This window comes from Thamnophis elegans, chromosome 2, assembly GCF_009769535.1.
Source record: "Thamnophis elegans isolate rThaEle1 chromosome 2, rThaEle1.pri, whole genome shotgun sequence".
Lineage (NCBI taxonomy): Eukaryota > Metazoa > Chordata > Lepidosauria > Squamata > Colubridae > Thamnophis > Thamnophis elegans.
In genome coordinates this window covers 143,568,515-143,629,462 of record NC_045542.1, presented here as the reverse complement: position 1 = coordinate 143,629,462, position 60,948 = coordinate 143,568,515, and the positions used below count along the sequence as shown (strand labels likewise).

Sequence of the window (60,948 nt, the reverse complement as noted above, 5' to 3'; positions counted from 1 at the left end):
TTAACTTAGTTTTAGGTCACAAACCATTCAGTTGCTGTGTTCACACAGAGGCTAGGTCAAAATAGAACAACCCAAATTACAATTTAGCCTGCTGCATGAGAGAGGTCTCAAAGCAGCAGCTGAGAGCAAAGATTGTGATTTGGAGAACAAAGATGAACTCACAAATAGTGCACAGAAAAGTTTTTTTCTGTCTCAAATGTGCTTTCTTCCATAAAGTAACTTTTTTTATTGCTGTTAAGCAATCCACAGTTAGGAACCGTTGCAAATTCCCCAGAAAACAGCTATTAGTAGCTTCATTTCTATTTCCTGCCTTTTGTCAACCAGGATGACGTTTAAAATTTCTCAGCAGATGCAAACTTAAAAACAACATTTAGGAAGGGCATCTATTGAAATCACTCTAATTAAGGAGGGCAGGCTATCTCTGGAAACTACTGGGAGGTGATTTAATCAGTTATCTCACTGAGAAACTATTTCTTTTCTTTCCTTTTCTCTTTCTCTGTTGTTGTTTTTTTGTTCTGAGTAGCTTCTTGGAAATAAAGAATTCCCCGCCTGTAGCATTCAATGCCTTCTTATTTTGTTCCTATATTTAGTGTGCAAAGGCCTGCGTCTACCAAGCCCGCATCCACCTGTTTAGCTTCATCCTAAAGCATCTCCATGGTACCCAGTAGCAAAGTGGACTCCATTTCCCAGAATGCAGCAGGCACACTTGCTGCAAGAAGCAGTGGCCAATAAGATGCCAGCTGGGAGGGGAATAGAAGCAGATGCAATTGCCTTTCACTCTCCATTCTCTTCAGAGCAGCAGAACTCAGAATCAGTGCTGAGGGATGGAGCACATGCTCTGCCTGGTCTGTGCTGCCTGCTTCTGAGCTCAAGGCCCTGCCCAGACTCTCACCCACTGCCCGTTTCCCTGGTGTAAATCCCCATCAATGAGGTTCTTTCGCCTCACCTTCAAGTGCTTTGTGGATTGCTTCTGAGATTACATCCTGATTCCCACCCAGACCCAGAGCCAGCTTCCCGACCCAGCACCCATCTCAGTCTTCCATCGCAGAGCCCTGCCACCAGCCTCGTGTCATGGCTCCAGTGTCTGCCGAAACATCTTCAGGTAAGGGCCCTTGCGTGGACGAGGGAAGAAGTAAAGTGCTGCGCTGAACTTGCTGAGGAGGCAGAGGGGGAATTCTGTCCTGCTCACCTGTTCACCCTGGGGAGGCTTTGGGGAGGCCACCATGCTTGCCTATTGTGTGAGAAGAAAGATTTTGCTGCCAGGGTCTCCTGGAATGCAGGCAGAGAGCCTGAAGAGCTTCTGTGGGGATCTGCCCAAGTGAATTCAGGTAAGGAATGCAATGCTTATACTTTAATTTTGCCGGGTGGGGGGGGAGGAGTGTGAGGGGGGTGGGAGAGAGTTAGGACAATAGTACAATAGCCATCACCCCTTCCAAAAGCTGCTACTCTGTGGTCTCCTCTTCAGGTTCTTTGTATTCATTGTTAGGCAGCTCAGCTATCCCCTGCTGAGCTATCTAGTGTAATGAAAAGAAGGACTAGGGGCCATACGATAGTAGTGTTCCAATATTTGAGGGGCTGCCACAAAGAAGAGGGGGGTCAACCTGTTTTCCAAAGCACCAGAAGGCAAGGCAAGAAACAACGAATGGAAACTAATCAAGGAGAAGAAGCAACCTGGAATTAAGGAGGAATTTCCTGACAGTAAAAACAATTAGGCTGGGCCAGTGGAAAAACTTGCCTTTAGAAGTTGTGGGTGCTCCATCATTGGAGGCTTTTAAGAAGAGACTGGACATCCACTTCTATGGAATGGTATACCGTCGTCTGCTTGAGTGGCGGGTTAGACTAGAAGACCTCCAAGGTCCCTCGCAACTCTGTTATACCGTTCTGTTCTACTTTCTTTCCCTCCCCCCCTCTGTCAGAAGTGCACATCTTGCTGATATTCTTTGTTCCACACTGTCAGCCCATCCTTCCTTGATATTTTTACATTCTGCTCCCTTGTTTGCTGGGGCAGGGAGAGTTATGGATCTGAGCATTTCTATGGTAATACCCTCAAATGTATTCACACTACAGTGTTTCTGTGATCTTCCTAAGCTGGGAAGAGGGATACTTTACAGAAGGATGATTGGCTTTGGAATGGAGGATGATGGCAATTATTCCAGGCTCCTTCATCTAGAGCCAGCGGGGTGGAACTCCGTCTATGTGGCGTACATAGTACGGTTGAGCTTTGATACCTCAGGGGCATAGAGTGCTCCAATGCCAGGGGCACAGCTGGTCCTTCCAAGTTGTGTGAAGCTAAGGAAAGGCTTTGGAGGTTCTGGGCATTTAGCTCCATATAAGGCAACAACTCAGCAGGAGGAGAAGAGCAGGGGGGGGGGGGGAACTTGCTTGTACGAAACATGCTACACCATCACTCTCGTGGCTACCTTCTGCTGCTTCCTCCATCTCTTCCGCAATTCTTTCCTGAAGAAAGCACATGCTTTTTATATAGCCCTAGCCCAAGAGAAGGGCCCTCTGCAGAGCCAGCCAAAGAGCATCCAGACGATTCAGCCCCAGAAAATGGGGATTAGCCCAGTCACATGCTGGGCCCAGGCAGCATGTGAGCTGTGGGGGGAAGGGAAGCCAGACAAGGGAAAAGGGGCTTTGTGTCTGGAGCGTAGTCTTGCTCTGCCCACAACTCTTGATGTCTTTGTTTTGCCCAAAGCGGATTCCTTTTCCTTGGTTTCAGAGATGCTCGTAGGCGCAAAGGGGATTCCTAGTCAGATTCTTGGGAGGGGAGGGAAGCAAGTAGAACCTGGAGGGAAATTGGCACCAGGAAGCAACTTGTTGTGATCAGGCTACTAACCTACAAGAAAGGGCACAGCGTTTTTTATTAGTAGCTTTGTGTCTGGCTGGCCCAGTGTTTCCTGGATGAGGAAGGGGAGGGGCGATTCAGTTTGTCTTTGTGCTATGAAACAAAAATCTTGAAAAACCACAGCAGCCACATCTCCAAAGCCTCCCTCCAGGTCCCAGGGGGAGAGTAGATAATCCCAGGGAATGGTGGTGAAACAGCCCAAAGCACAGTCTTGGGCATATGTATGTGTTTGTACGTGTAAGTACATTATGAGCATAGGAACTGCTGCGTGAATTCATGTGCTCTCTGTGTCTGTCTGTGTGTATGTGTGTGTGCATGTGTATTCAGCATCACTGCCTACTGGGTGACTCACCATCCTGCATTGTGACATCAAAATTGCAACTCTCGAAGCAGAAAGAATGAAATTTGGTGTCTGCATTCCAAACATTGCACATTACATAAAAGGGGCCTGCAAAATTATTACATTGCCAAACGATTTCGGCAAGGTACGGCCCTCAAAGGAACAAGGAAGCAGGGACGGGCCTTGGATGCTGTGATGCCAAGGAAATTCCTGAGAAGGAAATAAGTTATGTATTTTTATCTAGGTCTTAAAGGATGGACAAGGGGTGCTCATAATATTGATATGGGCAAAACATGTTTTCAAGCATGCATATCCCCCACCAAAGGTTTATGCAAGCCTTTTTACCTGTTAGGGCTTTCCCTAACACATAAGAGAAAAACATAAACAAATGGCAGTTTCATATGGCCTCGTAACAAAAATTAGGATTGCCAACACCTGTAACCGTACTGAAAGAAAAATTGGGTGATAGAATGGAATCTGGAGGCCCAACCCTTCAACGTTTGCCCTGCTGCCAATTTATGGTAGCTTTCACAGTCCTGCAAAATCTAGTTAAGAATAGGCTGTGTTCTGTTGATTTTTATCTAGACAGCAAAATTATACTGGAACACTCATTTAAAAAGAAACATACTTTATAGTTCGTTGTTGTCATCGGCACAATTCAGACAATCTGAAGAACCTTGGTTGAAGTGGGGGGGACTGATTTTGCCCATCCAGAATCCTTGGCAAGGTTATCATTAGAATAGTTTTTTTGCAGTTTATCTGTACATTCCCACAAAACAGCCCATATATGAAGCCGTGAGAGAAAAGTGGCCTTGAATCTTTGGCAACATTATTAAGAAGTGTTATACAACAGGTGCTCTTCCAAAGCCTAGACTTTGACTCCTGAGCCCTTCAAAAATTGTGATTAAATCATTACTTTTAATAGAACTGAAATATACAAAGAGTAATTCTGTTCACTTTATGTAATAAATTGGGTTAAATGAAATCAACTTCAGATTTTTGCCACGATCCAATCCCCTTTCTGGAACATAGCCCTGACATGCCTCAGTAGCCTCCGCCAATTATAGATGTTGTTAAGGACAAATCCCATTCTTGCATGACTTGGGGAAAAAAAGTTTTTAAATCAAAGGGTAAGCCACTTATTTGAAGCAGCAAAATGTCACAAGCCAGTTCTTTTGTCCATGTAAAAGAATAGTTTATTCATATTAAATGATGCAGCACATAACATTGGGAGGGGGCAAATTCTGTGCCTTTTCTGTAGCCACATCTGTCCTGTGGAATAATATTCTTCCCAAGACTGCAGCGGTGTTTAAGAAAACACTTAAAATGTGGCTCTTTCAACAGATTCTGAGCCAGCCCAATTTGATCTTGGGCTTTTATTCTTTGGTTCTTGGTGATTCTTTTCCTGGTAGAGCAATACTTGCTTATTTCATCTTTCCATATATTTATTGTTGTAGCTGCCCAGAATTCTCTTTAATGAGGGAGATGGACGATTCTTCAATGCAGCTATTCTCTACTAACAACCATTCATTTAATGATGGTTCAAAGTTACAGTGGAACTGAAAACAGGGACTGATGACCATTTTTCACACAACCGTTGCAGCATCCCCATGGCCACGTGATCAAAATTCAGATGCTTGGCAACTGACTCATTTATGACAGTTCCACGGTCCTGAGGTCACGTGGTCAACTTTTGCGAATTTCCAACCAGCAAAGTCAATGGGAAGGACAGATTCACTTAACAGTCACGTTACTAACAACTTCAGTGATCCACTTAACAACTGTGGCAAGAAAGGTCATAGAACGGGGCAAAATTCACTTAATTGCTTTGCTTAGCAACATAAATTTTGAGCTTAATTGTGGTCGTATATCGAGGACTACCTGTACGATTGATAAATGTGTTACATGGAGTTGCATGGACAGTAGAGGTGGCGTATAAATTGAATCCACCAACCTTGTGAAGTATTTCTTGCATAGCTGAAAGCTGTTGTACATTGGTGATTTTTTTTTTTTGAAAAAGGTAATTTGTGACCTGCATTGCTCCATGCTTCAGATTACTCTTCACCGTTATAGCAACGGCAATAGCACTGAGGCTTATATATTGCTTCACAGTGCTTTATAGCCCTCTCTAAGCGGTTTGCAAAGTCAGCCTATTGCCCCCAGCAATCTGGGTCCTCCTTTTACCACCTCGGAAGGATGGAAGGCCGAGGCACCATTGAGCCTGGCGAGATTCAAACTGCCAAATTGCAGGCAGCCGGCGGTCAGCAGAAATGGCCTGCAGTACTGCACTCTAACCACTGCACCACCGCAGCTCTTATTATAACTTTCTGTCATATTTTTAGCCCTGTTGACAGCAGACATAGACCTGGAAGTTAATGGAAGATCAAACTGTTGATCAGAGTGCCAAACACCTGCCCATGATCACCACCCCTTCAGCAGCTAGAAATGGTTGGTTCCGCAGCTCGCTGGACTTTCTCTCTGATTGATTTTTGGCTAGCAGCTTTCTCCTTTTCTCCACAGAGGGCAGTGAGTGCTCAGAGGTAGCCGAGCCAGAAAGTGCTGAGCCAATCAGTGGCCCAGGGGAGTCCACCCTCGACGAGAGTGCCATCACTGTCCCTCTGGTGGTACCCATCGGGCCGACAAAGCTGTCCTTTCCTGAGCGAGAGACCTGGACCCGCCAGATGGATTTCATCATGTCATGCGTTGGTTTTGCTGTAGGGTTGGGCAACGTCTGGCGCTTTCCATACCTCTGCTACAAAAATGGAGGAGGTAAGAGATGGGAACCATGGGAACTGGAATGTGTAGCAATGGGACAGGTGAGCTGCTGAAGGGACCGGGGGCTACCTCTGGGTGTTCAGGTAACCCCTGGACTAAAGGACATCTCTGTCTTTGGCCTCCAGATCCATTTTCTTATTCCCTCCCTGTTACATGGTAGGTGAATTCTGCTGCCTTTCCATCAGATTGGATCAATCAAACTCAGATACATTTTTTTTCCAAGGTGGCAAAATTTATCACAGTGAACTACTGTACATAAAAATGCAGGGCACTATTTCACTTTTTAAGTGAAAAAAAAAGGGTATTGCACACACTTAAGCGTGACCACAGTTTACGCAAAGGGCACTGTGGTACAATTGGCCTCTTACCCAGAAAAATGCTACAGGCTACCTGTATTCTGTCCATAGAGAAATTATAGCCTAATAATACACCATTTGGTTACTCAGAATCATCTCTCTGTCTCATTATATCACAAGGTTTGCCCTGCAGCTGAAAACTTTGTAACCATCCCTTTTGTTAGAATCTGTTGTTGTTTCAAAAAAAGGAGTAAAATGAAGATAGGCTATAGTTTTTAAGAGAGAAAGAATGTCCTCCTCTTAACTCTTATCAGAATAATTTGCAAAAGCTGAAATAAACAGCCCCAGGACAATGCTGATGACACAAATACTAAATTATCTGGACCGCTTTAACAAGAAGCATTGTCCACTTGTGACATCTCTAGGTTCTGGACAGTCTTGGACCTTATTCCAGGTAGATGGGGAACTGCTTGAGTTTACCCAATAGAAAATGAAAGGTGGTTTCTATATATTTAGTCCCAAAGGCAGTCACCATCCCTACCTTGATTACATTTATGCTTTTTATTGAGGCTCTTGAGCCTAGAGAAGGCAACCATGGAAAAGTACTTGTAAAGCCAGTCATGCATATTTGCTCACAGCCCCAAGAACCTCTTTATAGAATATGTCAGCAAATGTTTTTTAAAAAAATCTCATTTATGATGCCTTATTCTCTAAGGGAGTACAGATCTGGCTGTATATGGGAACCGGGCAAGGAAAGTATTTCTAATTGCTTGCAATGTGCCTCATGGAATTGGGACAGGCTGACAACCAAAGAACTGGAATAAAATAATAAAAAATAGCATATGAAAGATGCTTGGGTTGCATGCAGAGGCATCTTGAAAATACTTGCAAATTCAGCAAGTTCTGAACGGGGAACTCTGGAGCATTAAACTGATTCAGTGTCAGGATTACCTTTCTTTTCCACCACTGCGATAGAATATCAGTTTAGATTTGAGAGAGAGAGAGAGCAAGTGACAAAGAGAGCAATCTGAAAACATCCAGCTGGATGCTGATTTATGTAACACAGTGCTTCTCAACCTTGGCAACTTAAGGATGTGTGGACTTCAACTCCCAGAATTCCCCAACCAACTATAGAAAATGGAAAACTTGTTCTAGCAATTACACTTGGGGGGGGGGGGGGACGGGATGAGCAGCTTCTATTCAAATCTTATTTGAATTACAGCCTGAGTTTGCATATTAGGTGGATTTGGGAAACTCACTATCTTTCAACTTCCTACTGGAAAGCAGTTAACAATGTGGGACTCAAAGGTGTTATGATTTTATGAATGTAAATGCCCTTTAAACATTCCAAAACTGCCATCTTTGCATCCAAGGGTGGAGTTCATGAGTTTACAAGGCTTCTCTACTTTTCCTAATATGCTTCACATTCAGTAAGGAGAAATAAATCTATATCTTCCCCAATTCTCCGTCCTATGAAATGTACAAAAAATGCCCTGCAGCAGGAAAGGATTTAAAACTTTTTTCAGATTAGAAGATTATCAAGTGTCCTTGCTAATGAAAAAATATCTGCCTGGAGGTATAATTCCATAGCTCATCCAAATGGAGAAAACTACTAAAAGCCTAAAACAAGATAGCAACTGAGAGTGGAATTCGACATTTCATAATTTCAGCAGCACCACTAAAAAGACCCTGTAAACTTGCCCAGCTTTTTGGGGGGGGGGGGAAGGACAGAGCAATGACTCCCCTTTTTTGTGCAGGTGTCTTTCTGATTCCTTACCTGCTGATCGTTTTCGTTGGGGGGATCCCTGTCTTTTTCCTGGAGGTGGCCCTGGGACAGTTTATGAAGCAAGGTGGAATTTCAGCCTGGAACATTGCTCCCCTGTTTAAAGGTAATGGCTTTGGTGACACTTGCCTGTAACTTTCAGCCACCTATTAGATTCAGAAGTAGCAGGAGCTGTTGTGAAGCTGAGGATGTGTTGCAACAGAGTATTAAAGCACTGCAGAGTTTATTTGTCTTGTAGAATTTTCTCTAAAAAAAGGTTGGAAATATTCTAGGCTATATTGTTACATCATAAAAAGTGACGAAGCAGCTCTGTTCAATTTACAGAGGACCAAAGGGCACCTGTCTGTTTCTGATAACTATTGTGACTACTCCCTCATCTGTTATGATAAGGCAGAGGATAAAATTAAGGAAATCATTGGTGTAGAAGTTAGGAATTGACGAACCCAACCAAAGCAAGCACGCTCGAGACCTTCCAATCCTTGAATGCAAAACTTTATTGAGTACAACATTTCGGCACTGCTGAAGGCAAAACCAGCTCTATATCCAATTCCCACACAAACCCACATAATGATAATATAGATTTCTCCCTCCCTGCTACTAGTGCAGGTCACATTGTCCAATGGAGTGTCGTTGTATTGTTATGAGAAAAAGTCTCTGGTCTTGGCAAACACCTGCTGGAGTGTCCTTGGCTCTCAGGGCTCGTCTTCTTGAAGTCTGGAGCCTGCATTCCATCTTACCCTCCCCTCCCCTCTGGTTCTTTGCCAAGTTGAGAAGTGATAATGTTTGCAACAGCATAAGCGCGCTTCGAGCTTGACAGGCTATTCCTACTCTTCCCAAAAGGCCAGTCTTGCTCTGCATCTTAAGAATGTAGTGTGTCTCCCCCAATGGGAGCATCTGGTTCCCCACACCCAATGCCCCCATTTCATTCTCTGGCAGAAACACAAATCTGGACCACAAATATTAGAAAGACCACAAGATGGGGCCAAAGAGTTAGTGGTTTTGGTGCTATTTCTTGTTCCTCCCGCTGTTTGAAGCCCATTTAATGTGGAAACTGGTTTCTGAAGCATAGTTTTGAAACTTTGCCACAGATATCTTGTGGAAGTTTTGTTTCTATCCATTGTTAATTGGCCAGAGAGGAAGGAATTGTAGCTGGATGCTACCTGATGCTTCTTAACCAATAGCTTGTTCAAAACAGAGGACATAGGCATATGTAGATGGAGCTTTGCTTTGGTACCAATGTAAAACTCCATCACAATGATGGCAGGGCAGCCTTCTTGAGATAAGGTGGATGTTTGGAAGGCAGCCAGTACATCACACAAGTTAATTTGCACCCAGGCTCCAGAGGTGGACAAACCTATTTTTCTGCTGTTGATTTTTGCATGTTCCTACTTGGCAGCCATCTGTATTTTCCACAAAGCTGCAATATGTATGTATTTTGCCTTCCTGGAACTTAGCACCATCCTCTAATTATCAGAATGGCTCTGAGTCATCTACAAACACATTGAATATTATATTTGGTCCGGAATTGAATGATCCTTCAGTATCAGCTTCTAAAATTCATAATTATAGGGCTGTCCAATAGATGGAATATGGAAGTTTTTAATATTGTAGTTCTTCAGCGTTTCCCAGGCCTGGCGAAAACAAGATAAAAATGGGAAATAAACCATAACATGTATCTATGTATAATGACTGTGATGGCTTTTCCCGGGGCCAGAGTTTGGGGGGGGGGCTATTGACATTATGATATAAACACAATCTGTCTGCTATATAGATTTTGCTTGAAATTTGCATGACGAAAAAAAGGTTGGGGATAGATGCAGGACATGGTTTCTATATGCAGCACTTTAAAACTGCAGAAAACACATTAATAAAATCTAACTTGGGAGAAAAGCTAAAGATTTTGCTTAAAGAAAAGCTAAAGCTAACATGCTTATTGTGTCTCTTTCATTGAATGTAAGAGAGCATTCAAAATATTATTCTATCTATATCAAGGGTGTCAAACTCAAGGCACGGGGGCCAGACCCAGCTGGGGAGTGGGGGTAGGGTGTTTAGATCTGGCCCATGGGGCTGCCCTGGAAACACCAAAGAACCAGCCTGCGGTGCCTCTGCCAGCGAGTTTGGGAGCCCATTTTCTCTGGCAGAATGCTTGGGCCACCACAGGGTCCCCTGACAGAAGCTGAGCTGGCCACTCCCACCTTGCCCCCCCCCAAAATCAAATATAACTCTGATGCGGTCCTCTGTGTAATAGAGTTTGACACCCCTGATCTACATCTTCTCCACATCCATTTCATTAGATAGAATTAATTCTCCCATTTCAAGCTTCCCCACTTTGCTTTTCTTTCATTCCCCTGCTATTAGAGACAGGGCCTTATTTCGAGGGTGTGACATGCAACCCTTCCATCAACAAACAACAAACCCCACCCCACCCACCCCCATCCCCAAATGCCTCAGGCTCTAATCAGCTGTTTCTCTCTAGGTTTGGGCCTGGCCTCCATGGTCATTGTCTTCTTCTGTAACTCTTACTATATTATGATCCTCGTCTGGGGTGTCTTCTACTTGGCCCACTCACTGACAGAGACGCTGCCGTGGGCCACGTGTGGCCACTCGTGGAACACTCCCCAGTGCACGGAGCTTTTTGGTTTGAGCGACTGCGGCAACAACACCCACAACGGCAGCACCGCCAGAAACTGCAGCAGCCTGGCTGACCAGCGCTCTCCCGTCATTGAGTTCTGGGAGTGAGTGGGTGACAAAATACACCTGGTGTAAATCTCCTTGGAGAAAGGGAGGGAAGAACCTGTGGCCTTTTCCAGTGCTACCTAGATTTTTCTTCATTGGCCGGCCTGGCAGAGTTGCAGTTCAGCAGCTTCTGAAGGCCAGGGCTTTGTGGCTCCCTGCTCTAGAAGAATGAGTGGAGGAGGCCTTTTGGAAATCCAGCAGAGAGAAAGGTCTTGTGAGCAAGACAGAAGGGAAACTACAAAATGGAGGCTAGAGAGCTGAGATGGCGCAGTGGTTAGAGTGCAGTACTGCAGGCTGCTTCAGCTGACTGCTAGCTGCAGTTTGAGAGATCGAATCTCACCGGCTCAAGGTTGACTCAGCCTTCCATCCTTCCGAGGTGGGTAAAATGAGGACCCAGATTGTTGGGGGCAATAGGCTGACTCTGTAAAATGCTTAGAGAGGGCTGTAAAAGCACTATGAAGCGGTATATAAGTCTAAGTGCTGTTGCTAGTGCTATGGAGGGGAAAGTGGACATGGAATGATTTGGATAAGAGGAGCCCAAAGGATTTTGGCAGCTGAGGCAGAAAATCCATTGAGGAATCCCAAGATACTAAAACTTATCATACTCAATTAACTATGGACTACTTGCTTATTTTTAATGGTTTCACAAAATCTGTAAATCTGATCAGTCCCCTGAGCCAGACCCATACTTGAGGAAAAGCAAATAATTTCCCATAGAAGAGTTTTGTTCTTTCTTTCTCTTTTCCAGGCTGGGCCTTCTTCTAATCTCCTTCTTCATTTCCTCAGGAACAAAGTACTGCAGATTTCAGGAGATCTGGGTGATCCAGGAAAGATCAGCTGGCAGCTGATCCTATGCTTGCTTGTAACTTGGGTCATTGTTTATTTCTGCATCTGGAAGGGGGTCAAGTCAACTGGGAAGGTAACGTGTGTGTGTGTGTGTGTGTGTGTGTGTGTGTGTGTGTGTGTGTGTGTGTGTTGTTTCAGGAGAAAGCTTAGGTAAGTGGCCATAATGACATTTGAGTGCAGGATAAATTCTCTAATAAGGATCCCATTATTTCTGAATGTCAAAATGCCCTGCTTTTCATTCTAAAACTCTCTAGATTTCCTGGCTTTGGGATGGAATTTGATAACTTGTTGTTTCCTCTTCAGACCTCATGGACCTCATACTTAACTATTGTTTGTTTGTTTGTTTGTTTGTTTAGTCACTATTTCAAGGAACTATTTATTAAGAAAATAAACTTCTTCCTACCCTCCTCTGACCTGAGTTTAGCAACAGTCCTTATGTAAGAAACACAATGAAGGTAGGGGGAGGATTGCCCGAAACAATTCTTTCATCATGCAATACTTGCAAGCAAATGTAGCTTGTATTTTCCACTGGATTGTAAAGCTGTCTAGCTGTACAAGCGTCCATCATCCTCTGGAAATAACTACAGCTATTGAAAGAAAGGGGGTCCAAGGCAGAGGTGGCATTCAGCAGGTTCTGACCAGTTCTGGAGAACCAGTAGCAGAAACTTTGAGTAGTTTGGAGAACCAGCAGATACCACTTCTGGCTGGCCCCACCCGCATCTATTCTCTGCCTCCCGAGTCCCAGCTGATCAGGAAGGAATGGGGATTTTGCAATAACCTTCCCTTGCCACACTCACCAAATCACGCCCACCAAACCACAGCACGCCTACCAAGCCATGCCCACAGCACTGGTAGTAAAAGAAATTGAATCCCACCACTGATCCAAGGGTATGGTTACCTACAATCAATAACATATGTTGTGTTTGTGAATGGCAGAAAAGGAAATGAGCCTGACAAGGCTTCTAGCAGCCATAAGCTGTTTTTTTTAAAAATTCATTTGATATTTACATGCTTATGTTTTAACGCAATCCTCATACTCCATCTCAACCTCAGTTACTTTAAGATGTTTGGACTTCAACTCCCAGAATTCCTAATTCCACAGCCAGCCATGCTGGCTGGGGGAATTCTGGCTGGGGGAATTCTGGGAGTTGAAGTCCATAGGTCGTAAAGGGGCCATGATTGTCCAGCCCTGCTCCAAAGTGCTGCCCTGTATTACAACTATCATTGACTTGGCTTTGTTGTTGTTAAGAAGAGAATGGCTGGCTGTGGGATTGGGAATTCTGGGAGTTGAAGTCCACAAATCTTAAAGTTGCTGAGGTTGAAAAACGCTGCTCTATCCAATTATATGACTTGTGACCCATCATCTCAAATGTATTCTGGGGTCTAAGTAGGGTGGTCCTCCTACTATACAGTCTTGTAATTTCTAATCCTCTGATTGGCTGGCAGGTGGTCTATTTCACTGCACTGTTCCCTTATGTGGTGCTTATCCTTCTGCTCTTGCATGGAGTGACGTTGCCTGGCGCACTGGATGGGATCATTTACTACCTGAAACCTGACTGGTCCAAGCTTGCTGTGGCCCAGGTAAGAATTTTGGGTGACATTGACAGAGAGAGATGGGTGGAGAAGGTTGTCATTAAGGGAAGTAATTGGGAAACGATGAGGCTGTAGCCAATGTCTTTGCCAGGAACAAGGCTCTTGCATGCAACCACTGCTGCCCTCTAGTCACCTGGTTCAGGCCATGTAAAACAGAGTTCTTTCCCCCCCACCCCACCCCCCACTAGTAGGGTTTATACCACAGCTGTTCCCCTCATCCCAGGTATGGATTGATGCTGGTACCCAGATCTTCTTCTCATATGCTATTGGGCTGGGAGCCCTGACAGCACTTGGCAGCTACAATCGCTTCCACAACAACTGTTACAGGTGAGACACACACACACACACACCACATCACATGCAGATAATTCTGAGAACCAACCATGGTGGTGAAATATTTTGGGAGTATCTAAATCATGCTGTCCCTCAAAAAAGAACCTTTAAAACATGGCATTAAGACAACTTAATCCCATTTTCTCCCTCTCCATGTCCCTAAACCAGAATATCATCTATCAACACACTGATTTTTAGCTTTGTGTGCTTTCTGTTAATCTCCATAAATATATAATTTGACACAATGTGTACCCAATTGACATTTCTCCACTACTCTGGCATATTGTCTTTAGCCCTTCAAGTTACAAATACAAACTTGAAAATGTATAATTCAAATATTGGAAGCGAAAGGAAGCAATAAGAGTGTAAATGATATGCAACGATTAAGGATTAAGGTTTCAGCATCTATTCCAAGGTTAGCATAAGGTTAAACAAATTATGTAGAAGGCAAGAATGTGTGCAGTTATACCTGATTTGCATAATTTAAATCAGTGCTTTTTCAAATCGGGCCATTTAAAGATGTGTGGACTTCAGCATATGCTGGCTGGAGCATCAAGTCCACACATCTTAAAAGTTGCCAAGGTTGAAATACAACTAGTTCAGCTTTTCTTCCTGCAGATTATGAGTTCTATCAGGGCAGAACTGAGTTGGGATTTCTTTTTTTACCACATATAGCTGTCAGTGAGTCTCTTAGCTAACATTGTCTCGACTGTAACTTTATCTCACTTTCTGCACACAAACATCTAAATTCTGTAATCTTAATTTTTTAAAAAAGGAGCAAGTCCACGTTGTTTTCCATAATATGTGTTCAATTGTGACCATGCATTGTGGGCTTCCGTTTCCACACAACAATCACTGCCACAGGTATGATTAGTGGAAAGGGTTGCCAGGTCAAAAGAATAGTGCAATTTCCAGGCTAGTTGGAGCTTTGGATCATAAGGTGATGCAGAAGCACAGCAGTTCTTATGTTGCCTTCTGGATAAGCGAGGAGGCTTGAGGCTATTAAAGTATCCACTTCTGGTTGCATTGAATTTATCCCTTCCTCTCTACAGGGATGCATATCTCTTGGCCGTGATCAACAGTTCCACCAGCTTCTTCGCTGGCTTTGTAGTATTTTCAGTATTGGGCTTCATGGCATCAGAGCAAGGGGTAGACATCTCCCAGGTGGCAGAGTCAGGTAAGGAGCAGCAGTCGGAATTTCCTTCCTGCCAGTGCTTTTCCCTTTCTTTTCAGAGGCAGGTTCTTTCAAGGGTTTTGTGCGAGCGAAAGTACCTCGGTATTAGAATGCTTGTTTTGCACCTGGATTCAGTGGGATCTCCTTTTTTAAAAAAAAGGATTTTAAGCCGAAGGTTAGGAAAAAACATTTGCAGGACCAGAGGTGCACAGTCTCCTGCCTAGGATAGCTTTCAGTGCAGCCCCAGGATTCCTCTAAAATTTAAGCAGTGAATTGTAATTTTTGGTGTGGTTGAAGGTAACTGAGTTAAATATATTGCAGGACAATAGTCTTTATAATATAGAATAACAGAATTGGAAGGGACCTTGGAGGTCTTCTAGTCCAACCCCTGCTTAGGCAGGAAACCCTACACCACTTCAGACAAGTGGTTATCCAACATCTTCTTTAAAAAACTTCCAGTGTTGGAGCATTCACAACTTCTGGAGGCAAGTTGTTCCACTGATGAATTGTTCTGTCAGGAAATTTCTTCTTAGTTCAAAGTTGCTTCTCTCCTTGATTTAGAATTAAAATAACAGACTTGGAAGGGACCTTGAAGGTCTTCTAGTCTAACCACCTGCTTAGGCAGAAAACCCTACACCACTTCAAATAAATGGATATCCAATTTATGAACTATAGACTTATGAACTATAAGTCTTATGAACTATAAACTATTGGCGGTGGCACAGTGGTTAGAATCCAGTACTGCAGGCTATTTTGGCTGCCTGCCAGCTGCCTGCAATTTAGCAGTTCAGTTGTCACCGGCTCGAGATTGATTCAGCCTTCCATCCTTCCGAGGTGGGTAAAATGAGGACCCAGATTGTTGAGGGCAAATATGCTGACTCTGTAAACCACTTAAAGAGGTCTGTAAAATCACTATGAAGCGGTATATAAGCCTAAGTGCTGTTGTTAAGTGCTTGTGCTATATTTGATAATGTAGTTAAATTTTGATCAAATTAAAAATAAATGTCTTAAGGTCATCTACCACCTGAAAGTTGAGCATGGACCTCAGTTTCAGAAAAAAAATTGTGAATTCTTGGCTGCAACCTTGAAAGCCTCTTCCAAAGAAGAGGCCTTCTCTATGAAGTTAGTGTCTTATAACTTGTAAGGCTTTTTTTCAGACTCCATCCTTGAGCATTATTTTTGCCTTACAGGTCCTGGCTTGGCCTTCATTGCCTATCCCAAAGCTGTAACACTGATGCCGCTGTCTCCACTTTGGGCTACCCTGTTTTTCTTCATGCTTCTTGTCTTGGGTCTAGACAGCCAGGTAACTATTCATGGGGGTGGGGGTAGAAAAGGTGAAAAATAGAGATGTACAGTTGCCAATTTTTCAAATCATCCCCCCACCCAGCTTCCTTCTGTCCTTGTAGCACATGGATATCCAACATTTTGGCATGCCTGGGCCAAACTGAGTGAAGGGGAATTGCCTATAAGATATGTAATACAGTTAATGTATATAAATCATATAACAATGGTAAAAGTTTATGACCTTGTGAGGTCGCATTCTGTTCTGACCTAGGCTTCCCAAGAGCATGAAGCAAACTCCTTGTCCCGACAAAAAACCCTTTTATTAATTTACTGTGAATTCTGCTCATTCACATCCAGCAAAGTCTTTCAAAGGAGGATTTACAGTCACAGACTTTATCTGTCTTGGAGAGCTGCCAGGCCGATAACTTCAAAATGTGGCAAGGAGTCTCAGAGAGTCAGGAACCAATTAAGCGAACTAATTGTCTCCTGCAAACTCCACTCCCCTTGACCTAAGTGACCAGAAGTGAAGAAGAAAGTATTTAACAACTTTGAGGCTTTCTTTAAGATCTCCTTCAAGATAACTTCACGCCACAACATCCAATTTCCTCTTGAGGTCAAACTATCTCCCCTACCAGGCTTCTTCTGCATCTACATTGTTGTCATACATTTGGCTGGGCTAATTAGGCTCCTGTTGCCTAAGAACCAAAGTACATAGCATTAGATGTAAGTGAATTTAGATCTGCATTTTGTTTTTGTTTTAATCTTGCAGTTTAGGGAGACGTGGTGAGAATGTACAACAGTCAGGCATTTAACGTATCATCTAGTGTGGCTCCAAAATGAAGCTGTATTAGATTTGAAGTCCCATAATTGACCTCCATCATGGTTCAAAAGGATTCCAGCAAAGGAATTACGGGAGTCGTGTCTGACACAACTAGAGAGGGCAGGCTGGGTCAGATGTTATAAACACAGGGCAGTGGGAGGCTACCCAGAACAGGTCAGCACTCTTGGGACATTGCCAAGGAGATAGCAATCGCACTTAGACTTATATACCGCTTCATAGTGCTTTTACAGCCCTCTCTAAGCGGTTTACAGAGTCAGCCTGTTGCCCCCAACAATTTGGCTCCTCATTTTACCCAACTCGGAAGGATGGAAGGCTGTGTCAATCTGGAGCCTGGTGAGATTCGAACTGCCAAACTGCGGCTAGCAGTCAGCTGAAGTAGCCTGTAGTACTGCACTCTCACCACTGCGCTACCTCAGCTCTATAATCAGGGTGTCTGGGAGAAGGATCAAGGTAAACCTGATCAAAACTCCATTCTTTTTTTTAAGGTGCTATACATGGCGAATATATAAACAGATGTTGGGCTACAGTTGCATAGTTATGGTCCCCAACTAGACTATTTTTTAATCTTCCCGCTGGTAAATGTCTCTGCTGGGAGACCCCAGGCCCTGTGCCTATATGTTTTCAGCCCAGCACAGTGGTGGGTTCCCACCGGCTTGGACCGGTTCACATGAACCGGTAGTGGTTTGGCGGCCTGGGTTGCTGGAACCGGCAGCAACCCAGACCTGCTATGCCCCCGAACCAGTTCCCCAGTCTCTTCTGCCGTCGCTGGCATGTTTCTGCCCATGCGCAGAACAGTTTTCAGTAAACTGTGCATGCGCGCAAAATTTTTCCACACACGCAAAACACTCTGTCTCAGTAAACCGGTTAGGAACCCACCACTGGCCCAGCAGTCCTGGGTCTCCCACATCCTCTGAATTAAACAGTGTGCAGCATTAGTCACCCATTCTCCCTTCCCTTCTCTCCCTGCTTTCTTCCTTCTTGCCAGTTTGTGGGCGTAGAAGGCTTCATCACCGGTATCCTAGACCTGTTTCCACAGCCAGCAGCAGCCTCACCCCGCAGGGAGATCACAGCCGCCATCTGCTGCCTTGCCTGCTGTGTCATTGATCTCTCCATGGTGACTCAGGTGAGTTGAAGGCCGGAAGAAAGACGATCCTTTTTGTAAAATGGATTCCACCTAGGGGGAGCTTTTAACTGCAAGCTGCTTGAGTCTCTCTGATTTGGCAGCCTTATGCATCTATTATGGTCCTGACCATCTGGTTCCAATGCTAAACGCACTCCCGGATATAACTATTCTAGTCCCCCAGGCAAAAGCAGCCTTCTGCAAGGCCTGTTACATGTCTGGCAATCACTCCAGGTCACTTTTAAAGAGTGATTTAAAAAATTCCAAATAAATACCATGTTTCCTCACAAACAAGACCGGGTCTTCTTGTCTTTTGGGCCCCAAAATAAGCATCAAGTTTTGCCCGACTTCTGCGGCTGCTCGCCGTGTAGCTTATCATGCAGGTGCCGCCGCTTGCGGCAGGAGGCTGTGTGGTGTCTTGTGTGGCGGCACTGGTGTGATGTCCCACGTGGCGTCCGGCCGCAAGCAGCCACAGAAGAAGTCAGGCAGCAGCATGACAGGTGTCGGGCCATGAGAGGCCTAGCTGCGGCAATCCTAAGGTAAGCTGGGGCAGCTCCACCCCCTCATCTCCATCCTAGCTTGATTTTTACGCATGTGCCTCGCTCCACCTTGTACAACTGGACGGTGGGTAGGGTTTAACTAGGGCAGTGACGGCTAACCTTTTTGTCCTTGCATGCCCACACCCGTAATGCAATGTGTGTGTGACACCTCTCTCCCCCCCCCGCCCTGGTGTGGGCCTAGCAGGCCTCCCTGAAGTCTCCTGGGACCAAAAATGAACCATGGGGGGGGGAAATCACTGTGCCCCCAACGTGACCCCACGCCCCTCTGTGCATACGCGCCGTCACCTGCATGTGCGGCAGAGACCCAAAACTCAGCTGGCCAGCAGGAGACGCATGGGCAGTGGAGCTGAGCTGAGCTGGCCGACATCTTGCATGCCCGCAGAGAGGGCTCCGCATGCCACCTGTGGCATGTGTACCATAGGTTTGCCATCATGGAACTAGGGCTTATTTTTGGGGTAGGGCTTAAATTAGGAGCATGTGTGAAAATCGGGCTTGGCCTTCTTTCATGTACACAGTACATGAATGGTTAGTATTATCTTCTCTGTGAATCAATCAAAGTGTTCGGCTGGAAAAAAAACCCCAACTTTTCTTCTTTCTTTTGAGAGCGGGGCATTGGAATTTCATTTTAACGTGTGCCTTTGTATATATGGGGAAAATGACAATAAAGGTTATCTCAATCTTAAAAGAGCGAGGCAGAGAAGCTGGGTGGAGCCCTGTGGACCGGCTGTTCATAATAGGCTCCTACATTTTCTCATTTCCACCGCCAGGCTCCTACATTTTCTCATTTCCATCCTACACCAATAAACAATATTGCTCCGAATGACTTCCTTAATCGCCTTCTCTCCTGTGTTCTGTGCCTCTAGGGCGGGATGTACGTCTTTCAGCTGTTCGACAATTATTCTGCAAGTGGAATCACATTGCTCTGGCAAGCCTTTTGGGAGTGTGTGGTGGTTGCCTGGGTTTATGGTAAGTGGCAAGAGGGAGGGAGAGTGAAAGAAAAGTCAGCATTTACTTGCCATTCCCCACCTTCTTCTCAAGCCCTGTTTTGCCCACTGCTCCGTGCTATGAGAGATCTAGGGAGAGAACCCGGACCAGGTGGGAGGAAAATAGCTTGTCTTCCACTTCCATTCCTCTTCTTTGCAGGAGCCGACCGCTTCATGGATGACATCGCCCGGATGATTGGGTACCGGCCTCTGCCCTACATGAAGTGGTGCTGGTTATTCATTACTCCCATGGTGTGTGTGGTAAGTCTTGTGGGGGGAGGTAGGGAGCAGAGGTGGTATTCAGCAAGTTCTGACCAGTTCTGAAGAACCGGTAGAGGAAATTTTGGGTAGTTCGGAGAACTGGTAAATACCAACCCTGGCTGGCCCCGCCCCCACTCCCATCTATTCTCTGCCTCCCGAGTCCCAGCTGATCGGGAGCGAATGGGGATTTTGTGGTATCCATCCCCTACCATGCCCACCAACTAACGCCCACAGAACCGGTAGTAAAAATTTTTTGAATCCCACCACTGGTAGGGATGGGTGCAGAATCAGAAAAAGGTAAAAGGGGTAATAAAGGAGAATATTTGACTCAGCCTTCCATCCTTCCGATGTGGGTAAAATGAGGATCCAGATTGTTTTTTTGGGTGGGGAGGGGGCAAATATGCTGACTCTGTAAACTGCTTAGGAAGGACTGTAAAGCACTGTGAAGCAGTATATAAGTCTAAGTGCTATTGCTAGATCAGGATTGACGTGAGGGGCCCTTGGTACTCTCTGAGCTCGCTTTTTTTCTTGCAAACGTTTCATTACCCAAACTAGGTAACATCATCAGTGCTAGGCATATAGACAGATTTCAGCATAGTTTCCATTGCAAAAATGTGACCATCCTAGACCAAACCAAGTCCAAAACCACCAGGGAATTTCTAGACACTCTGACAATTCAGCCATCAATAGACACATAGACAACATCTAGAGACTATTCAAAAGAGACAATCACCCAGCCCCAAAAGGAACAAAAAGACTCAAGCACCTCTCCACCAGCAACCAGCAACCTGACCAGCATTGATTAACTTCAGGGTTAACATCAGACCAACAATCAAGTAAACAATACCCCGATCAAAAAACTGCCAAAGAATCCAACAGCAAACAGCCTATTGTGACCTGCCAGAGGCCAGCGGAGCTGGCAGCAGAGTCAGACAGTGAGGAGGTTGAGGAGGAACATGGGCCAGTCCTGGAGTCTGGGGAAAGGCTCTGATGAGGGCTCAGTGTCGGAGGCAGAGAGGGGGCCAGAGCCATATGCCAGTTCTCAGCTGCCTTCAGAGTCAGACATCAGTGAGGCAGACGAACAGCAGGAGCCTGTTCCCAGTGTGTGCATGTGCAGAGTTGCCAGACGAAGGGAACAGCTAAAGAACAGGGGGCGACTTGGGAGTAAGGCCACAGGTGGCTAGTGAATGGCCCCTCCCAGAGGAAATAAAAAAGGAGCAAATGGGGAATGGAGTTTGCAGACAATTAGTTTGCTTAATTGGTTCCTGACTCTCCGAGACTCCTTGCCAAGTTTTGCAGATATCGGCCTGTCAGCTCTCCAAGACAGATAAGGTCTGTGACTGTAAATCCTCCCTTCAAAGACTTTGCTGGATGTGAATGAGAGGAATTCACAGTCAATTAATAAAAGGGGTTTTTGTGGGGACAAGGAGTTTACTTCTTGCTCTTGGGAAGCCTTGGTCAGAACATAGCCAAACCAAAGAACTTCTAAGACACCCACCCACCCACCTAGACAGGCAAGATACCAGAATATAAACTGCCTACTTTGCCTACTGAGGCTCGACTTCCGGAGGCCAAACCCCCACTGTAGGGAGGAGGAACCGACCAGGTGGTTCCGCCCCAGGCGTCTTATGGAGCCAGTAAGGTTCCAGACAGAGCTTGGGGTTATTCCTGATACTTTCACCCACAGTCCGGCAGAGACTCTGGCTGCTGCGTGGCACTCGGCAGCGTCAGAGGCCCTCGACCGGATTGCGCCACTGCGGCCCCTCCGAGGCGGCGGATCCCGGAGACCACCTTGGTTCACCGAGGAGCTCCGGGAGATGAAGCGCCGGAGGAGATGCCTGGAGCACCGCTGGAGGTCCGATAAGTCCGCATCGAACCGAGCAATGGTAACCACCTGCACCAGGGAATATACTAGGGCACTTAGGGCAGCTAAAAGATCACATATAGCCTCCCTGGTTGCGTCCGCTGAGTCCCGCCCAGCTGCCCTGTTTAGGATAACCCGCTCCCTGCTGAACAAAAGGGAGGCGGGGGAACCCTTGCAGGGCAGAGCTGAAGAATATGCCCAATTCTTAGCGGACAAAATTGCTCGGTTTCGGACGGACTTGGACTCCACATCTGCAGTTCCAGCCGAGACTCAGGGGGACCAAGTACAACAGCTCTGGGTTGAGTTTCAGGAGGTTACCCCCGGGGATGTGGACAAGGCCATGAGAGCTGTGAGTTCCTCCACCTGTGCTTTGGATCCGTGTCCCTCATGGCTGGTTTCCAACTGTAGTGAGGTGACACGAGGCTGGATCCAGGCGGTTGTAACCGCCTCCCTTCGGGAGGGGAACTTCCCCGCCGCACTGAAGGCGGCGGTGGTGAGACCCCTCCTGAAGAAGCCATCTCTTGATCCAGCTGTCCTTAATAACTACCGCCCGGTCTCCAACCTCCCCTTCCTGGGGAAGGTTGTTGAGAAGGTGGTGGCCTTCCAGCTCCAACGGTCCTTGGAGGAAGCAGACTACCTAGACCCCTTCCAGTCAGGCTTCAGACCCGGTTACAGCACTGAAACCGCCTTGGTCGCATTGATGGATGATCTCTGGAGAGCCAGAGATGAAGGACATCCCTCCATCCTGGTCCTCCTTGACCTCTCAGCGGCTTTCGATACCATCGACCATGGTATCCTTCTGCGAAGACTGCGGGAGGTGGGAGTGGGAGGCACCGTGTTACGGTGGTTCTCCTCCTACCTCTCGGACAGGTCGCAGTCGGTGTTAGTGGGAGGGCAGAGATCGTCCCCAAGGCCCCTGAAATATGGGGTGCCGCAGGGTTCGGTCTTATCCCCCCTACTATTTAACATTTACATGAAACCGCTGGGAGAGATCATCCGTAGGCACGGGATTAGATACCATCAATATGCGGACGATACTCAATTGTATCTGTCCGCCCCGTGCCAAATCAATGAAGCGGTTGCCGTGATGGACCGGGGGCTCGAAGCCGTCATGGACTGGATGAGGATTAACAAGCTTGTGCTCAACCCAGAAAAGACCGAGTGGCTGTTGTGTTTTCCTCCCAAAAATTCGGCCACTAATCCAACACTCAGGCTGGGGGGTCAAATTCTACACCCCTCAGAGAGGGTTCGCAACTTGGGAGTCCTCCTGGATTCACAGCTGTCATTCGACCATCATATAGCGGCTGTGACCAGGGGGGCATTCGCCCAGGTACGCCTGGTGCGCCAGTTGCGACCCTACCTGAACCGGGAGGCCCTCACAACAGTCACTCGGGCCCTCGTGATTTCTAGGCTGGAATACTGCAATGTGCTCTACATGGGGCTGCCCTTGAAGAGCATCCGGCGACTTCAGCTAGTGCAGAACGCAGCCGCGCGAGTGATTGCGGGTGCACCCCGATTCACCCGCATTACACCTATCCTCCGCGAGCTGCGCTGGCTACCTGTCGATCTCCGGATGCGCTTCAAGGTGCTATTGACCACCCATAAAGCCCTACATGGCAGTGGATCGGGATACTTGAGAGACCGCCTTCTGCCAATTACCTCCCTACGGCCTATAAGATCTCATAGGTTAGGCCTCCTCCGCATCCCATCGGCCAGCCAATGTCGGCTGGCAACCACAAGGAGGAGGGCCTTCTCAGTAGCGGCCCCGACCCTTTGGAACGAGCTCCCCGTAGAGATTCGTACCCTCTCCACCGTCCAGGCCTTCCGCACAGCCTTGAAGAACTGGCTCGCCCGTCAGGCCTGGGGATAAGGACCATTACCCCGCCCGAATGTTGTATGCATGTTGTGTATCATTTTTATTATGTGTTGTTGTCTTAGTACTGTATTGTATTGTATTCCCCTCTCCCTGGTTTCTGTGAGCCGCCCTGAGTCCCCTCAGGGAAAAGGGCGGCCTACAAATAAAATCAATTCAATTCAATTCAACTGAGAGCAAACCCCACTCCTCACTAGCACTGATGACTAGTTTGGGTAATAAAACATCTTCAATAAAAGAACCAAGCTCACAGAGCACCAAGGCCCTCTCAAATAAAGGTGTCTCTGCAGATTTTACTTCTGTAGTCGTGGCCAACTTTAAGAGGCGGTGCTTGTCACAGTTTTCAAGACCATTGAGCCAGCGCTGTCCAAAGATATTTCGGTGGTCATTTGGCCAGCATGACATCACGGAGCGCTGTTACCTTCCCACCGAAGTGGTACCTATTTATCTACTTGCATTTGCATGCTATCAAACTGCTAGGGGGACAGCAGTTTGGACAAGGACGGGAGTTCACCCCATCACGTGGCACTCGGGTCTTGAACCCAGAATCAGAAAGACCTTTCTTAAAGTTGGGCACATTTAGGCTGTTTTTTTCCCCAACAACTCCCCCCCCCCTCAGCTGGTTTTTTAAAATGAGTTTGATTAAGTATGAAGGTTATGCGATACCTCAGTCCTAGCCAGTGGCAACTTGACATTTTACTGAGCACATTGCATTCAGAGGGAAATACTTGCCCTTTCCTTTCCCTCCCATTGAAAGGTTACTTGTGCAATCATACAAAATAAGGATACTGGATGTCCTTGAGTTTGTTAAAAAAGAGAGGGAGAGAGAGTATTTTGTTTGTGGACCTTCAGATTGCCTCCCAGTCCAATTGCTGGCACAAGGGATTGGCGTTTTGCCAGGGCTCCTTCCTACCCCCTCTCACTCTCCAAATTCTATTCGGCTGGACTGGCAGCAAAGATGAGACGCAAACGTCCCCCAATATGGAGGAGGGGATGCAAAAAGAGTAAAATGTTTCCTTCTGTGGTAGAGCTCCCATCCAAATTCAGATGTACATCTCTGCATCCATGCACATAAACTGTTATTTAAAACAAGAAAACCATTCAAAGATAACTAAATGCAGTCACACGCCTCTAAGCACATCTCTGACCCTGAACCCTTTTCTGAAAACAATATAATTATCACAAGTCTGCCTATGCTTTAATTACTGTATTTTTCGGAGTATAAGATTCACCTCCCCCCCAAAAAAAAGAGAATGGAAATGTTGGTGTGTCTTATACACCAAATACAGCCATTTTTGGCCTCCCAAAGCCCCGCACCTGCATCCCATTTTTGCGAAAAACGAGCTGTTTTTCACAAAAATGGAGGCGTTTTTGCCTTCCTCCAGCCCCCAATAGCACTCTGCAGGCTTCAGCAGGGTGGGGGAAAGACAAAAATCCCCCGTTTTTGTGAAAAAATGGGTGGAAAACAGCTGCTTTTTTAAAAAAAAAATGGAGGCGTTTTTGCCTTCCCCCAGCCCCCATTAGTACTCTGCAGGCTTCAGCTAGGCTGGGGGAAGGCAAAAATGCCTCGGTTTTTGCAAAAAAAAATGGCCCATTTTCCACCCGGTTTTTGCAAAAATGGGCATTTTTGCCTTCTCCCAGCGCTGCTGAAGCCTGCAGAGTACCCCAAGGAGAACAAAAACTTTTCTTACTTAACCTCTTTGAAATCTTGGTACGTCTTATACACCAGTGCGTCTTGTAGTCCAAAAAATACAGTATACACATGGCAGCTAGGGTTTATGTTAGCCATCTGTTAAGAGGACGAAACCCTGATGATTTCAGAAAATTTGGTTTCCTTCGGCACTAGATTTGAACTGATCATGCCCAGTGCTGTTTCTAGACTGGTAGCCCCTGGAACAACTATGTTGCTCTTACCCATTTATCTGATTTAGATAGCTGCCACTCACCAAGCAAACAGGCGGCTATCAGATTTTTTTTTAAAAAAATATGAAATGCATCGGTCATAAGAAGAATCGCATAAAAGAATACGCAGTTCTGGGATCAATCATTCACATAACACAGGCTTAACATATCCTAGCAGCTCATGTAACATCCTAGCCAGGGGACAGCCAGATCTCCAGGCCTTTTTTAAAAAAGAGGGTTGAGGGCATCTGAATTGGGAAAGGATGCTCCTGCTACAAATTGTACATAGAATTCCAATGGGCATATGTACTTCTGGTTTTGGTTTTTTGTTTTGCTTGCCTGTGCATTGGGTTGTAATTGCACTCATAGTTACGATACACCTCTGTGAGCAGGGAAGGGGCAATTCCCCCAAACTCACCATTGTTTTTTTTTAAAGATCCTTTTAATTGCTTTTTAAAAAAATGACTCTACTGATTTCAGAGTCTGGATCAATATAAGAGGTCTTTTTTATATAATATAGCAAGCAGCCTTGGATAGCAAATCCCCCCTTTCATTTTTTTTTTTGGTGGGGGAGAGGGGAGACTCAGGAAGGGAAGGTAGATATATTTATTCATTCGTTTATTTGATCTGAGGGTTTGAGAATCTTTTAGATGTCAACTTGCCTTTTAAAAAACATATTCTATGAGCTCAGTGTTTTCCTGCCCCCCTTTTTAGCAATGCTTTTTAAAGGATTCTGAAAGCTGGGGTAGAAAAAATGGAGAGCCACAAACTTCGGAGCAGTGGTGGGATTCAAATAATTTAACAACCTGTTCTCTGCCCTAATAACCAGTTGGGTGGGTATGGCTCTGTGGTCATGTGATTGGGTGGGTGTGGCCAACTCAACGTCACTCAGGTCGATGGGCGCTTTGCCTTAGCTGTTACAATATAATAAGGGTTAACCAGAGAGGCAGTTTCTGTAAGCAGGGCAATAAAGATTAGGCTAGAAACAACACCAGAATGTTTCCTTCCTGCCTTCCTTACAGGATTAGGCCTGTAAAGTGGGGAAAAAACAAAATGAGATTTCTTCCAACAACTGGTCTCCGGACTGCTTAGAAAGTTAACAACCAGTTCTCTTGAATAGGTGCGAACTGACAGAATCCCACCACTGCTTCGGAGGTGTTCCACTCTTAGGTGATATAATGATGCCCTGTAGTCTGTGGTGGCCAGAGAATCTGAAACGTAAGGACACGGGCAAATTTACAAAGAGGATTAATTCAAAATGTCTCCCTAGTTCTGCTTTTGCTTTAAGTCAACCACAGGGGCATGTTCAGTTCTGTTTTTTTCTTTAAAGAGATCCCTATTGTTGCATGCGGCTGGTGAGGCTGGAGATTGTTCCCAAAGTTTTCTTTGTCCTCAGCCTGTTGCCCTTCAGATGTGCCTGATTATCCACTATGCTGGCGAGCAAGAGTGAGAGCTTGAGTTGAGAAAAGTTGCTGTAAAAGCTTGCTCTGCATTACAGCAAACCAACAAAGGGGAGGAAAAATCCATCCTATTTTTGGTTATAACCTTCCTCTGCTTGTTTTAAAATAACTTGGATATCTGTGTCATATCTAGTAGCAATTACATTTTTGTGAACTCTGGTGGGAATTGACCTGCTTTGGAATTCCCAGAGCAATGTGTTCATTGAAACATATGTTGCCTTTGGATGGTGTGATGCCCTGAATTTTGCTGTACTCATAGTTCTTGCTTACAGAATGGACCAAAAGGCTTTGACAAATGCACATCTTGGGATAAAATACATTTAGAAGCCCATTGTGCTCAGGGATACACAGTATAATTTTGGAGAATATTGCATTTAAAAACAGGCACTTGAACACAATTCTCCATAGAAAAGCTTGAATGCATTTTTACATGTGCAGAAGTGGGAAAGACATAAGAATGTCTGACTGACTGATGGACGGACGGACTGATTCACTCACTCACTCACACAGTGACTGACTGACTCACTCAGTGACTGACTCACTTACTCACTCACGCACACATTCACTCAGTGACTGACTCACTCATTCAGTGACTGACTGACTCACTCACTCACTCAGTGATTGACTCAATCATGCACTCACACACCCACTCAGTGACTGACTGACTCACACTCACACACTCACTCAGTGACTCACTCATTCATACTCAGTGATTCACTGACTCACACACTCATTCAGTGACTGACTCATGCACTGACACATTCACTCAGTGACTGACTCATGCACTCACACTCACTCATTCACTCACTCACTCACTCAGTGACTGACTGACTGCAAAAATGGCATGAGGTTATTCCTACATATTAACTGGTCAATTTGCCCATTGCGTACATTAGTCACAGTGACACATTCTCTACTCTTCTCTAATGCTCCTTTTACCTAAGAATATATTCTAGAATCTACCCTGAGGATGGGCAACCTAGGGGTCATTCAGCCACAAGTGACAGTACTATTTTGGTGCAAATGCATAATATTCCTCTTTTTGTGAATCTATTTGAAAATGTTCCTGTTTTAATGAACACAGGAATTGCCATGCTTTCCTGGAAGAAGGCAGGAGGGGGGGAGAGATTTCTCTTTCTCCACTCAACCTCAACCTCGAAAAAAGATAAATCAAGATGAATTGCCAGATACTTCAAACAGTATTACAGTCAAATGCATGGAGAAGAAAATATGCATTATAAATTATAGTATTCTGTTGTGCTGATGATGAAGATAGGCATGAAGTATATAACACAGAGGCAATGTATTCAACCAAATCTTTATTATGCTCAAAGACTAGCATAGAGGCAACACATTAAAAACAATCTAACAGCATATTAATAAAGGATAAGAAATATTTTAAGCAAAAAAAAGTGACTTCAAAGCACCTAGCAATTCCTAGGAGCAGGAAAAAAAATACCACTTTGCATCTAATATTTATTGAAGTCAGAGCTACTTGGCTGGCACCTCAGATGTCAGAAATGCTTTCCTTCCCTGACTGGAATCATTTTTCAACTTTTTGCAAGATGTCTGCTTTCAAACACATTGATTAAAAGAGCAATTTGAAAAAAAACCATTATAAAAAGCAATTTGTCTAAAAGCGCAGGATGGGATGAAGTGTAAAAGTGGGACAAAATGTTGAAAGTTGGAGGAGGGTTCAGTTTGCAGACAGATAGCTCAGTCATTAAAACTGCAAAACTCGGAAGGAAGACAGTTTGAAATGACTTTGATCTTCACTTTGGTCTTTCCTCTTTCCCTCCCTGTCTCCTCCCCCCCCCTCTCTCTTCCTCTGTTCCTAATCAGGGCATCTTCCTGTTCCACGTGGTAAACTATCAGCCACTGACTTACAACAAGACCTATGTCTACCCCTGGTGGGGGGAGGCTATTGGCTGGATGCTGGCCCTTTCCTCCATGCTTTGCATCCCCTGCACTGTCACTTACAAACTCCTGCGAAGCAAGGGCACCTTCCAACAGGTGAGTGTCAATAGTTCATCTCTACCTGAAGCCCAGTGAGCAATCTTGCTTGTTAGGCATGTCTGTTTGGGACACCTGGAATTCTGCACGGTGTGAGAACATGCTATTGTGAGGCCAGGCTAGGGCGATGATGATGGTTTGGCTTCTCCTTGTTCAAATATAGTTTTATATTTCCTTCTCGTGGCATGATGGGGCCAGTGATATTGGAGATATTTTTCCAGATGTGGAGCTGTGCTAGTCCTTAGAAAGGCTTGTCTGAAACTTTGGCAATGTGCCCAGGAACAATACCTGCCATCTCATTGAGCAGTTCAGGTGTTTGCCTGTATATAATTTGCTGGTCTATTAAGTATAGCCACAAACAAATTCTAGGGTGGTTAGCCAGAGAAAGAATTCATAGAATGAAATTGCAATTGTACAAAGCCAGGGGCAAAGGGCAAAGGGCAAGAAGATACACTATTGGTAGATTCAATGAGATACATCAGGAATTTGAACCAGAACTTTCAGAGTAATCCAGGTTTATCGTGCCTGTGTTAAAACTTTTCATTTAGTTCTCATTTTGCACTTAGTCGTGGCTTTTGAATGGTTGTAAAAGAGGCCTTTGAGTTTCAAAGACAATAATTAGTTGATGGATGGATTTGTGCCTTTTTAAGGAATATCAGGCCATTCTTCAAAAGATCTTTCGGGGCAACCGCATAAAAGGAAAATAAAAAGAATTTCTGAGCAACGTTGGTTGACTGCTGTTGGATGGTTTAAACATGTCGCGGTGTGACTTTAATTAAAGGCCTGCGTTCCAAGAGAGGGGGGGCTTTATACTTTAAACACCCTGGTTTTACGGTATAAACGAGTATTGGATAGAAAACGCTCTCTTCAATCCCAACGGGGCTAATTCGAACCAGAGCGATGACGATTTCAGGTGACTAATTAAAAGTGAACAAATTGAGGTGCTGCTGCCTTGAGCTGACCATTGACACCACTGCCTCATTCGTTTCTCCCCCAGCGCTGGCAATTGCTGACCACCCCTGTCTGGGGCCACCACCATCTGGAATACATGACACCCGAAGCAGAGGCAAAGTTGCTGCCACCACCAGACAGTCTCGCTGCGGCCCCGCCAGAGAAGGCTACGCTTTTTGAGACTGTGATTTAATGTCTCTTGCCCGCTTCCAGTAGGAATAACACAAGACCCTCCCCCCCCCAACTCCAAGGTCAAGCGGAGAGGGAAGAGGCCAAGGGAGAATGGGCATAACGGGGCGGAGGGAGTCCCTTGCAAATTAGAAGACCTTTGCCCTGTTCCACTTTTGGTTGCATTGTGCTCTCGCCATCTTCAGTGAGGCTCTTTTAACGTAAAGCTATGAATTGGATTTGGCAAATCTTGACCTGGTGCAAGCAATGAAAAGAAACCCCCCCCCCCCCGTTTCCCTTTTTCCTATTCTTCCAGTATTAGCTTTCAAACCTCAGGTGAGGCCGTCCGTTCCTTATCATAGAGTCATAGGGTGGGAAGGGCAGCGTGGAGATCTTCTCTTCCAAAGCCCTGGGGCAGGAATCTTTACGCTCTCCCAGACAAATGGCTGTCCAGTCTTGGCTTGAAAATCTTCATTAATGTAGCCTCCATAACTCCGGAGTTGCTTAGCGCTTCCCACTATCACAAAAGCTTCAGTGGTTCAATCCACCCAATGCTTTCCTAGTTTCCTGGATTCAGTCTTTGCATGGGGTTGGGGAACCTTCTGCCAGCTATAGAACCGATGTAACCTTAGCTGATTAACAGGCCAATCCTGCTCATTGTGTTGCAATTCTTTCCCTCCTTCCCCTCCCTCTGAAAAGAAACAGAAAAAGAGCAAATGCTTTCCATTAATTTCTAGCCTCTTTTTCCCTCGTGGATTATCCCCCCCCCCCCCGTTTCTCACTCCTCTATCTCTGGTCCAGTTTCAGTTACACTGAATGTACCCCATTTCCCTACTGCTTTCTGGGGTGGGAGAGGGGAGCCCTTCTGTCCTTTAGATCTATCTGTCTGTCTCTGCTGCCTTCACATTTTCCCCTCTGCTATTTGGGAGTGTGGTCCTGATCAAGGGCACTGCAAGTGGGCATCAGGCTCCCTAATGCCACTCGTAACATCTGGAATCTTCCTCCATCCAAAAAGGAGAAAGAAAATCTATCTTCATAGATAATATCTGGGCCCTAAGGAGACGAGGATCTGGAAAAAAAAAAACCTGAAATAACTTGAGTGCTGGTTACATCTCACCATTTATAAGCATAGAGGAATCTTAAAAGGAGAAACAATTGGCATGCAAACTCCTCGCTAAAGGAGGCATCTATTTCTGTTTGAATTCTTACAGTTTTGTCATCCACCTAGCAGGCAGAAATCCAACAGGGCAATTCTACATTAAGGCTTATTTATGAGAAACGCCTGACATAAGGTTGTGCTGCAAGAATGATACCAAAAGAACAAACTGGAATCTTGTGTTGCTTTTCGATGTGAATGCATTATGGCCCTGAAAATCCTTCTCATGGCAACTAACTAGAATCCTGATTGCTCATATTGTGAAAAATTATCCTTTTTGAATTTCTGCCTCTTAACAAAAACATGAAAGCCTTTAAGAAACAAAACAAACCAACAAAACCCCAGCAAGCAAGAAAACCTGCTTGGCTAGTCATCCTTCTCTTGCACATGATAGATAAAGCCATGCTCTGCATTACTCCAATGTATGTATTTGTAATATATGAATGTTTGTGCCAAATTGGGCTGAGCTCTCATTTCCTGCCACACATCAAGCTGTAACCCACCCCTGCGAATCCTCCTAAGCCTCATTCTCAGCTCCCTATTTCTGTTTTCATTTTTTTTTTGAGGGGGGGGCGAATTACATATGCAAAGTGATACTGATCAGACTTCCAATGATAAATACAAGAGATGTTCTCTACTGCGCTCATGGCATCTTTGTTAAACTGGCACTCACTCACCCACCGACGCTTTCTCGCCTGTACTGTCTTTTATTCAACCAGGTGAACCAACAACAGCCCTCTTTCGATCCGCATCGTTTCTCATGCTCACGTTTCTCCCAGTGTCCTCCTTTTCTTTAAGACACAAATTACAGGTAGGCTTTTTAAAAAAAAAAAGTTTTTAAATGTCCTCTGTCCTGCATTCCCATTTTTCATCCTTCCATTTTGACAGAAAAAGTCACCACAATTACTGAAGGCAACAAAGAAAATCTGCAACAAGTTCATTGTGGTTTTTTTGAAGCTGGGTCTATCCATGGAGCAAACAAAACAGGATCTACCTTTTTTGGGGGGAGGGGGGGAGATAAGAGGTCAACCTGTGAAACTGCGCCACATCCACGGTGATGAGCCACGCTGGCGCAGTGGTTAGAGTGCAGTACTGCAGGCTACTTCTGCTGACTGCAGACTGCCTGCAGTTTGGCAGTTCAAATCCCACCAGCCTCAAGGTTGACTCAGCCTGCCATCCTTCCAAGGTTGGTAAAATGAGGAGCCAGATTGTTGGCAGCAATATGCTGACTCTGTAAACCACTTAGAGAGGGCTATAAAGCACCGTAAAGTGGTGTATAAGTCTAAGTGCTATTGCTACATATAAGAATGTGGAACAGAAGACTCTTTATCAAGGCGTTAGGAGAAATGCCTTCTCATCCTTGTCAGTCCCACTCACAAAGTCTAGCACTGCAGAACAAGAAAGACAGTGCCTGAGACTTCACTGATTCTGAAGAAATGGGTGACTCACCCTCCCTGCACCTCGACAGGCTGTCAAGGATCAAATTTTACTGTGAGCAGGTGAAAGTAAGTGACCTACTTAGAAATCCACTTCTGTGCCTGGTTAGAAACTGAGGAAGAGAATACTTGAGGCCGACATCTAGATACTTCGAATGAATTCTTCCTCTAGTGAATTTGGGGCGGCATCAATAGTTCTTCCTTATTTTTTCTCTACAAGGGCCCTTTGAGGAAGGTAGTGTCAACTACCCCAAACCACCCAGGGAGCTCCTGAGTTTAGCTGAGTCTGGAACATGAATATATCTGATTGGGCAAATCCAACCCGCGAAGCCAGAAATATGAAATCGTGTGGCTCAGCTCAAAAGCTCTGATACATAAATATTACGATTTATGTTTTTTGTTCATTGTTATATCCCACCTTTTCCCCAAGATGTATACGGTTTAACATAACATGCCCTATTTTAATACTCCTAGCAAGACTTAAGAGATAGGTTGAGTGAAGGCAGTGATTAGCCCACGTGGGTTAGTCAAGAGATGACAAATATCAACTTTGAATATCCATCCTATTTCTCTGCACCTTTTTGTTCTCACTTGCTTCACTTAGTCTCTTCTCCCCCATATATACACTTATTTTCTTTTCTGTCCAGTCCGGTTAAATCACCCCATGGGAACTGTTTTCATCTGGGTAATATCAACCAACATAGCTTCAGTGCTTTGGAACTCGAAAGCTCCAAGCGCTGCATACAGATTCTGAATCTGTCACTCATGTTCTTCCCAGAGCTCTCTACGAATAGGTAAGTAACTGCCTGTTGGCCTGGAGATCCCACTTTGGCTGAACACTAGTTCACTAGTCATCTCCGTGTGCCGGAAGTGGCACGCAGAGCCATCTCTCCAGGCCTGCATGCCAGCCGTTGCCCGTTGCTCTGCCTGGTTCCGATGTGTACATGCGTGCCAGTCAGCTGGTCTTCATGCGTGTGGGAGCACCAGAAACCAGAAGAGCAGTTCTCCGTCTTAAGCCCTAGGACTGTGATGGTGAACCTATGGCCCGAAGTGGCACACAGAGCCATGTTACCTGCCATGCGCGGCATCGCCCGTTCCTCTTCTGGATTTTTGACACACATGCGCATGCAACGATCAGCTGTGTGCAGCAGTGCCAGAAACTGGAAGAGCTGGTCTTCCTATTTCTAATGTGAGCATGCGCGTCAGCCAGCTGATGGTGCATGCACATGCGCGGCAGTGACCTGAAGTAACTGGCGGGCATGCTGGAAACCGGAAGTTCATTTTCTGGCAGCTCCTCTTCCTTGTCGCAGACCAGACAACTGTGCACAGAGTGCTCCCTTTTCGGCAGTCGGTGCTGAAAAAGTTTGCCATCACTGGTCTACTTAAAGGGCAGCCAGGCTAATCATTCCCAAGTCCCTCTTGGTGTGTTCGTGTGTGTGTGTGTGTGTGTGTGTGTGTGTGTGTTTTTATTTACAACATTATGGGTTAATGGCACATCTCGATCTATTGAGAGCATGTTTACAGATAGTCCTCGACATACAACTAATTGAGCCCAAAATTTCTGTTGCTGAGACATTTGTTAAGTGAGCTTTGCTCCATTTTACGACCTTTCTTGCCACACTTGTTAAGTGAATCACTGCCATTGTTAAGTTAGTAAGGTGATTGTTAAGTGAATCTGGCTTCCCCCGTTGACTTTGCTTGTTAGAGGGTCATAAAAGCTGATGTACAACCCCGGGACGCTGCAGCTGTTATCAATATGAGCCAGTTGCCAACTGTCTGAATTTTGATCACGTAACCATGGGGATGCTACAATGATCGTAAGTGTGAAAAACAGTCAGAAGTTACTTTTTTCAGTGTTGTTGTAACTTCAAACGGTCTCTAAATGAACTGTTGTAAGTCGAGGACTATCTGTAGATAAGGAGAATGGCCCGTTCACTGCCTCTTGGCCTGGAAATCCCACTTTGGCCGAGCGCTAGTGATCGTTCTGTGTTGTAATGGGCAGCTAGGCTAATTCCCAAGTGCCTCTTAGTGCGTTTGTGTGAGCGTGTTTGTACATAAAACATTACACGCTGATTTATCTGCTGCTTCGACCTGAGCAGCTTGTAGACCCATGATGGTGAACCTATGGCACGCAGGCCAGAGGTGGCACACAGAGCCCTCTCTATGCATGCACATAGTCACCAGTTGCTCTTCTGGTTTCCAGCCAGTTGGTCTTCATAGGCACCAAAGCACTAGAACACAGCCAAAAAACAGGCCATTTTCCAGGAAGTTTTTGGTCCAAAAATGGCCTGAAAAATGGCCTGAAAACGGCCTGAAAACGGCCAAAACCAGTAAAAAAACCAGACCATTTTCCAGGTTGTTTTCAGGCTATTTTTCAGCCTGGCCCAAAAATCCAGCCTGAGAATGGCCCCAGAACAGCCTGAAAATGTTCCAAAAGTGGCTAAAAAACCAAGCATGTGCATGCCAGCCAATTGTTACACTGGGTTTCCGGTGTCCCGGCACGTACAAAGACTAGTTGGCCGGCGCACATGTGTGTGCTGGAAACCATAAGACCATCTGCCTGGCATGCACATGGGTACCGGCCAGCTGGTCTTTGGGTTTCTGGCACTCTGTCGTGCACACACACGTGTTCCAGCTTGGTCCCCATCACTGTTGTAGGCAGTTGAAAATACACAAAATAATACAACTGCAGAATTGTAAAACTAGTGATAACGGTGATAAAATCCAAAGTAGCTTTTATTCTGGTGGTTTCACCTCTCAAAGCCTTCCAAAACTACTATGTTCTTACAAGCTTGTGGAAGCCCATGAGAGTTGGGGGCCATCCTATCTTTGGGGCACCAGAGGAGGAGCTAAAGATGAACATTTGCAGTCGTATCTATGGGTGTATCGGTGCATCAGTAGTGTTTGGGATGCAAAAAAAAGAAATCTGTAAAGTCCAGGGCCCATCTTAGCTTTGATCTACCTCTGCTTTGAAAAAGTTACAAGTATTCCTTGATTTATGACCACATTCTTGAGACAAGAATTTTCATTGTTAAGCAAGGCCAGTTAAATGGGCCACACTCAATTTTGTGACCTTCCTTTCGCCAAGGCTATGAAGTGAATCATTACAGTTGTGAATCAGACATTAAGCAAATCAGCTTCTCCCGTTGTGTTTGGAAGCCAGCTGGAAAGGTCACAAATGGCAACCAGAATACAGGTAGTCCTCAATTTACAACAGTTTGTTTAGTGACCGTTATAATGGAACCAAAAAAAAAGTGACATCAACATTTTTTACACTTGCCACCTTTGCAGCATTCCCTTGGTCACATGATCAAAAAATTCAGAGGCTTGGCAATTGACTCATATTTATGACCGCTGCAGTGACCCAGGGTCACGGAATCAATTTTTTTTGGGGGGGGGGTGACTTTCTGACAAGCAAAGTAATGGGAAAGCCAGATTCACTTCACAGTCGTGTTACCAACCTAACAACTATGGTGATTCACTTAACAATCATGGCAGGAAAGGTTGTAAAAGGGCAAAATTCACTTAACAAATGTTTCACTTAGGAACAGAAAATGTGGGCTCAATTGTCGTAAAGGACTATCTGCAAACATGCTCTCAATATTCAACCTGTGCCATTAGCCCATAATGTTGCATATACAAGGTAAAGGTTCCCCTCGCATATATGTGCTAATGGCACAGCTTGAATATCCCGACTCTAGGGGGCGGTGCTCATCTCTGTTTATAAGCTGAAGGGCCAGAAGATGTCTCTGTGGTCATGTGGCCGGCATGACTAAACAACAAAAGCACACGGAACGCTTTTACCTTCCCACCAAAGGCGGTTCCTATTTTTCTACTTGCATTTTTTATGTGCTTTCGAACTGCTAGGTTGGCAGAAGCTGGGACAAGTAACGGGAGCTCACTCTGTTATTCGCACTAGGAATTCGAACCGCCGAACTACCAACCTTTCTGATCGACAAGCTCAGTTTCTTAGCCATTGAGCCACCACATCCCTAAACAAACAGACACACAAACACACCAAGAGGGACTTGGGAATTATTAGTCTGGCTGCCCTTTATGTAGACCGATGACTATCTCTACTGCAACTTTATAAACACATCCCGGTTGCCAAGCATCTGAATTTCAATCAACGTGACTCTGGGGATGCTACGAGGGTCATAAGTACAAGGACCGGTCGTAAGTCACGCTGTTGCTAAATGAATGGTTATAAGTCAAGGACTCTCTGTAGCTGCAAGAGAAATTCCTTCTAATTCTGCTCCAGCCCTCTGTTCTAGTTGCATGTGAAAATTGGTGACTAGGTCTTGCATACGTCACACTCAGGGGATGAAGGAAGAACAAAGCCTTTGCCTGCAAGTAGCGAGCCCCCCCCCCCGCCCCCCTATACACAGTGGCTTTGATCAGTTAGAAATCAGATCGTGCGGAGTTCCAGCTTCCAGCATGGAAGCATTTGATTACAGCAGAAGGAAAATATGCCGAGATGAGAGGACATTAATAGTTTATTACTCAGTGACTAAGACGCTGAGCTTGTCGATCAGAAAGGTTGGCAGTTCGGCGGTTCAAATCCTTAGCACCACGTAACGGAGTGAGCTCCTGTAACTTGTCCCAGCTTCTGCCAACCTAGCAGTTCAAAAGCATGTAAAAATGCAAGTAGAGAAATAGGAACCACCTTTGGTGGGAAGGTAACAGCGTTCCGTGCAGCTTCGGTGTTTAGTCATGCTGGGTACAGGACCATGGAGACGTCTTCGGACAGTGCTGGCTCTCTTCAGCTTTGAACAGAGATGAGCACCGCCCCCTAGAGTCGGGAACAACTAGCACATATGTGCGAGGGGAACCTTTTACCTTTACCTATATAGGTTTTTTACTGGTTGCCTGGATTAGCAACTACACCAGGGTCAGAAACGTGTGTGTTTGTGTGCACCATTATTGAGATAAAAACTGAAAAGAGTAAAAATGTCAGAAGTAAGTGGGTGGCTAAAAGCAAATGATCCATCAGTGATGTCTTTAGGAAGGGATCCCCAATATTTTATTTCTCGTGCAATTCAACAAAGAAAGTGTAAAACAGCTAACCACATGGCTCTCACAGACCATGAGCACAAGATGGCAGCAGAAGCCCTGATTTTCAGCTCGTAAGCTATTACTCCTACAGAAACCTTTTTCCTTTGGTGCTCTCCAGATAGATGGATGGGTACTATTATTCCTGCGACTCCCAACAGGCCCGAAGGCTGAGAATTTAAGGAATTACAGTCTCATCCTAACTGGAGTGCAGTCAGGTTAGGAATGATGGTTGTAGACACCCATCAAAGAGAGCAGCATCTAACAGATTAACGGAAGGGACCTTATAGGTTATCTAGTTAGTACAACCCTTCACTCAAGCAGGAGACCCTACACCATTTCTGATAAATGGCAGTCCAATCTCTTCTTGAAAGCCTTTATTGATGGAGCTCCCACAACTTCCAAAGGCAACTTCTGTTCCATTGGTTGATTGTTCTCACTGTCAGAAAGTTCCTCCTTATTTCCAGGTTGAATCTCTCCTTGATCAGTTTCCATCCATTGTTCCTTATCTGGGCTTCAGGTGCTTTGGAAAATAGCTGGACCCCTTCCTCTCTGTGGCAGCCGCTCAAATATTGAACACAGCCATCATGCCTTCCTTGGTCCTTCTCTTGACTAGACTAGCCATGCCCAGTTCCTGTAACCGTTCTTCATATGTTTTAGTCTCCAGTCCCGGAAAACCTCATTCTAATGGAAACAGCCTTAAAGACAGGCAATGTCTCGTGATTTTAAGAAAATTAAAGTTTGTTCTCTTCTTAACAACAAAAACCAAATTAATGATAGATGTAATTCAAGGCAGCACTTTGGAGCAGGGGTGGACAATTACGGTCCGTTTACGACCTGTGGACTTCAAGTCCCAGAATTCCTGAGCCAGCCATGTTCAGGAATTCTGGGAACTGAAGTCTAGAGGTCATAAAGACGCCCTAATTTCCCACCCCTGGTATAGAGTAACAAACCAAAGGCAGCAGTTCAAAACTGAACCAGCCGATACGAGGAAGAAAAATAATTGTAATTTACATCAATACGGCTATTCCCCGTGTACATAATAACAGCCTTATTTGGCATAGACTTTTGGTAGTGAGGATTGTACCGAAAACGTGAGGATAGGGGGGCTTGGATGCCCAGATTGCACCTAGCATAAGGCACCCTAGGTATTTTCAGCATTTTAGGTAATTGTGAGGTCTTTCCTCTATAGCAAGGGTGGGCAATCCCCAAGTTTTGGGTATACCACAGTAAATTCTGTGGCTAGAATTTACTGTGGGGACTGCCTAGTGGCTGAATACAGCTGTATTTGCAGCTATTTCCTTGCTGGCTTCCACACTCGGCTGAAATACCATCCATAAGGGGAATTCTCTGCCTCCTCTTGCATTTTTGTGCCATTTTGCAGCCGAGCTCTCAACAAGGCTTCTACCCCACTAACCACAATGTCTTTACAGCTGCCTTACATAATGCAACAGCTCCGTTTGCCAAGCAGAACAAATAAGCACGCAGAGCACATCAGTCAGGTGTATTGCCGTCTTACTTGGTTGTATTCACTTTTGGCTGAGGAGGGACAGCAGGACGGTGGCACGTTAACGGTGGGGGAGGGGATCTAAATAATTCTGCATTGACTTGTCATGGCAAAAGGCAAGACTGGATTGCAAAAAATGCAGCTCCCTTTAACCCAGCCTTCCTCGATCTGTTCTCCCTCTGGATTCACTGGGCTGCAGCTCCCATCAGCCCAGTTGTCAAATGCACAAGGAGCATGTTTGTGATGTGGGGATGCCACAGCTTGTAATCCAAGGCAAAGCAAAGAATATTGAGCTCATCAGGCTGACTGTTAGAGTAAAAAGGGGGAGTGGGAGATTAAAACCTGCTGAAGGAAAAAGGTTGATGAATGCAGGTACTTGGCACGCCCCTTTGCAGCCCTAATAATCTTATGCTTTTTCTAGTTACTGCCATTCAAGTTAGTGAGGAAAAGCAACTAAGAGTAGATGAAGCATGAGGGTATAATAAATGTTCCAACAATTTGATTATAGCAGGTAAAAATGTAAAGGTTCCCCTTGCACATATGTGCTAGTCGTTCCCAACTCTAAGGGGCGGTGCTCATCTGTTTCTTAGCCAAAGAGCCAGCGCTGTCCGAAGACGTCTCCGTGGTCATGTGGCCGGCATGACTAAACGCCGAAGGTGCATGGAACGCTGTTACCTTCCCGTCAAAGGTGGTCCCTATTTTTCTTCTTGCAATTTTTACATGCTTTCGAACTGCTAGATTGGCAGAAGCTGGGGCAAAGTAACGGGAGCTCACTCTGTTACGCAGCGCTAGGGATTCGAACCGCAGAACTTTCTGATTGACAAGCTCACCGTCTTAGCCACTGAGCCACCGCATCCCTCTTAAGATAGAAGGATAGAACTACAAAGCCAACAATTCGTACGCAGGTGTTGAAGAGATCAAATTTCCCAGTGTGGACGGAGGTCTATGACCATTCTCTGCAGCCATTTCACCATGGCCAATCTGCCACAGCTAACTGCTGCAGAACAAGAATTACCAAAGAAATCATGGAGAATAGAATCATTAAAGAAAAGATGCAAAAGAAATCTGAATGGCAATAAAATAAAGTAATGTTTTATTTATTTTAAATAATTAAATAGAGTTGTTAAATTGTCCTGCAGTGAGTTGTCTCACAGTAAGTTGGCTGTGGCACGTTGTCCTACAGCGAGGTGACTATGGTGAGTCGGCCATGGCAAGTTGGCTGTGGTGAGTTGGCAGCAGCAGCAAGTTGACCCATTCCGGCCGTTATCATCCCCAATCAACAGAGCCTTTGAACAGCCTAGTTAGATGTTCAGTAATTGCAGGAATAACAGTGAAGCACATCTGGAAGACACCAGATCAGTGCAGCCCCTTAAGCACAGATTGCCCTCAACTTATGACCACAATTGAGCCCAAGATTTCTGTTGTTAAGTGAGACATTTATTAAGTGAGTTTTGTTCCATTTTACAACTTTTCTTGCCACGGTTGTTAAGTGAATCACTGCAGTTGATTAAGTTAGTAACCTAGTTATTAAATGAACCGGGCTTCCTCGTGGACTTTGCTTGAGAGAAGGTCACAAAAGGTGGATCACACAACCTTGGGACACAGCAACAGTCATAAGTACAGTATGAACTATGAACCAGTTGCCAAGTATCTGAATTTTGATCATATGATCATGGGGATGCTGCAAAGGTCATAACTGAAAAATGATCACAAGTCACTTTTTTCGGTGCTTTTTTCATATATATATGTGTGTGTGTGTGCATGTATGTTTGTACAGTATATATGCGTATATGTGGTGTGTATGTTTGTATGTATGTGTATGTATATGTGTGTGTATGTATATATATATGTGTGTACACACACACACACACACACACACACGGAGATATAATCCACCTATGTTAGATATATACCTCTGATCAGCAATCAATCCATACAGAAACAACATAAACAATATCATCTTTTTCTCCAGGTTTAAATAAACCCAGTCCCTAATACAGTAAGCCCTTAAAAATCATTTGCAGCTTTATCATTTTGAATGCCTTAGCAAGATAATTGCTAAATGTATAATTATATTCAAATATGCACTCAGCCATTATATTGTATGTTAATAACAGTTAACATTTGCATAAGGGTTGAAAGCATTTCAATTGCTTATTTTCTAATTTTTATGATAGCCATATCAGATATGGATCCTCCTCCTCCTCCTTGCATTTTAAGGGCACTAAGTGAGTTTATATTAATGTCAAAGACTAGTTTTGAAACAAAAAACAGATCAGCTAATCCTTTCTTAGGTATGAAGCCAGCTGAGTGATCTTGAGCCAGCCACTCTCTCTCAGCCCTAGGAAGAAAGCAAAGGCAAATCACTTCAGAAAACCTCCCTCCCTCCCTCCCTCTCTCTCTCTCTCTGTGTCTCTCTCACTCACTCAGTCTCTCTCTCTCACACACACACACACACACACACACACACTCATACACACACACACACCAACTATCAGACATGGATTCCAATTTCTCAAAGAACAAAATGAACTCAGCAACCCCATAACACTCTTATTACATCTTTTTCATCATACTTAATGTTCTATTGTTGAATTGCTGCAGTTACAAGTTTTGGAGAAGAGGACTTGCATATATATATCTTACTTGTTTGATTTATATCCCTGCTCAATTTGCAACCACGGCCATGGGTGACTTATAATTGAAAGAAAACACAGAAATGGGGAATTAAAATGTGATCTAATACACAACAATAGAGTAACAAAAAGAATAACAGAAGGAGCTGATTCAAGGGTCTTGGATCCTAGATGGGCTCGCTCCAAGATCTGGCTTAATGGGAAAGCATCAGGTTTTGAGGCTCTTGAGGAAGGTCAGAAGAGTTGGGGTTATCTGAATCTTGTGGGGGGGATGCGGGGAGCCGGGGATGATGCTCCAGAGAACAAGCACTGCCACAGGGAAGGCATAGCTGCTTGGACTCACCAGGTGGCACTGTTTTGTGAAGCATGCCAGATCTCACTGACAGAACAAAGCCAATTGGAGACACCAGCTCTGTGCTATGAAGAGATTATAGGTGTCAATCAGCACCTTGAATTGCACCCAGAAATGTATAAGGAACCGGTGTGATCTCAAAGCAGTGGTGTTACATGGCTGCATCAACTTGCGTCTATAACTACTTGGATCCAATGCAGCTGCCGTGTAGGTTTTCAACGGCAGCCCCATGTGCAGCACGTTGCAGTAGTCTTGATACTATTACTAGGGGAGTAACTAGGGGCATGAGTAAGGGCTTCCCAGTCCAGGAGCAATTGGTAACCAAGATGTATTTCTGCAAGGGAGGAATTTCTGATGATATCACCTAATGATGCTGCATTTCACTCGTGGTTCCTGCTTCATGGGTGATGATAGAATAGAACAGCGATGCCTAACCTTTTTCCCATCGCGTGCCAAAAGCGGGGGGAGTGCAGGGGAGGTCGTGTGGGGGTGTGCCCACACCCATAATTCTCTGTGTGTGAGTTCACCCGTGCACATGTGCACACGTCCCTCGCCCTCCCCCACTCTTTGGTGTGCAATGGACCAGTTTTTTTTTCCTTCCCCAGGCTACAGAGACTTTCTAGGAGCCTGGGGAGGGCGAAAATGGCCTCCCCCATCGAAGGCCCTCTGGAGGAAGGATCCAGAGCAGAGGTGGGTAGTTCGCATCTATTCGGTAGAACCGATTCGTCAAATCTACTGAACCGGTTAGAAGAGGTTCCACCAGTGGACCTGGAAAGCAGGCCACACCTACAGAAGAGGTTCCAAAATTTTTTGAAACCCCCCACTGTCCCCCCACAGAGATAGACAGACTGACACAGAGAGAGAAAGATAAAGAAAGGAAGAAATAAATAAATAAATAAATAAATAAATAAGAAAGAAAAAGAGTGAGAGATGAAAGAAAAAAGGGACAGAGAGACAAAAGGAAGGAGAGAGAAAGAAAGAAAGAAAGAAAGAAAACACATGGCTGACAAGCCACTCCTACCAGGTCACATGGCTGGCAAGCCACTCCCACAAAGGAGGCCATACCCACAGAGTAGGTTCCAACATTTTTTGAAACCCACCACTGATCCAGAGGGCGAAAAATGGCCCTATGGGAAAACCGGAAGTCACTCCCCAAACTTCCGGTTTGCACATTGTTTTTTTTTTTTGCCCTCTGGAAGCTTCAGGAAAACCTCGGGAGGGCGAAAAACAGGCGAAAATGAAGGCCAAAGTCAGCTGGCCAGCATGTGTGTGCGCGCTGGAGCTGTCAGGGCAACACCTCATGTGCCCTAACAAATGGCTCCACATGCCACCTCTGCCATCACGGGAATAGAATAACATAGTTAAAAGGGACCTTGGAGATCTTCTAGTCCAACCCCCTGCTCAGGCAGGAAACCCTACACCACTTCAGGCAAATAGTTATCCAACATCATGATGTCTGTCCTGCCCAGCTCCTGACCCACATTGTAACAGCAAGACAATACGGATGAGTAAAATGGACAAACTATTCTTATCTGTGAAGGAAAAATGGTACCAAAGTGGACAGGCACTTTCAGTGTTTTGGTTTTTTTTAACTTTTGGAGAAGAGATTGGTTTCTGGCATATGAATTACAATACAGGTAGTCCTCGACTTACGACCACAATTGAGCCCAAAATATATACTAAGAAAGAAATTTGCTAAGCGAGTTTTGTCCCATTTTACGACTTTTCCAGCCACATTTGTTAAGTGAATCACCACAGGTCTTCAATTAGCAACACAGTTGTTAAGTGAATCTGCTTTCCCCATTGACTTTGCTTGTCAGAAGGTCACAAAAGGAGATCACGTAACCCTGGGACATCATAAATGTGAACCCGTTGTCAAGCATTCCAATGTAAATTACATGACCATGGGGATATTGCAAGGGTCGTAAGTGTAAAAAGCAGTCAGTCATTTTTTTCCCAGTGCTGCTGTAAGTTAGAACGGTCACTAATTGAACAGTTGTAACTACCTGCATAGGTAGTTTTTGACTTACAACGGTTCAGTTAGAGACCATTCAAAGTTGCAATGGCACTGCTAAAAGTGACATGATTGGTCCTCACACTTAAGACCAATGCAACATCCCCACACTCACGTTATCTTAATTTAGGCACTTGGCAACTGGCATGTATTTATGACAGGTGCAGGATATTGGGGGGGGGAACTGATTGGGGATCAATAACGACTGATTGCCGTTATTGATCCCCCCCCCCTGCCAGCTTCTCACAAGCCAAATCAATGGGGCAAGCTGGATTCCCTTCATATCTTCATGATTCATTTAACAACTGCTGTGATTTGGTTAACAACGGTGGCAAAAATGGTAATAAAATTAGGAGGGACTTCCTTAACAATCACCTTGCTTAGCCATGGAAGTTCTGGTCCCCATTGTGGTTGTAAGTTAAGGACTACCAATTCTGGACAAATGCTTGGCTCTTCCTGGGTGGGACATCTCTGCTTCGCTATTGGTGAAGAAGAGCGTGTTCTGATTGTCTGTCAGTTCTCAGCAAGCCCTACCGATCTGGTCAAGGGTGAGATCCAGCAGGTTCTGACAGGTTCTGGAGAACCGGTAGTGGAAATGTTGAGTAGTTTGGAGAACCAGCAAATGCCACCTCTGGCTGACCCCAAAGTGGGATGGGAATGGGGATTTTGCAATATCTTTCCCCACAGAACCGGTAGTAAAAAAAAATTAATTTCACCACCGGATCTGATCACTAACGATCTCTGTTCAGCTGGAAAAAACACTCACTCTTTTAACTTCTCTCACTCTCAGAGATATTCTGAAGGAGATGGGCAGTTAGGAAATACGAAATACAAATAAATAAAAATTCATCCTTACTAGACAGTGCATCTGCTACCCAGCAAAGTTCCACAGATGTATCTTCAGCGCATCCATGAAGCTTTCTCTCTCTCTCTCTCTCATCCCCTTTTCTCTTTTTAATTTGTTTCCACAATTGCTTTCTTTGCAGAGGCCCAGTTCTATGCCAGGCTTATTGCAAGGGCTGGGAAAGAAGAAAATACATCACCTTCCAAAGATGGATGGGTTTCCCCTCCCAAGCATTTCGGTCCAACATGGCTGCACATCTTTCCAAATCATTAGCTCCCAATAAAGAAATACAGACATAAACCAGACATTCCACGAAGCCATTAAGAAGCAATTTTCCTAAGAAAGAAAAATTCTCCATTCTTTCTAGGACATTACTTGGAGAAGTACAGCCAGAATTCATGTATTACATTTAAGGGGATTGGCTTTTATTAGAACCGCAGCAGTGTTATTTCTGCCCATTATATCAACCAAGCAGAAATACACAGCATTGCCTACAAATTGCATTCGTTAGATGATTTCATATCTTTCCAGGGGGCACACATACCTGTCCACGCCCGTTTGTTGTTAAGAGTTCACTTGGGCACTGTTCACCCAAGGTCACCTAAGGGAGGTCATGCCGAGTGGGGGATTAGAATCCAGGTCTTTCCAGCTGTCATCTCCTTTCTGAGACTCCGAAGTGTTTTTTTTTTCAAGAGGCAACTTGTTTTTTTTCTTTTGAAGATGTTTCGCTTCTCATCCAAGAAGCTTCTTCAGTTCTGACAGGATAGTGGGGAATCAAGAAAAAACAAGAATCAAGAAAAAAATAACAAAGTCCAGCTGCCTCCTGAAAAAGTACCTTTGGAACAACCATGACCTGTATGACTGAAAATCTCTACAGACTTTTAGCTATACCGCCTGCTGCCAATTGCCTCCAATAGACCGATCAGATCCCACAGATTAGGCCTCCTCCGAATTCCATCCGCCGGCCAATGCCGACTGGCGACTACCCGGAGGAGAGCCTTCTCTGTGGCTGCTCCAACCCTCTGGAACAAGCTCCCCGTGGAGATTTGAACCCTCACCACCCTCCAGGCCTTCCGCAAAGCCCTTAAAACCTGGCTGTTCCGGCAGGCCTGGGGCTAAAGAGCTTTTGCCCCCCTCCTCGAATGGTATGGTTGTTGTGTGTTTTTAAATTGTGTATTTATGTTCGTCTTTTTATCCCCTGTCTGTACCCCCTTCCCTGACCGAATTGTGAGCCGCCCTGAGTCCCCTTCGGGGAAAAGGGCGGCATATAAATGAAATAAATCCTAATCCTAATCCTATACAATTTGGAATGAAAGCCCTTTGAATGGTGTGGGAGTAGGAATGGATTTTCAGAGGGAAAAACAAAAACAAAATTGGAGACTACAGGAACCAGGAGCACCACTCAAGTGACCCTGGAGACACAGATAAACCTCCAAGTGCTTCAAGGACCCTCTAAAAGGATGCAAATGACCAGCTGTCTGTGCAAGGAGTATAAATCCTACAATTCCCCACTATCCTGTCAAAGCTGAAGAGGCTTCTTGGATGAGAAACAAAACGTCTTCAAAAGAAAAAAACAAGACAGTTCAGTTGCCTCCTGAAAAAGCACCTTTGGGACAACCCTGACCTGGATGGCTGAGAATCTCTACATCAGGGGTCACCAATGTTTTGGATCTCAGGAACCACTAAATTCATAGTTTTAAATCCCGCTGACCACTATGATTTTTTTTAAAAAAAAGATAAATAGTATTTAGTGCAATATAAAAAATGCAAATAAATTTTCTGCGGCCCACCAAATTTTTCTCTCGATTGGTGACCACTGCTCTGCAGTCCTTTCAGGAGATGCTGCAAGGAACAAATTGGTCAAAGGGGATAGAAATGGTTTTTCTGTTGTGGCCCCCTCAAAAGCTGTTCTGTTCCTCTTCTTCCCTGCTTTTTGCTCTGGTTGTAATGAGGAGTCCTGTGCTGCTCAAGAGACTATTGTTTTGCCTTCTCAACCCTTAACAATTATTCAATCACAAGGAGAGAGGAAAGGGAAGAAGCAGTGGGCAAGGAAGGAATGATTATTTGGACTCCCGTGAAATTCTGTAAAGGCAATTTGCACAATTACATTTTTTTTTCCTGGAAACATCTTCCCCTCAGAACCCAGGACAAAAGGTTAGCAAAGTTGTCTCACGGGTCTTCTAGAACCGTGTTTCTCAATTTTGGCAAGCTTAAGATCTGTGCACTTCCAGTAAGTGCAACCTGTTCACAACCCTATAAGTAATTTCTGTGATCCGCAATACTTTCCTTCAGATCTTCAGGTCAGATCTCCGTGGCATTTCTTTCATGAGTTTCTGTTTCCCTGCAAAGAACAAAAGAGAAGCTCACAAAAGAAAAAGATTTTATCTCTTGCTGCGCTGCCAATGTTGGGATGCCCCGCTTCCCCCCCAGCCAGCTGGTCTTCGGGTCTCTGCTGCCATTGCACACACGTCCATGCATGCATGTGCGCATGTCCACACATGTGCGTGTTTGTGTGCAAAAACAGTTTTCGGTTTGAGCATGTGCGCGCACACACAGTTTGGGCACTCAGTGGATAAAAGGTTTGCCATCACTATTCTAGAGAGTTAAAATGCACAGGGCACTTCCAGATCATCCACTGTTTTAAACCACCCATGTTTTCTGGTCTCACCAAGTGAAGCAAGACAATGCTTTAGAATAGCAGGATAAAATAAGAACAGGCATTTTTCTCTTGAGAACTGATAGACTGCCTTTTCTGGGTAACTGAGGAGCAAAACATTATTTCCACCATTAACTATCCATCCACCAGCCACAAAAGGGTCCTTCGCACTCCTTCAGTTCGATACCAAGTGGTAATCCTCCCTTTTTCCTTCAGAAGAATACACTCTAAGCTTATTGATTCTGTGCTTGCTGTAGGATGGCTTAACATGAATGTACTGTCTTGTGGCCTGTATGCAATCATGCCCAAACCCTATCACTGTGAGATAACCAAGACTGGGGCTGGGTGAAGCCCGGGCACCTCCCCCAATTGCCACGCACACATGCAAGACAATGTGGAAGCTGCCTGTGCTGCAACAATCCACGCAAACTGCACTTTGTGGTTTACCAAAACTTCAGTAGCAGGAGGAATTATGGATCATCTGCAATGGTAAATACATAGCAATGGTTTTTAGGCTGAAAGATCCTGAGCCTCAGCTCGCTTCTTGAGCAGATCTGGATCGAAGTGGGTCAATTCCATAGTCCAAACTTCTCAAAACTCTGCGCAACAATTGGGTCTTTCCATCCTCAACAGATTTGGTGGTGGACCCGGCTTTTATAGGGGCAGAAAACTCTGCTTCATACAGGTAGTCCTCAACATACGACCACAACTGAGCCCCAAATTTATGTTGCTAAGTGAGAAATTTCTTCAGTGAGTTTTGCCCCCTTTTACAACTTTTCTTGCCACCTTTGTTAAGTGAATCGCTGCAGTTGTTAAATTAGTAATCTGGTCGCTAAGTGAATCTGGTTACTCCATTGGCTTTGCTTGCCAGAAGACTGTAAAAGGGGATTCTCATGACACAGGAACACTGCAACCGTCATAAATATGAGTCAGTTGTCAAGCATCTGAATGTAAATCACATGGCCAAGGGGATGCTGCAACCGTCATAAGTCACTTACGTACAATTGTAACTTTGTTGTTGTTGTTGTTGTTAATTGAGAAATCATGTCTGACCCATGGACAACGTTCCTCCAGGTCTTCCTATCCTCTACCATCCCCTGCAGTTCATTTAAGCTCCCGCCTACGGCTTCAGTGACTCCATCCAGCCACCTCATTCTCTGTCGTCCCCTTCTTCTTTTGCCCTCAATCTTCCCCAGCATGAGGCTCTTCTCCAGTGAGTCCTTCCTTCTCATTAGGTGGCCAAAGTATTTGAGTTTCATCTTCAGGATCTGGCCTTCTAAAGAGCAGTCAGGGTTGATCTCCTCTAGGACTGATTGGTTTGATCGCCTTTGCCCTCAATCTTTCCCAGCATTAGGCTCTTCTCCAGGGAGTCCTTCCTTGTAACTTTGAAGAGTCACTAAATAAACTGTTGTACATCAAGGACTGACTGTACACACAATCCTGGAGCCCTCCAGATCCTTCTAATACCCCAGATGTATCCACTGGGCATTTCTTCGGGGTGGGGGAGCGGCTCCCTGTTCGCTCCTTGAACGGTGGGGGGGAGGGGGGAGGATGGCAGAGGTGAGGGTTGCAGGGTAGCTGGAATCCTTATCCAATCAGGGCTTCGGTCGCCCCCTCCTCACAGTTAAAAGCAGGAGCGAGGTCAATTCGCGACGGGGCGCCCAGGGTCCCTCCACCTGCGAGGCGCGACGGGTTCCCGGTCTGCCTTTCGCTCCCTCCCCCCCCACCCTTCTTCTTCTTCTTCCTCTTCCTCCTTTTCTTTCTTTCTTTCTTTCTTTTTTTTTTGAAACCGTGCGCGCGCGTCCAGGTTCCAGATGTGGAGGCAGGCAGTGGCGCGCGGCGCGGCTACGAGCCCGTCTCTGGCTGCAAGGTCTGTCTCTGGACCGAGCGGGAACAACGAAGCCCGACGAACTGGAAGGTGGCGCCGGGAGGAGGTGGTGGAGGAGGAGGAGACGGAGGAGGCGACGGCAAGACGGCGATGCTGTTGCTGAGGATGAGGAGAATGGCAAACGGGAGTCCCCGGGCTGCTGCTCCAAGGAAATGCGGCAGCCGGGCTCGCACCACCACCGCTACCGCTACCACCGCCACCGTCGCTGAAACGCCAAGCACCGGCCCCAGGTGAGTAGTCCTTTCCTCCCCCCCCCGGCCCGCCCGCGCTCCCCTTCCTCACGCCTCGTTCTGGAGACGGCGGCGGACAGCAGGGAAACCTCTGAGGTGAACCAAGCCAGGTTGCGGCTTCCACGGAGTTTTAGACGGCGAGGCGAGGAGAAACCCACCTACCACCCCCACTCCCCACCGCACGAGTAAGCGGCAGCCTCGAGGGGCGCCTTTGGGCAGCCTCCCTCAGTTGACGCGGGTCATTATCTCCGGGGTTCCATGTGTGCGTGTGTGCGTGTGTGGAGGGGTGTCTTCCCGATTGAGAGAAATGTTTTGGGGTGTCCTCTGGGAGGGCGGGGGAGGGCGCCTCGCCTCGCGCTTGAAGGCAGACCCTCGTGACTGCCGGCCCTCGCTCGGCGCCTTTTCAGAGAGCCGCCTGAAGAAGATGGGACTTGGAGCCCAAGCCGTCTGTCAGGAGGACGCCAAGCTGGGGGGAAAAAGTGTGAAGCCGACCCCGCGCCTCCGAGGCGAGGCGCCCCACACACGGTAGTTGTGTGAACCCGACCCGACCCGCGACTGGAGGCACGGTAGTTGTGACGGGGGCTTGGGTTTTCGGTCGTTCTCCGCCCGGCCTGGCCTGTATGAATAAGTCTGCCGTTTCGGGCGTGTGTGTGTGTATGTGTGTGAGGCCAAGTAGACTGGCCGGACCCCGCAGTTGCAGCAGCGGTCCGAGCCAGGGAGGCAGCCCTCGGCTTCTGGCTGACCTTGGGCTGCCCACCCGCAGGGGCTCAGGCTGGGGAAGCCGACGACGGGGGAGGGGGGAGCGCGCTGCGCTGCCCGCTCGGGCCAAGAGATAGCGGGGAAAGGCCGGCTAGCGTGCTCGACGTCCCAACGGGGTTGTGTGGTAGGGGGTGGTCACGGTTGTGCGGTTGCGGTGGCTGTGTGTGTGTGTGTGTGTGTGTGTGTGTGTACACACTTTCTCCTTTCTTGGGAAGCTTGGGGTTTTCTGAATTGGGCATCTGGGGCCGAAGTAGGCAACCTGGCCCCTTCTCCCATCAGCTCGTTAGCATAACCAGCAGCAAAGGGGAGGATTGCAGTACAAAACACCCCTAAAGCCCCAGGTTGAGAAAGAGGGGGGTATAGAATCAGGGTTCCTGGTGGGGTCAGAGCCGAGGGCCCCCAGCATTTGTTTAGGGAGGAGATCCGGGTTGCTTGGTTTCTGAACAGGGCAAACACTCAATTGGACTGCAGAGCCCGACCAATGCCAGAAATCTTAAGAATTCCAGCCCAACCATCTTATTGGGGGGGGGGGGGGAGGAGAAAAAAAGACACGTTTTTCTGGGTGTACAGTGTGGCCTGCCCTCCTCTGACACCCACAACAATCTGCTTCACTGTCTTTGTCCTCCTCACCACCGCCTCCACACCATGGCAAAAATTTCACTCTTTGCCCAGGGTGTTGCAAAGAACTATAGGGAAGAAAAAGAAGTGACGCAAATACAAAATAGGATTAGTATCCGACACTTTTTCCATGAGAAGCAGAGCGTGGCTTACATTAAATATTGATATATTCTTTGCCAGAAATCCTCTTGCAGGTTCTCCCCTCCATTTGACTGTTCGTGAAAAAGGTATTGAGAAGGGGGGGATAGTTTGACTGTGGCCCTCAGTCTAGCCCAATGTTTGTCAACCTTGGGAGCTTGAAGATGTGTTGGAGTGGGGAATTCTGGGAGTTGAAGTCCACACACCTTCAAGATGCCAAGGTTGAGGAATACTGGGATAGCCAATATATACCCAGATAAGTTGTCTGGGGCATCATTTGTTGTGCTTGTATACATGATATTGTGGCACAGCTTGCTGGACTTGGTTGTTTTGGGGTTTGCTATTTCTGGACCCATAACTGGATGTTTAATATATTTTTACTACAACTTTATTATGCTTTGAGGGGATTTTTTTTTGCTGGAAAACAGCTTACAAATGTACGTGAGTCCATTTAGTAATTTTAAGAGGACATCTTAATAGAAGGCAGTGAGTGCAACACATGTACTTGGCATACACAGTGTCACACACCTATTAAGGAGACTTGATGAACCTTTTGCCACTCAATTACGCATGACTCTGAGTGGTGGCTCAGTGGCGAAGACGCTGAGCTTGCCGATCAGAAAGGTCAGCAGTTCGGCTGTTCGAATTCCTAGCACCGTGTAATGGAGTGAGCTCCCGTTACTTGTCCCAGCTTCTGCCAACCTAGCAGTTCAAAAGCACATAAAATATGCAAATAGAAAAATAGGGACCACCTTTGGTGGGAAGGCAACGGGTTCTGTGTGCCTTCGGCATTTAGTCATGCTGGCCACATGACCACAGAGATGTCTTCGGACGGCGCTGGCTCTTTGGCTTTGAAACGAAGATAAGCACTGCCCCCTAGAGTCGGGAACGGCTAGAACTTATGTGCGAGGGGAACCTTTACCCTTATCTAAGTCATCTAAGAGTTCCCACAACCAAAATGCACAATTGAATTGTTAGTGATCTATATTTGTCTTTTTTCTTCTTACCCTGGGCAATGCGAGAAGTCTTCCCTTTACTTCCCTTTACTTTCTGCATGGAAATTAAGTACTCAGATGTGAGTGTAGAGCATCCAAAATCTGTTTAGGCCAGAAAGGGTAGAGAGGACAGAGTTGGGTTGGGGGGGGGGGGGGGTGACATATATTTATACCTTCATCTTGCTACAAGATTGGAATCTTAAAAAAAAAAAAAGATTGACAGCAATGGACTTAGGAAATAATGACATGAAATAATGAATTGGCAGGAGGGTTTTAAATTGAGGAAATTAGTTATCCTAGTCTACTGTGGATGAAGTGTGGTCCCATGAGAATGTCTGTGTTTTTCCTTAGATTGTCTGCCTTTGATTTATTATTGCTAACAACTCTAAACAGACTCATGCCTTGACTGTGGCTAAGTCAGTCTCTTTCCTGCTTCACTTATAAAATGAAGACAGCAATGTCTCTTTGCCAAATTGCAGAGCCTGGGAGGACAAATGATGGGTGGTGAGGTGCCCAGAAACAATGTTAGCATTGATGTTGGGGACTCAAGAGTTAGGTTAGCTGGCTAAATTGTTACCCTTCTCCATCAAACCTTCTGTCCTTTGGCTCACACCTGTGAATGGAAATGACAGAGGGAATATTAATTTGTGGAGGGTTTCACCTTGAAGAGAAGGCTGGATTTTATGATTCCCTTTTCTGTCCTCAAAGTGCACAATCTGTATTGTGGATTTTTATTACCTCTAGAAATACTCTTCCAGTTGAGGTGGAGGTATTAAAAATTAAAATAAGTTTGGGAATAAGTGACCAAGCAATTACAGGTCCTTGGTGCTCTCTGAGCTTGGTTGTTTTTTTGCAGACATTTCATTACTCAACCACACCTAGAATAATGCGTCCAGTTTTGGTCACCACACTATAAAAAGATGTTGAGACTCTAAAAAAAGTGCAGAGGAGAGCAACCAGGATGATTAGGGGACTGGAGACTAAAACATATGAAGAACGGTTACAGGAACTGGGCATGGCTAGTCTAGTGAAGAGAAGGACCAGGGGAGACATGATAGCAGTGTTCCAAAATTTGAGGGACTGCCACAGAGAGGAGGGGGTCAAGCTATTCTCCAAAGCACCTGAAGGCCACACTAGGAATAATGGATGGACACTGACCAAGGAGAGATTCAACCTGGAAATAAGGAGGAACTTTCTGACAGTGAGAAGAACAATCAACCAATGGAACAGCTTGCCTTTGGAAGTTGTGGGAGCCTCATCACTGGAAGCTTTCAAGAAGAGATTGGACGGCCATTTGTCAGAAATGGTGTAGGGTCTCCTGCTTGAGCGGGGGGTTAGACTAGATGACCTATATGGTCCTTTCCAACTCTGTTAATCTGTTAAAACAACCAAGCTCAGAGAGCACCAAGGACTTAACAGTTGAACCCTGAGTTACAAATATTTCTCTGTTGGGACAAGGGATGTCTGACTGATGGACCACCATCATTCTTGAAACATAGCCTATATTCTTGTCACATATTCAGTTATCTACTGAACATCTGAAACAAGTGGTGTAATCTTTCCTTGGAAATCTATATTGATGGAAAGGGTTTAAAAAAGGCAATGTAAAGGATCCAGGAACTATAGTTATTTTTACGTGCGAGATGAAAACAAACTTACTTAAAGTTTGGGGGAAAGGGGAAAGTGTTGATGACAAGAACTATTCTTTACCTCCAAACATTTTGCATTAAAACAGTGGATGGAAGTTTTTGGTTCTTCTTTACTCATGAAATTAGAACCCAGGGCATTCAACAGATTTGTGCTTGGAGATTCAAACCAGGTTAAATGAAGGTCTTTAAGGAGTACATAGTCAGCCAGTGAAATTCTGGGTTACAAAATGTGTTTACTGTTCCTGATGTGGATAGCTTTAAAGGAGGAATAAGTCAAATTCCTAGAGGATCCTGAATATGTTGAGTGTCCTGAGACCAGGGTGGATGTGAATGGATAAGCAGCTGAGAATAAATATGAGGGAATAATTACTGCTCTCCTTGCTTGGTGTGAACAACTGCCCTTCCGTTCAACTGTGATTTCCATGACCAGAATTGCTTTCATTATTTCTTTCCTTTCTTAATATTCAGGGGAAAATTCAGCATCAGCATCTTTTTTTGTGCAAATGCTGGTGATCATTTCCTTGCACAGAAATGAATTATCTTGGAGAGGGTAGCGAGCATTCACGCATGTAAATTTTCCATTAGAAAATAATGGAAACACAACGCTCAAAAACCAAACACGAATGGAGAGGAGAGCCAAAGACAATCTTCAATGAGGCCACCATTTTGTGCAAGACCTAGAGACCATCCCTTGTTCATTGCATTCATGCCTCGCCTTCCTTTAAGGAGGTTACTAATCTCAGAGACCTCATGTCCAAATGGAGGTTTACCTAGGCTTTAGTACAGGTAGTCCTCGACTTACGACCACAGTTGAGCCAAAAACATTCTGTTGCTAAGTGAGACAGTTGTTAAATGAGTTTTGCCCCATTTTATTACCCGTCCTTCCACAGATAGGATAGGATAGGGAGAGGAAGAGGAAGAGGAAGAGGAATAGAGCTGGAAGGGACCTTGGAGGTCTTCTAGTCCAGCCTCCTGCTCAAGCGGAAGAATCTATGCCATGTTGTTAAGTGAATCACTGCAGTCGTTAAGTTAGTTACATAGTTGTGAAGGGAATCTGCCTTCCCCATTGGCTTTGCTTGTCAGAAGGTTGCAAAAGGTGATCCCAGTTGTCAATCATCTGAATTTTGATCATGTGATTGTGGGGTTGCTGCAGTGTTTATTAGGATGAAAATTGGTCCTATCGAAGGAAGTAATCGCATGGCTCAAAATTTTGGAAGTTGAGGCTATGAAATCCAGGTGGAACCTATACTTGATACTAGTTTTTTACAAAGTGAAAAGAGATGCTATATGGGATGATGAAGGGCTGAACTGCCATGTTGGTAAAAGTCCAAGACCATCGTGGGCAAAACTTAAGTATCTCAGTTCTACTGTTTTCATTGTGCTTTACACCTTATTACAGTTCTTGCACTTAATGAAGTTTAGAGGACAAATACTTAAAATTAAAGAGAAAGATGAATCTGAGCACATCCTCTACTAACGAATTTATTAACACTAAGCATGTAGTCCTTTTACACAATGTTTCACTACGCTTTCTTTTTAATACATGGAGTCTCACTACAATTGGTAACTTAGCATCCAAAAAGCTACTTACGACCCAGGTTCAAAATCCCCTTGTTAGTCTGCCCTCCATAGTAAAATCAGGTCCAGCTACAGGGTGACCTGCTTTACTGTTGTAGTGACTTATGACCATAAAGGCCTGGCTCAATGTCATAACTCGAGGACTGCCTATACTTTTAAGGATTTATATCCCACTTTTAGTATTTTTGTGTTAAATAACGGGGAATCAAAAAAGGCCCTTGATAATAACCCAGAAGTAAATTTGGATTTACCAAGATTGTGGTAAATTCAGTTCTCTGAAAACTGTGATCTTTGAGTATGATTCAGTTTATGGAAGAAATGAAGTGTGGAAAGTAGTGCTTGGTGACCTTTTTAAAAAAAACAAGTGTTTCTATGCCCAAGGTCTTTCAGCATATTATCCAGTGCTCTTTTTTCTTCAAGCTAATGTTAATTTTTTTTAACACACAATAGATTTTGGGGGGAATTTGCATTACATAGCTTAGTGATTTCTTAATGGTTGATCCCAACCTCTTCCAAGGTTTATACTGCAATTCACAGAACCCCTCTCCAAAGAATCATGAACCTGCTCTTGTAGGTAATGAAATACAACACATTTGGAGATCAGGAAGTTGGGAAAAACTTGTTTAATGTGAATCTCAAGGGTTTTGATAGGGCACTTATTGTGCGAAAATGTAAAATGGTAGTATCTTTGACATGGATATTCCATACATTGGATTTTTTACAAAATAAAGTTGAGGAGAAAAAGAACAATCATGGTGTATCCACACTGTGCAGCTTTCTGTAAGGAGTTACTCCACATCTGGACAATAAGAGTTTATGCATCTGCACACATCCAACTGTTCTATAATGGGATGTGTAGATGGCCTTGGGGAAGGAGGAGAAGAGATGCTGCCAAGGACAGCGGTCACCAATTAGTGGTCCATGAGAAAATGTTGGTGGTCCGCAGAAAAATCTTTGCATTTTTGCATTTTTTATATTGCACTAAATCAGGGATCCTGAAATGATGGCCCCTGGGCTGGATATGCCCTGCAGAAGCATTTGCTCCCGCTCGCTGACATGATGGGGTCCTTCAGACACTTAGCTTGTCTGCCTCTTTAGTAGCTCCATGGGAGACCAGGTACCTTAGTGAGTGGTGCAAGAAACTTTGGCCTGGCTCCTTGAAAGAGTTTGCAGGGGGGCGATCTAGCGCCCGGGCTGGCTACAAGACAAAGATTCATTCTTGGCCATATTTGAGATTCCTAGCTGCAACGGACAGCAAACCTAGGGTTGACCCCAGGCGCTTCTCTCCGCTAACAGGCGGCCAAGCTAAGTGCCTGAAGGACCCCATCCCGTCATTAATTCATATTAGTGGTCCGTGGGATTTAAAATTATGAATTTAGTGGTCCCTGAGGTCTGAAAGGTTGATGGCCCCTGGCCGAGGAAGCAATCAGACAAGAGAGGCAGGGGCCCCCCAATGGCTTTCCAGCCAGAGAAAGAAACTTAGGAAGGACTCACCCTAACAGATGAAGCATTTAAAAGTGGTGGCGGGAAGTTTATACTTTCAAACTTGCAAGGTTCTGTTAATGCCATCCTAAGAAGTAGAATTAATTCATCGAGTTGTGTTTTCCCGCCTGGTTTACCTGGGAGAGTTGACGTGTTCACAGCTCAGCTTAGCAGCTATGATGAATTCCCCGTTCTACTCTTCATAGTTCCATTCATAGCAAGCCTTGCAGCAAATTTTGATCACTTACTGACTCTTTTCTTGGAGATGTGGTGTATCAAACAAGATGACCTTGGCACTGCATAAAGGAACGTTTTTATCTCACAAAGAAATAGAGTACTCCACCTAGTTTGAAGTATTTTAAAAAAGCCATTACTGATGAAATCTTTTTATGCATAATTACTTTAGTTGAATTAAAATACCATTCGCTTCCCTCCCTCATTGCATTGCATATACTGTTTCTGTCAAGTTCGATAACACAAAGAACTGATAGATGTTTTAGAAGGTGAGAAAAATGAACACTGAAGTATACTATTGGTGTTCTTTTTTAAAAGTAATGTTTACATACTGTTTTTAACAGAAAACCAGTAGTATCAGCTGCAGTAGCTGTTGAGAAAGAAGTACATTTTCATATCACGAATATTCATCGTGCTCCAGGCCAGATAATTTTATGGATTCATACAAAGCATTGCAATATTTAGATCTTTTTGGAGGGGGCACGCCTTTCTCTTTCCATAAGGGTGACATAAAGTGGTGAGAATAATGAATCCATAGTCTGTGTTTGAAGAACATTCTTACTCCTGGTTAACTAAGCAATCAGCTATCAAACACAGTCACTCAATCCTTACCCTGTTTTCCCCAAAATAAGACCTCCCCGGATAATAAGCCCAATCGGGCTTTTGAGAGCATGCACTAAAATAAACCCTGAAAATAAGCCCGTCCTGAAAATATTGCAACATAGCAGCAGCCATGAGGTGACCATGCTAGCTGACTCCTGCACCTCAAAAATAATAAGACCTCCCCAAAATAAGGCCATGCTCTTCTTTCAGGGCTCAAAAGAAAATAAGACCATGTCTTAGTTTCAGGGAAACACCCTAATCATCTCATGGCTGGACTATTGCAATGCTCTCTACATGAGGCTACTCTTGAAGAGTGCTTGGGAGCTATAGCTGATGCAGAGCCCAGCAGTGCGGGCAGTTCTTGGGGCCCCAAGAGTGGCTTATGTAACACCACTGCTTCACAAGCTGCATTGGCTGGCAGCCACCTTCCGGGTGGAATTCAAGGTGTTGGTAATCACATTTAAAGCCTGTTGTGGCATGGGCCCAGGCTACTTGAGGGGCCATCTCATCCCATTAGGATTGGCTTGCCCCACCTGTGTCCGCAGAGGAGGCATACTGTGGACTCCATCCACCAGGGAATTCCAGCTGGTGGGGTCAAGAAGAGCCTTCTCTGCTGTTGCTCCTGACCAAATTAAGGTCATCTCTGACCTTCCTCAAGAGCTTAAAGACCTGGCTCTACCAGTTGCCTTGTAGGGTCCAATGAAGGGTTTTCACAATGGGGATGTTTTGATAGATTAACAACAGATCCCACTGTTGTGGCCCGCCGGCAGCCAGCGGAGACTCTGGCAGCAGAGTCGGACAGTGAGGAGGTTGTGGAAGAACATGGGCCAGTTCTGGGGGGCTGAGGAAAGCTCTGTGTTGGAGGCATAGAGGGAGCCAGAGAGCAGTGAGGCAGAGGACCAGTTGGAGCCTGTTCCCAGTGTGCACATGCGCAGAGCTGCCAGAAGACAAGAACAACTAAGAAAGCAACGTCAACTTTAGAATAAAGCCACACCTTGGAGGTGATTGGCCCCTCCCATAGGAAACAAAAGAGGAGCAAACGAGGAGGGGGCTTTTGCAGGAAACAGTTCATTCCTTCAGTTGTTTCAAGAATGGAAAGTTCTGTGGTTATAAGAGACTCTGTGTCAAGTGTTGCCTTGCCCAGCGCTTGAAAACTAGTTATCTAGCAACTCGCCAAGTGAGATAAGGTTCTTGTTGATAAATATTCCTCTGAAAGACTGTTTGCCAAGCCTTGCTGATTGTGAATGAAAGGAATTTACAGTTGTGTAAATAAAAGAGATTTTGCCAGTACCAAGACTCTGCTTCTTGCTTTTTAAGGAAGCACGGGTCAGAAGAGCTACCCCCTCCCCGTGTCATCATTCTTCCCCCCCCCCATCTGTTTAGCTAGGCTGGTTTTATAGTACTGTATTTATATTATTATAAATTATACAGATTTATAATTTAATACTGTCAGCCACCCAGTTATCGTGCCGCAAGATTCGCAGCTGATAAATTGTACAAATAAATAAAAGTTGCTTCAGGGAGTCCTTCACCAAATGGAGAGTTGGCTTTGATGGCCCGTTATAGTTTGATAACTGTCCATTGATTTTTCTCAATTTTGGATTTTTATGCTACATCGAGCCATAAACCAACCAATCTCACTGGTTGGAGGAATGTAACACACTAGACTAAAATGTGGTTGGTTGGTTGGTTTGGGTTCAGAGTATGGCACAAACATACACACAGATTTAAAAAAAAATTATTTCCCCAAATCAAAATGAGGTTGATGTAACTTCGGTCTGGACAAAAAACAAACCTTCTCAGAATTGTCGTCATCTAGGTCCCATTTGTTAGAATCGGCCAAGCTGCCAGGGAATGCTGAAGACTGTAGTTCTACCCTGTTTTCCTGAAAACAAAACCTCCCCATGATGATAAGCCCAATCGAGCCCTCCCCCGAAAATAAGCCCTCCCCAAAAATATTGCAACACAGCAGCAGCCATCAGGTGACCATGCTCGCCGCCTCCTTCACCTCAAAAATAATAACAAGACCTCCCCAAAAATAAGGCCAAGCACTTATTTCGGGGGTCAAAAGAAAATAAGGCTCTATCTTATTTTGGGGGAACCACAGTAATAGATGCGGTGGATGCCAGATCAGAGATGGCTGAAATAGATGGATTTATGAAAAATTTATAGAACAGAGAATTAGACCTTTAAGAAACATTAGGACAAAATGTTTCAATGATGAGCAACTTCAGTCACATCCACTTTATTTTACAAGTTAGATTTATTTGTTTGTGAGACGTGTCATGAGTCCTATCAGACTGCAACTCACTTAGCTCAATCTGTCTTCAGTTTACTTGGCCTCTCGTTCGTCTGCACTGCAGTCCTGGGATCTAAATGAGGGGCAGAGTCTGTGGGTCCCAGAATGGGATCTTCCAGTAAAACATGCTCTTTGTTTTGGGAATATGGCTCTGGCCACGCTCTTAAAAGCAAGAAAAAGGTAGCTCCTAATCAAATAGGAATTGGAATTCTGGCTTAGGCAAAACCATGTTATTCAAGTGGGGTAATTACTGTAATTCTGCCTCCCTTTCTTCTATACCTTATCTTGTTTGGGAAGTTGTGACAGAATGACAGAGTTGGAATGGACCTTGGAGGTATGCAACCTTGCTCAAATAGAAGACCCTATAGCAGCGATGGCAAACTTTTTAGACATCAAGTGTCCAAACCGCCTGTGCACGCATGCCCAAACTGAAAGGTGCATGCGCACACACGAATGCGTGCATGCATAGACATGTGTAGCAGAGACCTGAAGACCAGCTGGGCAGTGGGAGGTGGGGGATCCCAACACCAGCAGTGCGGCAAGAGGTGAGATTTTTTTCTTTCATGAGCTTTTGAGATTCTCACAAAAGAGCATCTCAAAAGCTCATGAACATCTGGCCTGGGGCGATAGCGTGTGTGCCAGCAGAGAGGGCTCTACGTGCCACTTCTGGCACGCGTGCCAAAAGTTCGCCATCATGGCCCTATACCATTTCAGAGAAATGTCTGTTCAGCCTCTTAAAACTCTCCAGCCATGGAGTATTTACAAGTTCTGGAGGCAAACTGTTCTATTTTTTTTCTCACTGTCAGGAAACTTCTCCT

General features: G+C 45.3%; 1 protein-coding gene across 1 annotated transcript; it reads left to right on the top strand.

Moving 5' to 3' along the window:
• The first annotated feature begins 810 nt into the window (after positions 1-810).
• Positions 811-30,194, top strand: LOC116523870 (sodium- and chloride-dependent creatine transporter 1-like). The gene is made up of 14 exons (XM_032238949.1): positions 811-1,102; positions 5,709-5,957; positions 8,017-8,148; positions 10,519-10,777; positions 11,565-11,697; positions 13,071-13,205; positions 13,441-13,544; positions 14,603-14,727; positions 15,915-16,027; positions 17,835-17,972; positions 19,393-19,495; positions 19,673-19,773; positions 28,715-28,885; positions 29,883-30,194. Exons 1-14 carry the CDS (start codon positions 1,072-1,074, stop codon positions 30,027-30,029), a joined length of 1,941 nt encoding a protein of 646 aa, XP_032094840.1. The 5' UTR covers positions 811-1,071; the 3' UTR covers positions 30,030-30,194.
• The last annotated feature ends 30,754 nt before the right edge of the window (positions 30,195-60,948 follow it).

Bases quoted from the DNA above. Each gene is read 5' to 3' on its own strand.
- LOC116523870 (XM_032238949.1), top strand. From the start codon at position 1,072: ATGGCTCCAGTGTCTGCCGAAACATCTTCAG. The intron at 11,698-13,070 runs GTAACGTGTGTG...ATTGGCTGGCAG, and splicing joins GGGTCAAGTCAACTGGGAAG to GTGGTCTATTTCACTGCACT. The intron at 13,206-13,440 runs GTAAGAATTTTG...CCCTCATCCCAG, and splicing joins CCAAGCTTGCTGTGGCCCAG to GTATGGATTGATGCTGGTAC.